This window comes from Hydra vulgaris, chromosome 13 (genome assembly GCF_038396675.1).
Source record: "Hydra vulgaris chromosome 13, alternate assembly HydraT2T_AEP".
NCBI classification, from domain to species: Eukaryota; Metazoa; Cnidaria; class Hydrozoa; order Anthoathecata; family Hydridae; genus Hydra; species Hydra vulgaris.
Window position 1 is genome coordinate 19,094,696 of NC_088932.1, and position 72,089 is coordinate 19,166,784.

At 27.3% G+C, this 72,089-nt stretch overlaps 4 protein-coding genes across 5 annotated transcripts in view; 2 read left to right on the forward strand and 2 right to left on the reverse strand.

The window, feature by feature from the left end:
• LOC124815548 (alpha-ketoglutarate dehydrogenase component 4) overlaps positions 1–3,015 on the forward strand; it is an 11,055-nt gene extending 8,040 nt beyond the window's left edge. Inside the window, exon 3 of the mRNA XM_065815250.1 lies at positions 2,886–3,015. Coding sequence (XP_065671322.1) covers positions 2,886–2,906 — 21 coding nt within the window. The 3' untranslated portion in view covers positions 2,907–3,015. The remainder of the gene's footprint in view (positions 1–2,885) is intronic.
• Positions 3,016–25,321: 22,306 nt separating this feature from the next.
• On the reverse strand, positions 25,322–28,931 carry LOC100209410 (large ribosomal subunit protein eL36). Of its 2 annotated transcripts, none has more exons than XM_065816315.1 (4): positions 28,805–28,931; positions 28,287–28,378; positions 25,520–25,654; positions 25,322–25,410 (listed from the first exon to the last, which is right to left on the reverse strand). In XM_065816315.1, the coding sequence occupies exons 2-4, from the start codon at positions 28,374–28,376 to the stop codon at positions 25,336–25,338; spliced, it is 300 nt and encodes a 99-aa protein (XP_065672387.1). In that variant the 5' UTR covers positions 28,377–28,378; positions 28,805–28,931; the 3' UTR covers positions 25,322–25,335. The 2 variants fall into 2 exon arrangements, with proteins under 2 accessions (XP_065672387.1, XP_065672388.1); XM_065816316.1 differs by lacking the exon at positions 28,805–28,931 and adding an exon at positions 28,720–28,799.
• Positions 28,932–30,224: 1,293 nt separating this feature from the next.
• Positions 30,225–53,560, forward strand: LOC100203346 (poly(A) RNA polymerase GLD2-A). The gene is made up of 15 exons (XM_065816314.1): positions 30,225–30,456; positions 30,580–30,741; positions 31,500–31,614; positions 31,695–31,789; positions 31,895–31,958; positions 34,618–34,684; positions 35,287–35,323; positions 35,468–35,507; positions 35,822–35,950; positions 36,853–36,899; positions 37,224–37,297; positions 44,132–44,200; positions 48,272–48,363; positions 52,870–52,949; positions 53,054–53,560. The coding sequence occupies exons 1-15, from the start codon at positions 30,262–30,264 to the stop codon at positions 53,099–53,101; spliced, it is 1,314 nt and encodes a 437-aa protein (XP_065672386.1). The 5' UTR covers positions 30,225–30,261; the 3' UTR covers positions 53,102–53,560.
• An 8,004-nt stretch (positions 53,561–61,564) lies between these two features.
• Positions 61,565–63,480, reverse strand: LOC136072646 (uncharacterized). The gene is made up of 4 exons (XM_065815243.1): positions 63,239–63,480; positions 62,436–63,157; positions 61,983–62,060; positions 61,565–61,885 (listed from the first exon to the last, which is right to left on the reverse strand). Exons 1-4 carry the CDS (start codon positions 63,369–63,371, stop codon positions 61,712–61,714), a joined length of 1,107 nt encoding a protein of 368 aa, XP_065671315.1. The 5' UTR covers positions 63,372–63,480; the 3' UTR covers positions 61,565–61,711.
• Between the last annotated feature and the right edge of the window lie 8,609 nt (positions 63,481–72,089).

Genomic DNA, 72,089 nt, shown 5'->3' on the forward strand with positions numbered 1-72,089 from the left:
TTTATATATATATATATATATATATTTATATATATATATATATATATTTATATATATATATATATATATATATATATATATATATATGTATATATATATATATATATATATATATATATATATATGATTTCTTAAAATGTATTTTTAGTCAATCAGAATGTATGAAATATGGAATATGTTACAATAGGATTAAAGTGTAAAACGCACGTTTTGATTGGATTAAAATATGAAACGCTTAGCATTTTATATTTTTAAACAAAAGCATTACCTTTTTTTAAATACTCCTTATATGATATTCTCCTCTGCTTACGTTTTCATAACTATAATTTACAATACAATTAAACTATATGAGCTTTAAACTTTTTCATTTCAAATAACAGTAAAATTGGATTAAAAATATTTTAAATAATAAAATAGTTTTTTAAAACATAATAACATTATAATAATCACGCCAAAAAACTTTATTTGAAAAGTAAGAGAACAACAAACAAAGTTATTAACTTTATGAATTAATTAAAGTTTTAAATGAATTGACCTTGTTATGCAATAAATACGCTATGTAATAAATCTTTTTAGTCTATATAAAAGAAACCTACAAATATTGTTTATTAAATGTTATAGTTATCTCTTGTTTATGAAATGTTATATTTAACGCTTCTCTCGCGAGATGGTAGAAGTAGTTAGGAAATAAATTTCATTTAATTCTTTATATTAGTAAGCGAATAAAGCATGTAAATGCAAAATTAGCGGCAAATCGATATTGGCCTTAAAGTTATTTTGGTTAATTATTCACATTTTTATTTAAAAAAATTTAAAATACTAGGGCAAGGTATATTATATATAGATCTTTTAAATTTGTGTTCTAAAAAAAAAAAAGGTCCTCCAAACGTAGACAAGATTTTTAGACTGGAATGCCCACACACACACACACACACACACACACACACACACACACACACACACACACACACACACACACACACACACACATATATATATATATTACATACATCATATATATGTATATATAATTCTTAATAATTGCATACTTAAAAAACCTCAATATACTCAAAAAAATTGCAGAGATTGATACTTAAAATTTAACTACTAATCATAGAATTGACAATGAGAATCTTTTATACCAAGTTTGACAGCATAATTAAAAATCAATGATCAAATATTATTTCTGAGTCATCTCTTAGCTAAAGTTTTTAAAACATAATTTTTAATTTAGTTGAATAGTCAAATTGAGCAGACATTTTAATGGTTTCTTTTAAAGAAGAACAAAGTACAAACAACACTGATCTTTTTGATGTCGCTCACGCCAATACTCTGACTATGATGCAAATGCTTGCTGCTATGAAAAAAAGGGTTTCAGAATAAGAGAAATAAATGTAGATCAAGTTAAAAATTGTTAGCTTCTACAGCTGAACTTATTTCATCTCGTTCTGAAAACAACTCAGCTGAAGATGGTGAAAAGATGGAAACTGGGGACAATTCGAGTGAGGGGGCTGTTGGAGGCATCACATTCTAGACACCAAAAGTGAGAGGGATAAAACTCTTGTTACTCCAGACCTGGCTGAAATAAGTAAGCTTTCAGTAATACTGGAGCTTTATAGAAAAAAACCAAGTATGAACCATAGATTACAGTTAATGACTTGGCAAGCCTAGTGGAAGGCATAAAGCAAAACACCATCGTTTATGCCTATTCTGAGTCAGTCAATAAACAAATATAAAGAATTTTCGGATCTTGTGATTATCTTTCTTGGCACTGCTGCTGCCAGAGGAGTATGATTCTTGTCAACTGGAGCAATGCACCATGCCCAATGGATCTCCAAAGTCATATACAGTCTCATGATCTGGATGTTCAAGACTCAGTTCAAAATGACACCCGCAGAAGAGAGAGGATTATTTGATGTGTGTGTTTACAGTGAAGGTCTACCTGAAAGCTTGGATCTCTGTACCTCAAGCAGCAGGTGCTCCTTACAGTGACCTTCTGCTGCTGAAGTCGCTACTTGAATACTCATCAATCCATTCAACCATTTCGAAGTCAACATTGTGCAAGTTTTCCAATCATTTGTGGTACTTGTCACAAGAACTTGTTAGCTTATCTTTCTTCGAAAGTCAAGTCAGCTTGTCAACTAAAAGACCAATAGTGAGTACCATGCAGAACAAAGAAGGATCATTCCAAGCAAAGCTCTTTATTCATTCAAGAGTAAGAACTTGAAAATTTTGTTACAGCAAAGTCAATGACGCTGTTCCGAATGATGGAACTTCCAGATGGATTTCTCATGGTTGATCCGCACTTGTAGGTGGACAAAATATAGTCAAAAATAGCAAAAATAGTAAAGTCTCTAAATGTTGTTAATGACCACGCAGAACCTGGAGTGTTACTGATTCAGAAATACAGCGGATTAATAACCAGAGATGAAATGCAGCTGCAATTCCTGTTGCAAGTTGTCAAGGATTATTGCAGAATGTACCCTGATAGCAGGAAACAGGCTATGTCCGGGCTGATGTCAACACAATAAATATTGATATTGCTGGGCTTTTTTAGACTGATACTATGAACACTGTCTGATATTGAACAAGTTGTGTAAATAATTTGCTCAATTTAATTGTCCAAAAATAAATACAATGTTAAAAATAAATTAAAATATATTCATATTTTGTTGATTTTTCATAATTTTTCCAACCTTTGAGGCACTTGCGAATATCATAAGAATTTATTTTATATGCATTTTATTAAAAAAAAATTTTTAAGGCTCCACCTTAGTTATTAAGTTAATAAGTAAATATAAGTTATTTATTGTGTTGATATTTAATTTGCTGAAATGATTCTTTTTAGTAAAATAGTATAAATTGTTTAATTTTTTTTTTTTTAGAGAGGTGGACCTGATTGTTGAGAGCTTTTGTTAGTGAAATCTCGAAGATGTTTTTTTTAATTTTGTTTTTAAATAATAAATATCTCGAGTCCATTGTATTATTATAGCTAAAAAGATTTGAAGCCATTTATTCCAGCTAGTCATTTAAATAGCAGTTAAACAACAGTTTAACTGCTAACAGTTTTTAGCTAGTCATTCAGACAGCAGTTAAACAACAGTCATTAGTTTACTAAAAAAGGATCTATTTGACCTCAAAGATAGCAAGTTTTGAAGGCGGATTCCCATGGAGTGAATTATTTCGCGCGAAGCGAATTTTTTCGCCGCCATTATTTCTTAGCATGCACACAAACATTTTTTTTTATCGCTTGGCAAACTTTTTGATTCGCAAAATTGTCGGACTGACTTCATCTTTTTTTGTGGCGTATTTATTCGCTTGAAGAAAGAGCAAATCAAAACCTTTGAAATATGCAAATTCAGCAATATGAAAATTTAGCGCGTTGAATAACAACGCATCGTATTTGTTATGGCTGAATACCGTGGCACCTTCATGCAGTGTTTTCAAGATAGAAATGTATACAATGTAGATTTTATAGCAGCTTTATTAAATGCTTCTCAATATCGAGTTTCAATCACGGATAAAAAATTTGTTAACGAACAAGTTGAAAATGAATGAATTGAAAAAGATACTTTGTAGCCGACTATAATTCGAAAAAGCTTCTTTTCTCGAAGATCTTCGCGATTTACCAAGCTTGTGAAATGTGAATCACCCCATTTACACAGACGTGAAAATAAATGCATGGAAAAAACTTGCCTTGACATTTATTATTAAAAAAAAGAGTTTCTACAGAAAAAAATTTAAAAATCTAAAAGATATATTAAAGAAATGTTAAGATGAGCGTAATTGTATGACGAGATCTGGAGCAGCCTCAAACTTACCAAAATGTAAATTTTTTGATCAAACAGCATTTTTGCGTAAAAGAAGTGCAAACAAGCTAACGGTATCTAAAGTAAAAATGCAACATCTTTAAAATAATTTTCTTTGAATCAACAACAACCTTTTTTTAATCAACATGTTTTCCAAAAAGCGCGCCAACAGTTTCGCTGGTGGAAATTAAAATTTTGACTCGAGGAAAAAATTCGCTCCCTGGAAATCCGCCTTAAAGAAAATCTAGGAAACTCTAGTATAACCTATAATAAAAATTAAGTGTGTTAAAGAACTGTATTTCACTAAGATTTCCACATCAATGTTGAATTTGACGTGATTTTTTTCTTTTGCGTTTTAACTGCATATTAGCACTAATTTTAGACCAATATTCAACAATTACAACTTTTACACAAAACATATTATTTTGATAGGCACACTCTGAACAATATATCCAAAAAATATTTATTTAAACCATCATTTAATTTTTTTGTTTAATAGGTGTTTGTTGCAAATAGGTACAATATTGGTTTTTTTTTTTAATTTTTACCTATGTTAAATAAGTTTTTCCAATGGACATGCAATAATTGACTTTTCCAACCAAGTTTTGAACCGTTTTGAAAACAATAGATATACGCTGGAAATTTTAGATTTATCAAAAGCATTTGATACTGCTTACCGCAAAACTCTTCTCTGCAAACAAACACTTATTTAAAACTAAAGTGGTGTTATTTATTATTGTTATTTAGAAAGTCGTAAACAAAGAGTTATGATTAAGAATGTATGCGATTAGAACCAATAAAATTTTGGCATTCCCAAGCAATGCCACAATTTTGGCTTTTAACCCAGTGGGCACAAGTCTTTATTAAGACGTTTAAAATACGTATTAATAGGTTTTTAAGACTTCCTCAACACGTCTTGTGCCCACTGGGTAACAAATTAAAAGCTGATTGGGGTTGTGTGGAGGAGCTTCTAGTCTACCCTACACACCCCAATCAGGGGGGGGGAGTGAGCGAATTTAAGGGGTATATCTACAAATTTAGGTGTCCTTTTTCAAATTTTGGGCCGCTAATGACAGGTTGTGGAAGACGAGGGGAGGGGGAGATCTCCAACCTAATAGCACTGTTCCGTTTTTCTGTACTATATAGGCTAAACCATAATTTGGAAAAGCCTTATTAAATCATCTATTTGGCATTGTCGACCCATCAAACTAGTTTTTGAGAAGAAATCTACAGATTTAATTACTGAAGAAGTCAATTATTTAAATTGAATTGCTTGTGTCTCAATTTAAATAATAAAAAAAAATTAACACTCTGCTTTTTAGCATTGTTTTATTTATTTTTGATTTTTCTATCAAACTGACTCTTGCTTTATTTAAACAGAAACTTAAAAAAATGATATCTTTAAATGAAAATATCTTCTTCATTTTCTTTTTTAATTCTATCGTTTAAAAAATTTATCTTTGTTTTTTGTTTTTTTTTGTTGTTTTTTTTTTGCATAAAAATGTATTACAATGTCACTTATATTTTGTATTTCTTATCAAAATTTTTAACATTGTATTTCTTACCAAAAATTGACGATTTATTGAAAGGGCTTCATGATAAGATTCTCATGATAATCTAGAAGTTGTGCCGTTGCTGATGTAAAAAATTGTAAAGTATGTCCTGGATATTGTAAATATTTTTTAACGGCAAAATGTATTAAAATAAAAAATTTCTACTAAAATTTTCATGTCAATAATTTTTACTTTTTTTTGAAATAAGTAAAGCCTTGAGTTACTAATTCTATTTTTATTGTTTTGCATTTTATGATTACTATGTTTTTAGCTGTACTATAATTTTTTTTTAAATTAAATTTACATATTTATAAAAATTATAGCAAAATTATAATTTATTTTTGAATTTGGAACATTTTCCAAATACATTAAAAATTAGGAAATAAATCTACAAAATCTTCATTGGTGAAATAACAAGATTTTTCCTCACTGAAAGATACTTTACTACTCGGTGGCGTATGATATATGCTAACCATGAGATCCTTTATAATAAATGCTAACCATGAGATCTTTTTATAAAAACTAGAACACTATGGAATAAAAAACAAAAATTTCCTTTGGTTTGAAGGTTATCGGTCAAACATCCATAATTTATAAAAAATTTTGAAACAGTAAAAATCACATTAATGTGTGATGTGCCCACAAGGATCTTTCTTAGGACCATCACATTAATGTGTGATGTGCCCACAAGGATCTTTCTTAGGACCATCACATTAATGTGTGATGTGCCCACAAGGATCTTTCTTAGGACCATCACATTAATGTGTGATGTGCCCACAAGGATCTTTCTTAGGACCATCACATTAATGTGTGATGTGCCCACAAGGATCTTTCTTAGGACCATCACATTAATGTGTGATGTGCCCACAAGGATCTTTCTTAGGACCATCACATTAATGTGTGATGTGCCCACAAGGATCTTTCTTAGGACCACAACTACTTGTTTTTGTACATAAATGGTTTAAACTCAGCATAAAATATTTTAAATATTATCTTTTTTATTCTAACAAAAAAATTAAACTCTTTTTAAATAGATTTAATGAAGAATTATTTAAAATAAACGAGGAGTTTACTAGATACAGACACTCATTGAATTTAGTAAAAACTAAATTTATTTTACATTATAAGCCTAGTAAAGGCGATGATGTTTCCCTAAAAATACACAACCTCCCAATCAGTAAAATAATTAATAAAAGGGAATCCACCGTCAACTTTTTAGGAATTATTTTGGGTAAAAGTTTAAATCTCATACAAAATATGTTGAAAGTAAAATCTCGAGAAATATTTCGATTAAATATAAAACTAAACCTTTTCTTGATACTCTTTGTAAAAAATATACATTTCGTTTATTCATAGTTTTATTTCTTACTGTAATATTGTACGAGGTAATATAGTACTAAAATATAGTACTGTAATATAGTACTGAATTGAATTCATGAATAATAGCAAGTTTTAAGTTTATAGCAAGTAAAAACATGACTGCAGAATTATATTTGGCGCACACAGAACTGTTCACTGCGAACCTTTTTTCAGGTAAGTTTGAAATGACTATAAAGTTAATATATAAGTTAATGATATAAGTTTTACTATTCATGTTTAAAACAAAGCATCGAATTTCTCCTAATATAAATCAGTCTTCTTTAATGAAATCGCCGACACACTACTTAATTTTTTATTAATAAGTTTGTTATTAAAACTAATTTAAAACTAATTTTTAACGAGATCCAATACCGTGTACCGTTTTTATGAAAACATTTTTCAAAATTTATAACTAAAAAGAATACTATTTTAAAAGAAATATTTTACATTAAAAAGGCTTTATGTAAAATATCACTTTTAAAATAAATGCATAAATTATATAATTTTCTAAAAAGTAACTATTGACTCTTCTTTACTATTTACTTACTTACTATTGACTTATTTATTCAGATATTTATTGACATTTCTTTTTGTTGCAATGTTATTTTAATTTAAACCTGTAAACCAGCTCTAGTAAAATTGAATTTTGTTTTAGTACAAGAGAGTCTTACTGTATTTTTACCAGTTGCATCAAAACACAACTCTTTTCACAGAATTGCATATTCTCCAGTATTTTAAATAACACATTTTATTGACCTTGCGCAGTACCACGATCAACAGCCAAAATGCCAAGCAGTTTCATTTCCTTATCAATCCTAACTTCAAATCTATATCTTTTTGACTTTTTACCCTCTATTTTCTATAATTTTCGGATCAAAATGTTCTGTTTTGGAAAAATAGCCTTATTGGCGGCAGTTTTTCAACATTTTGCTTACATTGTTCCGATTTCTTTTGAGCTCGCCAAATAGTTGATTGAGGCAATGAAAAAATAGCCACCTTTTTAGAGACCCATCTTAACAAACTATTAAATTCGAATATAAATGCAGTGTATAAATGCAGAATATGCAGAATATAAAACACTTGATGAAACATTTTTGAGATTTCCTGGCGATATCTTTAGCAAAATCCTTCATTAACACTTGTTTTTGATACCTTGGGCTTGGATGCGATAAATCAAATGAATTATCTAATTTCATACTTGCGTGAATAATGTCTGAGAAAACTTATGCTCCACACCTATCCAAAAACGGTCCCAACCTCAATTTTGAGGACCAAAACAACGACCAATGGGGCATTAATTTGCAAGGTCTTAGGTATCACCTGATGTAAAAATTAAAATCTAATCTCTATAGCCAAAGGAGAAAAACGCATTTAAAGTTTTATAGCACTTTGCGCTACTGATCGCACTTGGAGCCCCGTTGTAAATCTATTTTGTTTTTTTTTCACTTTTGGGGTATGGAGTTTTTAAAAAATATCAAAAACTCTTTACATATATGTGTTGGCTATAACCTGACAAAAAATCAGCTCTTTAACACTTGTGGTTTGTGTTCAGGGACCTAAATTATAGGGTATGGCACTAAAAGCCTCTTTAAAAAGAGACAACGGATGCTTTACGTTTTTATTCTAACCTTACTATCGACTATGGAAGTTTCAAAATTTAATAGAATGAAGCCTTGACATGTATCTTTCAGGCAAAAAAAAAATAGAAGCAAGATATCTTTTATCTGTGCAAATATATAGCTCTTAAAGTAGGAATCTCGCCTTTGAAAAAACGGCCAAAATATAGCAGCTTTTTGTGGTTTTTATGCTTTTTAAAGATTCAAAGTTTCATCAAATAACTAATTTAATAACAATATCACGTGACTAGTTGATATGGGATTCTATGGTTATTAGACTTCACATTTGTGTGTACTTTGTCTGCAAAAAGAGCGCTTTTTTTGTCCAAGTTTGTATAAAATATGGAGCAGAAAACACATAGTTAGAGGCATTTTTTCTAATTGTTCTGAACTTAAAACACATAAAAACCTCTTTATATTTTAGTTGTTAAACCCACAGGTTTGCTTTGTTGTTTTTATTTAAAATAATAGACCAAATATTGGAAATACACACAATAGTAACAACTTATGTTAATTTAAATAAGAAATATATCTTTACTGAAATGGGTTTTATCAAGATATCAAACAAAAGAAAATCCCATTTAACCTTAATCTCCCATTGAAAAAACGAATTTAAAGATGCTTGCAGTTATAGTCAGTAACACATTTCAGTAACTGGCCTCCATAACCAGAATGATCAGGGTTTCTTTTGTACCTAGCCTATTGAGCACTGAAGATTGAATGCAAGGCTTCTGTTGATTGCCCACTAAAAATGCCCAATGCTGTACCATTTAGAGCAATAAATTCAGGAACATCGTAGAATGAGTGTCTGGGAGTTGAAGATATGAGTTCTTAAAGTCTTTGATATGTTGAACATATGCAGTATTTAATGTCCTTCCAAAACAGGAGCCAACAACACTCTTAAAATGTTGAAATGTTTTCACAAAACCAAGCATATAGTCTGCCTTTTCTTTTTCAACAGTTCTTTGCAAAACATCCATATTCTTCAAAAGCTTATGACAATCATTCCCAACAAACTCTCCACCATGATAAGGTTGTAATTTCATTTTGAGAAGTAATGGCCAATTTTTGCCATTAAGTCATATCTTTAGCATTGATTTGTAAAGATTATTTACAATTCCAAGGAGAAAATAAAGTTCCGTAGGGGGAATAAACTCAATATCTTGTTTGACATCTTCTTGGTCAAACAATATGTTATGAACAACATTATGAAAATCCTTTGCGCACATTTTTCCATTCTCTTTCTCAATGAATGCTTTGTATTGCATCCTAATGGATCTGAAGTTTCTTGGAGTTCCCTGTACTTTGAGATGACCAGATTTAACATCATACCAACAGCAAGGGTGTTTGTTTGAGTGAGACTGAATGCACATATGATATTGGCTAACTTCATGTCACATGCAATAAAGAAATGCACATCAATTTTCCTAAATAAACTTAAATTTTTTTTGACCTTTTCATAAGTTTCTGAAACATTTTCAGCAGCAGCAACAAGTAATTGACGTTTGCCACTTGTTTCTTTCCCATGTTCTACAGTCAGTAAGCTTTTGTCATTTGAGGCTGAACTTGTTTTAACATTTTGACATCCACTATTGGAGATAACACTCAAGCTGAACTTGAGGAAAGATCCTCCACCATTAATACCTAGTTTGATGAGAGACGGTGAAGTGATTGCTCTAACTCTGAGAATTGAGTTATAAAAATCCCCTAAACTCTTGCAGTGAACAACCTTCGCCAAATAATCAGTTTTTGTTGATGGCCTTGTAAGTGAGATTTTGGAAACTTTGAATAAACTTTCAACCTTTCGACCAGCCATTGCAAAATTTTCTCTAAATTTTGTTCCAACAGTTTTTGAATTTGTAGTCTTGTTTAATGTTACAGCCAGTTTTGCATCTTTTTATTGAAAGACCAGTATTGATTTGAACTTGAACTATGTCCAAGCTTTACCACTTTCACTGCTCAACCTAATTGTGCTCTGTGGAGCGGATACCTTTTGAGTTATTACAGAGGACGCAATTTTTTCAGCAACTCTGGATTTAGTTGCTATCATCTTATTTAAATTTTCAAACTTGGTGGCTTGTGAACAATGTGTTATTCCTTTTTTGACTACACTGAGACAGTTTAAGCATAGTTTATCAAAGCTACTTGATAGTTTTATCAAACTTTAATCGGTTGAAAAAGTGAGCTTTGTAGAATCTCCTATTAGTCGGCCAACCTGGCAAACTAAACAATTACAAGAATCAAATCCTCTGGTCTGTGGTCTAATAATCACTTTGTTAAAGTTATGTAGCTTAGGAAGAGGAAAGTTTCTATCTCCTTTGCCATGTTTTTGTACCATTGCTCTGCAGGAATTGCATATGCCCAATGGAACTTTATCATCCTTAAAATCTATGGAACTTCCAGAAAAAAATACCTAGTATTCTTTCCTTGATGAAATCAGATGAAAACAAATCTTGGTCAAAGCAATAAAGGATTTGTTGAAGAAAGGAGATCAAAAAAAAAAGCTCAACAAGGTTATATACATTTGATTTATATAAAATAAACTTAGTTCTAACATTAATTTTGAAATTATTTTATAAATTACCAATTCATTTTGAATTTACAATTCTTTAGTAATTTTTACAGTAAGAAAAAAAGTTTTTATTACAACAAAGCAAACCTGTGGGTTTAACAACTAAAATATAAAGAGGTTTTTATGTGTTTTAAGTTCAGAACAATTAGAAAAAATGCCTCTAACTATGTGTTTTCTGCTCCATATTTTATACAAACTTGGACAAAAAAAGCGCTCTTTTTGCAGACAAAGTACACACAAATGTGAAGTCTAATAACCATAGAATCCCATATCAACTAGTCACGTGATATTGTTATTAAATTAGTTATTTGATGAAACTTTGAATCTTTAAAAAGCATAAAAACCACAAAAAGCTGCTATATTTTGGCCGTTTTTTCAAAGGCGAGATTCCTACTTTAAGAGCTATATATTTGCACAGATAAAAGATATCTTGCTTCTATTTTTTTTTTGCCTGAAAGATACATGTCAAGGCTTCATTCTATTAAATTTTGAAACTTCCATAGTCGATAGTAAGGTTAGAATAAAAACGTAAAGCATCCGTTGTCTCTTTTTAAAGAGGCTTTTAGTGCCATACCCTATAATTTAGGTCCCTGTACACAAACCACAAGTGTTAAAGAGCTGATTTTTTGTCAGGTTATAGCCAACACATATATGTAAAGAGTTTTTGATATTTTTTAAAAACTCCATACCCCAAAAGTGAAAAAAAAACAAAATAGATTTACAACGGGGCTCCAAGTGCGATCAGTAGCGCAAAGTGCTATAAAACTTTAAATGCGTTTTTCTCCTTTGGCTATAGAGATTAGATTTTAATTTTTACATCAGGTGATACCTAAGACCTTGCAAATTAATGCTCCATTGGTCGTTGTTTTGGTCCTCAAAATTGAGGTTGGGACCGTTTTTGGATAGGTGTGGCTCTTTAGTTAATTCGCCTTCTTAAATTAACTGTTTAACTTACAAATCGTTTCTTTCCTTTATTTTTCTACTTCCTTTGAGTCCTTAGTCATACTTTTTTGAAAATTTAATGTATAATACGTTTATAGATATTTTTTTATTTCTTTATGATAAACACTTCCCCAAAGTAGTAAAAACAATTAAATTTAAAGACATAAATTCACCTTGGTTGAGTAAAGATCTTAAAAAATCATCTGAGCGGAAACAACGAATATATATAAAGTACCTTAAAAAATAAAGCGATAAAACAAAATCGGAATACAAGAGTTATGCAAGTCTCTTTGAGAAAATTAAAAAAGCCGCTAAAGCTAATTATTATAATAAGCTACTTGAAAAGTGTCAAACAGATTCTAGGAAAACATGGCAATTATTAAATGAAGTTATTGGTAAACCAAAAATTAACAAACCGTGCTTTCCTAAAACTATAAAAATCAACCACAAAACAATTGATGATGAAAACGTCATTGCAAATGAGTTTAACAACTTCTTTGTTAATATAGGATCTAAACTTGCATCCCAAGTTCCTAGTGTAAATAAATCTTTTGATAAATATTTAGATCGTAATAAAAATGAATTGAATAACGAAAAACTAACCATGTTAGAATTTAACAATGCTTTTAAAAGCCTAAAAAGAAACAAAGCAACCGGAATCGACGATATCAATAGCAACATTATAATTAACTGCCAAAACGAGCTTAAAGTTCCTTTATTTAAAATATTTACACACTCCTTAGAGGAAGGTATCTTTCCTGAAAACTGCGAAAGTAAAACCTATTTTTAAATCAGGAGATACAAGTGAAATAGGTAATTACAGACCAATATCAATAATTTCTACATTCTCTAAGATACTTGAGAGAATTATGCACAATAGAGTATATACTTTTTTTAAAGAAATGAATTTTATTTACTCCAAGCAATTCGGCTTTCAAAAAAATACATCAACTAAACACGCAATCCTTCACCTAGTTGATGAAATAAAAAACTCTTTTACAAACGGAGAAGTTACATTAGGTGTACTCATAGATCTCTCTAAGGCTTTTGATACAGTCGACCACAAAATATTATTATCAAAGCTTAACATGTATGGCATAAGGGGTAGAAAGAACAAATGGATAGAAAGCTACTTAGACAAACGTGTGCAATCTATATACTATGGAGATAATAAACTCTCTAATCCTTCTATATTAAAGTGTGTTGTTCCTTGGGCTTTTTTTTTTTTTTAATCTATGTTAACGATCTCTATCGGGCATCAAAAAGAATTTCAACTATAATGTTTGCATATGGTAGCAACTTTTTTATCTCCGGAAAATTTATAAACGAACTGTGCGAAGAAATGAATCAAGAATTAGAAAAAATTTCTGGATGGTTTAGGACAAATAAACTTTCTATTAACTCAAGTAAAACGAAGTTTTCTTTATTTCATCCTTCTTATAAAAAAAAAGAAGTCGAATCTTCTCTTCCAAAATTGTTTATTGAAAATAGAGAAATAAGTAGGAATAATGTTACTAAATTTTTAGGTGTTTTTATTGACGAAAATCTAAATTGGAATAAACATATCGCCTATTTAGGTAGTAAAATATCTAAAAGTATCGGAATAATATACCGATCACGCCATTTATTGAAAAAGCCGCTACTCAAGCAAATCTACTATAGCTTTGTTCAAAGTTATTTAAATTATGGTAATACAGCATGGGTTAGTACCTATAAAAGCAAACTAGAACCTCTCTATCGTAAACAGAAGCATGCTATACGAGTAATTAATTTTAAAAATAAAAAAGAACACACAAAGCCTCTTTTTGAACAGATGTCTTTACTAACATCGTTTGAACTAAATATATATAATGTTCTAAGTCTTATGTATAATAGTAAAAAGCAAAAAAATCCTTCAATTTTCTATAGTCTTTATAAACAAAAGCCAGAGTATAAATACCTGTTGCGCACAAATAGTTCCCTTTTAGAGCCTTCATGCAAAACTAAGCTTGAGCAATTTAAAATTACTTATCGTGCACCTCATATCTGGAATAAGTTTTTATTACTTAATCAAAATATTATTAACTTTGAAAACTTAAATGGCTTTAAAAAAACTATTAAAAAGAGTATTTTAAAGTATAAAAATTTACTTACTGATTTTTTCTAAATTTGTTCACTACTAGCTTCTTATATAAACTCTTATTTTTTAATATACTTTAACATATATTTTAAACATTGCGTTAGCAGTAAATGTGGTAATATTAAAAAAAAGTAACGATACATGTTTGTATAATTGTTATCTTACACTTTAATACAATTATCATGTAACAATTTAACGTAAAAATTTTGTAAATATTTTTAATTTTCTATACGCATATATATATATATATATATATATATATATATATATATATATATATATATATATATATATATATATATATATATATATATATATATATATATATATACAGATATATATATTTATATATATATATATTATATATATATATATATATATATATATATATACAGATATATATATATATATATATATATATATATATATATATACATATATATATATATATATATATATATATATATACATATATATATATATATATATATATATATATATATATATATACATATATATATATATATATATATATATATATATATACATATATATATATATATATATATATATATATATATATATATATATATATATATATATATATATATATATATATATATATATATATATATATATATATATATATATATATATATATATATATATATATATGTATGACAATGTAAAGCGGTTCTTGATGATAGGGGAGACCGGGGCTAGATGGCCGCAGGGATAAGTTGACGAACTGCGTTTATCTTTAGATCCTTTCATCAGATAGTGACAAAAATTTCTCAAAAACTTCCTTATTGACCATTTCATCATTCACTGTATTATTGTGAGGATTCGCGCATGCGCATGGGAGATTTTGAGATTAATGCGTTTTTTGGACAAAAACGTAACTTTTAGAACATCGCTTCCTTTTTACTTTACAAAGAAAATATTTAGTCGTATGAAAAAAAAATTATTGTAAAAGTTTCAGTCACAATTGGTTTACTATATCCAGTCAGACTTTTTTTTCAAAGCTGCCGTTTTTCAGGATCTATAGACTGTTTATTAAAAAAAAAGCTTTCGGGGTAAGTTGATAAATTTTTCACGGGATAAGTTGGCTCATAGCATTTACTATGGAAAAAAATATTTTTTTTTATAAAATTATTATTATTTTTTTTTTTAATTTTTAACAATATTGAAAGAATTTATTCGTACAAAAAAATTGAAAAAAATTTTTTTTTTAGTTTTTTTTTCCACAGATAAAAGGTGGGCTACTGTTTTGTTTTTATACGGACTAATATTTAATACCAGCTAAAAGTAATATTAAATTTTGGGATAAAATTGTTGCAAAAATTAATTTTGAAAAAATTTCTATTAGTTTTGCACTTAATAGTGCATTAATAATCATTTTTATAGTTTGCGCCAACTTACCCCGTGGTGGGGTAAGTTGGCGCAAATTTTTTTTTTTTTTTGAGGGTCTGGAAAGGCCCCAAGAATTTTTTTTTGTAAATGAATGCAAATTATATAAGATACCCTAATCCATACTCTTTAAGACTACACTTTAATATTTTTAAAAAATGTACTGTTAGGGCTACAGAGCTCATAGAGTAAAAACCGAGCCAACTAGTCCCGGTCTCCCCTAAGACCTTTTGGTCTGCAAGTTTCCCGCGTTCTTCTTACAGTTCGTATTACAGAAGTTTGTTTATTATTTATGTTTGTGATTTTTTTTTATTTATATGTATATTCAATCTTAACGAATCTTTATTATGTAATCACGAAAATGTATAATATGGAACAAAAATAAAAAAGTTAAAAAAAAAAAAAATCTTTCAACTATTGATTAAGTGAGTAAAAATATTTTAAAAAAATTAGAAGATAAAAATTAAAAAATAATAACGACACATTTACAACATTACACTATAAAACACATGCTAACACCACAGTAACTCAGGTAAAGTGGCTTAATTTTTTATTTTCGGTGAGGAGAAATTTTATTTAACGAACTTAATTATACAACCATTTTTATATTTAAGTATATGTAATTAGTATATGGAATAAACTTGTTTGATTTAAAATGATACTATAGTTAACTTTACTGCAAAAAACATTGTTGACATTCCTTTTTTTGACATTGCTGAGATTCCTGAGTACTCTACTTTACGTCTTGGATTACCATTCACTATTGGCCTTCTTGGATTACCATTCACTATAGACCTCTTACCAGACCTCTCACAAAAACTATGTACAATCAATTGCAAAGTTAGCATCTGCTAAAGTTCTCTTTATCGTGCTCACCATTTTTTACTCCTGATTTCATTCTCTTTTTCCAAAAATCACTTTTTCGTCCCTAAATGGCTTGTTTATCTAATTATGCTCTTTCTTTTTTAGACAAGGTCCAAACACGTATTGTAAATAAAGTTTAACCCTCTCTATGTGCCAAGCTTGAGCCACTCTCCTACCGTTGTAAGGTTGCATTTTTCACGAGGTTATCTTTGTAATAGTTTGCAATAGTTTGCTTTTACCTTAGGGCATAAGTGTTTTTATGATAAATAATTGATTACTCGGTTTTTTAGGGATTACAATTTTACACGTAGACTTGTTCGTCAATTTGCTTTCAAAATTAGACACTATATAATCGGTATCGAGTCTCGGTTTATCGTCTGGTATCGGTGCGATACCTTACAGCAGTGGTCGGTACCATATTTCCAAAGGGGCCCACTTGCAAAATTCTTGTTTTAGTTGCGGCCCACAGCAATAAATTATATATAAAATAGGTTATATTACCTATATAACAGAATATAGTATAGAATTAGATTATAGAACTAATAATTGTATCAATACAAAATACATACTTAAGAAAAAAAACACATAAAACACAATTAAAAATTTGGTGAGTATTTTGTTGTTGCAGCTAGCACAAGTCATTCAAATGAGTGTCAGTCAGTCTTGTTCTATAAACATTTTTATTATTTTCATGGCTTAGAATGTTTGTTCGCATTGGTAACTAGTGCCACACATACAGATGTTTTTTAAGAACTGGAAAACGTTCCTTCATGACAGTATGCCAGAAAATAATTAAATTTTCACTAAAAGTGCCATCTTCATCTTTTTTTGGTGCCTTTCTTCTCAACTCGTCGTCACATTGAAAGTTAATTAGTTCATCCTCTGCTTTTAAAATATCAGCTTCTTCAAAGCCTTTTAGAATACTAATATCATTCATATCAAAGTCAAATGGGTAACACAAAAAAACCATATGCTTTTTTAAGTCTTCAAATTCATTAAATCTGTTTTCAAATTGATCATACAGAGCAGTCACAATTAATGAAAATGACGATAACATTTCTCTTGATGGTTGACATTCATTTAAAGTAGGAAAATAAGTACAACTACCAGATGCAAATTGAGTTTTGTACAAATTAAGTTTTGTCTTCATCACAGTGATGTGGTTGATCAAATCACAAACCAGCACACGGCGGCCTTGTAATCTCTTATTCAGAACATTGAATTGTGCTGTGATGTCGCAAAGGAAAGCCAGTTTACACTTAAACTCTTCAATAGACATTGTAATGAATGAAAATTTTTGAGTTACCATGAACTGCAGTACACTTGGCAAACACTCCCAAAATCTGTTAAGAATATTTCCTCTTGATAGCCACCTAACCTGCAAAAAATAGACAAACATTTATTTTTGATTGTAATGGTAAATTATTTATTTTTTGTCTATATACCTCTGAATGAAGAAGAAGATCACCATGTTCATCTTCATTTTCATACTGTAAGGCTTACAGTATCAATATTGAGATCACGCGATACTGATATCGAAAGTATTGGCTTTGTTGGTGTCATTTGGCACCAATACCAGTAGTATCATTTGGTATCGCAGCTCGGGTCTTCACGAGAATTGTATTTTATTTTTATAAAAACTTAGTAATTTGAAATACTTAATTTATATGAAATGTAGAAGAGAGTGAGGGCATGTGGGACAGTAAAAAATGTTTCTAGAATAATTTTAACATCTTTTTTTATATAACTTTTATACTGCACCAAACAAGTTTTAATAAATAAAGCATCGTTTCGGGCACTGATTCCATCCTCTTAGATCGACAGCAAGTTACAATAAAATATAAACTTTACAATACGTTATTTTTATTTTTAGAGAAACTGTGCTATTGGGGTAAAGTGGGACAGCCATGAGGTGAAATGGAACAAGTGAGTAATTAACAACATATTAACATAAAATACTAAATAAAATCTATTGAATTTGTAAACCACGTAATCCTTATCAAAATGTTTACACAAAAGTGATAGAAATAGGAGAATAATTTTCTTTATCCCACTTTACCTCTCAAAAAATCTTATCAAAAGGGTAGTTTTTACTCACGCTGGAGGGCAGAGCGATGTTTGCCTAATAAATGGGGAAAAATCTCATTGTTTACATGAGATAACATTGATCGGTGACCTCTCCTAATTGGAATTTTAGAGATGTCCCATTTCTCCCCACTCTTATATCCTCTATATAATTGACTCATATAGTATAATAGAAATTCTCAAGGATTGTGTGGTATCGTATCACATCATATTTATCATTTAATGTTTAAAATAGTATCGCAACATTAATTTAATTGTGTGGTATCGCTTCCGTAATTTTATTTCTTATCTGGTATTGTTATTTTAATCGGTTGTGTGGTATTGCTTCCGTATTTTAATTTCTCATCTGGTATTGTAACTTTTAGGGATACAAACCCCTAAAAAATTTTCAACATATCAAAAATATTTTTTAACTGTTTTATATATTTTAGTTTTTAATCATGGTAGAAGTAGATAGAGTTAAAGTCAAAACACAACGAGCAGTAAAAAGAAAAAAGACTTTTGATGAAAAGGTATCTTGTGGCAGTGAAGTTGTAAATATTGTAAATGATGCTGTAAAGTGTTTTGTACCAACTTGTTTACAAATGACTTGAACATTAATTGAAAACAAAAGCAAAAAGCGAGGACTTGCTTTTGAACTTTCAATTATTTGTTCAAAATGTAAGTATCAAAAAGATTTTTACACTTCTAAATTAATCAATAAAAAAAGAAGCTGTGGTTAAACACACGAATTATTTATATAATGCAAATAGGATGTTCTATATACTCTTATATAGATTTTTTTTTAAAAACCTGTTACGTTTAAAACACACATACACCTATTATAAATGCCAATGTTTTACTTGACTTTTTTTAATTGCTTTTTGCTAAAAATTAAAAAAATATTTTTTTTTTGCCGGCGCAAACCTTTTTTTTGTTGTTGCTTATTTTGGGGTTAATGCAACAAACGTTGACCAAAACAAATTTTTTTTGTTTTAGTTTATGCTTATATTATATTGTTTCTTACTTTATGTCATAAATTTTTTCCTATTGTGTATATTTAAAAATGGGGGGTGATATCTCTTAATTAAATCTCGCGTGGTATCGTAGTTCTCCTCGGTGTAGTCCTTCATTATGTGTTCAAATTTAACAACTAAAGTAAACTAATTATCATTCATTATGCCTCATCATTAACTAAACCTCTAAAAAGCTATTTTACTTGTATTTTTTTAATAGTAAATTCAACAGGTCACATTTTAATTTTTCTTTTGCTAATTGTGATAATCCGACCATTCGATACCATACATTTTATTATCGGTGTCGCGTTAAATAAGTAGATCGTTAAATTAGTAAACAAGTCAGTTCTGCGCAAGAACTATTAGTCAATTTTTTTATCTGTTATATTTTGTTATATGTTATATTTTGCGTTGCAATTAAGTATTACTAGAAATATTTATTGAAAACAATCTAAGATTAAATTAACTGTAAATTTATTATAGATTTAAACGTAATATTCAGAAAGTGACTCTAGGTACAGTTCAATAAAAGCTAACTGTACCTAGGGCCACCAATTTTTAAACCATTCTACTTGATAGAATTTTATTAGTATAAGTCAATATACTAATACAAAACAATTAGTATAGAGATGTAATTGTATCAGTTTCGCCATTTTTAGACAAGCCTTGAATTTAGGCATTAAATCTAGCCATAGGTACACAAACTTCCCCTAGACCTTATTGGACCTCTTGCATTAACAAAACTTGGAAAAAAAATTATTATTACAGTTACTGATAATTGAAGTAAATATATTGAAAAATTAACAATTTATTCAACTACTTTATTTTATAGATTTTTGGTACTCTTCAAAAAACTTTCGAATTTTAGATTATTTGATAAAGTCTGCTTATTTTCCTTAAACCAATCAACGAGAAAAAGGTTCAGAGTTTAAACTGGTAATGGTAAAGCTTTTAAAAAAGCTATTTACTAATGATAGTATTGTTGTAAAAAGGGGCAGTCGAAGTTCAAATTTTTCTAAAGTTTTCTTTAAAATTCGTCAATACAGTCTAAAATTGAGGCCTTAGATATTCAGAGAGATATCTTGATTGATACAGCACAAAGTTTGTTTTTATTTCAGTTTTTTAAAATATCTGGGTTTTCACAATTAAAATATCTGGGTTTTTTAGTTGTTTTAATTCAGGTGGTTTTTCAGAAAGTTACAGCTTTATGCAAATGATTAATGTTAGAAAATCATATTGGGTGTTTCTAAGTAATGTGTCCTGATGTTGTTTCACATTAGAAGTGTGTTCAGTTTTATGATTCACTTTTTAATAGTTAAAGTAAAGATGAAGCGCCATTTTTAACGCATAGAGTTGCACATGAAAATGATTGTGATCTTTTCTTAAAAGGAAATTCAACAGCTTTGTGTAGCAGTATCAACCTAAGTTTAATTATATAAAAAAATAATGATATGAGGTAACATTAACTGAAATGTATTGAGAATGATAAATTAGAGACTTTTCTTTTGTTACTGTGTTATACTGTCATAAAAAATGTGCCTTTAGTACTATCATTGTTGTGAATGTATCCTATTATTTCTGCTGTTTTTGTTTTTGTTTTTATGACTTATTTGAATATTCAAATTTAATCAATATACATAAATACGTTTTTTTGTTTTTTATTGTTAGCTTGTTTATGTACCTTAGGTTTTAGTTAATATGTAAAAGATTCATTACTTATTTTATTTTTGTAAGTATCTTGTAGATATCTAAAGTTATACAATTGGCTAATTTAGGTCAACTATTGTTTGTTCTTTATTATTTTATTGGGATGATGATTTGTTTTGCTCACATTGTAGTTATTTTTTTCTTTCTGTCATCAGTTATTCATTTTATCAACTAGGGTTATCAATATAAGATATAGTTAATAGGTACAATTATTAAATCCAGTTTTTTATTTACATACATTTGTTGCAGTTGCAGTTAACATAAGCTACTATTACAACTACACCAAAACTTTTAATTATAAAGAGATATTTGATCAATTTCTTATAGAATATTGTGAAAGTAGAATATTCTGGCATGTTGATACTATGGCTGTTTTAACATTTTTATGATTTAAAAATTCAAATCCTTCTGGCACACAATTAGAATTCATTTTGTAAATCAATTTATTGACATATATTGATCAATTAAGTACTCTTTTGGCACAAAAGCAGGTATTTTTATAACTATTTTTTTTATTTATTGCAATTTTAAGATACTATTTATATTATACTATATTTCTATACTATATGGGCTTGTAGTTAGAGTGTGACACGGTAACGGGAATTGCGGTAATACTGCGGGGATGGAAAAAAAATTATGGTAATACCGCGGTAACGGTAATAATGGGCTCGGTTATACCGCGGTAGCGGTAACAGATCTGAATTTATTTCCGCGGTAATGGTTATTAATTTGTCATTATACATAAAATGGATAAATTAAAGTTAAGCAAACTTATTTCAATGATAGTATAAGTTACGTCGAAAATCCGGGAACCAGCGATGTTTGGCCGTTTTTCTTAAAGGTGAATGTTGGCAATGTTTTTAGTGAGCTCGTTCTTTGTTCGAAAAGTAAAGCTCTACTAAAATGGAAATCTCGAGATGGTACAAGTGGTTTGAAAGCTCACATAAAATCGTGTGTGGGAAAAACAGAGTCGCCGAAAATAACCAGGTTTGCTGTGTCAACCTCTGACACTGTTAAAAAAATTTCGACTACAGAAAAAACTGAGCTGGTTAATGTAATTTCGAACATGTGTGCTACTGACATTCGGCCATTTTCAATTGTAGAAGGTGTTGGTTTTAGAAAATTTGTAGAGAAATTAATTTCAATTGGAGCTAAACATGGAAATGTTTCTGTTGATGATATTCTTCCTTCTGCTCGAACTGTTTCTCGTCATGTTTATACTGAAGCAGAAAAGAAACGAGCTGAGCTTAGAAAAGTGTTTGAGAAGCAGAAACGTTTTGCTGTAACAACTGATTTGTGGACACACGTACAGACAACAATGCCATACATCACAATTACAGTACTCTATATCAACGACCAATGGAAATTGTGCTTATACATTATTGCAACAAGATCAATGGAAGAAAAACACACAAGTGAGATTATTATAATTTTTATTGATTTAAATACTCGATGGTTTCCAAAATATTTATTTATTTAAACGAAGTGGTTTTAAAAATATTTCTTTAATAATATTAAACCACATGATTTGATTAGTATTTCTTTTTTAAAACCACATGGTTACAAATATGTTTTTTTTAAAACCAAATGGTTTCATAAATATTTCTTTACTTAAGTTAAACCACATGATTTCATAAATATTTATTTGGCTTGTCGATTCTCTTTTCTTGCCAATTTAAAAAGTAGTTTATTGTAATAACTTTTCACAAAGCTTTCATCAATTAAAATCTTATTTCAATGTTATTGGTAATGTCAATCTTGTATTTTTTATTTTAATTAACGTTTTATAAATATTTTATTATTATTACAGCTGAAAATATTAAATCCGTTACCAAAGAAATTCAAGAAGAAACAGGAGCATGGCAAAGTGACAATTATTATGTAACTGACAATGGCTCAAATGGTAAAGCTGCTTTTAAAGATCAAATTTGGATTCCATTCTGTGGACACAACCTAAGTTTGGTTTTGGTTCATGGTCTAGAAGTGAAAGATGCCCCTGCTTCGGTTTTGGAAATCATTAGTCTTATTGGCACATGCAAGGAAATAGTGACACATATAAAACGTTCAAAAACTCAACATGAACTACAAACATCGGTTAAGCAATCTGTTTCAACAAGGTGGAATTCTCAACTCACTATGTTGCAATCAGTGTTGACAAATATTGAAGATATAACAACTTTGTCAGCAAGAGAACAAGATAAAAAACTTCAAAGAAAACTATTCGATTTAAACGAGACTTTATTGAAAGATGTCATCACAGTGTTAACACCATTTGATACTGCTACTAAACATCTTTCAACAGACAAAGAATGTTCTTTGCACATGGTTGTTGCAACTAAATATCAAATAACAAAACATTTGCAAGTATCGGCTACAGATAGTAATATCATTAAAGACTTTAAGACACATGATGAAGCGCTATTTTCCAATAAATGAAATGCATAGAATTGCAACTCTTTTGGACCCAAAATTTAAAAGAATTGCAACTAAAATAATGACAGAAGAAGAAATTAAAGAAGCACTAAACAGTTTAAACAACATGGTAGATGAATTGCCTCTAGTCAGACCAGCCTCCTTTGACTCGAATCAAAATACTTCTCTTGAGCCACCTGAAAAAAAGAGGAAAATACATAATGACAATTCAAGTGAATTTTTTGTGGATTTATTTGAAAGTGAAGAAGCTGCCATCAATAAAGTTGACAGCTACTGAAACAACACAGATTTTGAGGATAATATTTCTTCGTATCGGAAAAGTAAAACAGGACTCTATCCAAATTTGTCACAGGTAGCACAGTTAGTGTTGTCAATTCCAGCAACAAGCACATCATCCGAACGTTCATTTTCAATTGCTGGAAGAACGCTTGACGATAGAAGAACACAACTTCATCCGGATTGTGTCGATGGACTGTTATTTCTGCATGATTTGAACAAAGAATAGGTATAGTAGGTATGCATAATAATATATCTGAATCAAGGACGGTTTTCAAGTATCAATAAAAGTATTAATAAAAACAGTTAAAATACAAGATTCTGACATTTGAATTATTATATTGGATGCGGTGACTGGATAGGGGAGAGAAGCGGTAATGATGGGGATGGGATGGAGACAAACTTGATGGGGATGGGAAAATGTGTATGCAGATGGGGTGGGGAGACTTTCTGTCCCCGTGTCACTCTCTACTTGTAGTTCCATGTGGAAAAGTTTAATTTCTTCCAAGAATGCCCAAGTTTTTCAAAAGAACTTAAAAACCATGTTAATTTATATTGCTATTTATATTGTGTAAAGATATTTTGATCTTATTTTCAAAATAAAGTTTTAATGTGGCATGAAGTGTGTTGCTTCTTTAATGTCGTTTTTATCTGAAACATTCACATAGTAAGAAATAGTAAACTAAGTTTAGATCACATTTTATTATTATTGTGCTATACATGCATTCAAACCGCTAAAATTGTCGAATAATACCCGTCTAGATTGTTATTCGACGGTAGTAGTAGAGTGCTCACCTTAAAATCGAAAGGTTCCTAGTTCGATTACTTCCACGTCCCTGGTAGTACCACGCTCAACTTGTTTCCCACAAATAAAGGCTAGACACGAATTAATAAATTCTTTAAGCTTTTTTCTGCAACCACATCAGAATACTTTCCTCACTATTTATCTGCGTAGAATCAAGTAACAATTACCAAGTTTACAATTGTTAGGTTTAAGATAAATAGTTTAACGTGAAACATATCGCTAAAATGCGGTTAAATTATCTAGGAATACAAATAATTAACTATATATATAATAACTACGTTGTAAAAATGACTATTTTATTTGATATCATCAATACCTAATGACCTAAAAAAAAATGTTTGTCATACTATATGAAGATATGATACGACAAGAAAATTCATCGCGAATTAAATATTATGTAGGAAATTATCACGTTAAAAATGCTGTAAAATAATAACAATCCGCGTGATATAAAGGTAAATCCTTTTAGTTCGGTTAAGCCGTTTTTTTAAATATTTGTTCGTCTGGGTTAACAAAAAATGCTTTGATCGTTTAATTTGTCTACTTATTTAACGCGACTCGGTACAATAAAAAGCTTATTGTACATAGGGCCCCACTAGTTTTTAATACTTCTACATGACGGACTTTTATATTTTAAATCTTGTACCAACATTAATACCAAGTAATAAGTATAGACATCAATCCAGTCTAACCATGTTTAGTCAAGTCCGGCCTTAAAAAATCCCAGGTACACAACAAACTTTCCCCCTCCAACAAAGAAAATAAAAAACATAAAATTATTCGAGTGATTTTATTTCTTTCTCATTTGTTTGTTAATGCGAGCAAGTTCATCTCTCTTTCTCTTTCCGCGACTGTGTGTACCAAGCTGAAAAAAAAAGTTTTTAATTAGATAAATGAAAACCTTTACATAATACCTTAGTATTATGTATATATATACTGAGACAATTTAGAAGTAAGTTTATAAGATGCATTACCCTCTTTTTAATAAATTTCAGACAACGTTTATCTTTATTAATTTTCAACAACTCAATTGCACGTTTTTCGTATGGTGCAAGTCCGCAAACTTCTTGCATTATGTCTCTAACAAACTTGACATTTTTGCTCAGTTTCTATAAAGAAACATCATTTGTAAATAGTTATTAGAGCAAAATAAAAACAAGTCAATAATAAGATAAGAACCTATTAAAAAGACAAATGTATATTGACTAAATAGTTAGACACAATAGATTAAAATATTTCCAAGACAGCAATACCTGGAATCATTCCCAAGGACTACAATACAGAAGATAGTTAACTATCTATCATGGAAAACAATATTAATAGGCAGTGTTAATGACTACAAGAAGTCTCCTTTGGACAAGTCAAAACAAAATTTTATTCAAAGTTGAACAGTGACAATTAAACATTTTGTCCTGTTTAATTTTGAAAATAGGTATGTCAAACTTAAAAAAATCATTGATATAGTAAATGTAAAATTGATATAGTAAATGTAAAATTTTTCAATCATTTTTGTTTTTATAACTGAGCACTGAAAAGTGATAGCAATCAGAATCACTAAAAAATCTTCATTAAACATCAGAAGAACGAAAGTAAATGAATTCATCATATTGCAATCAACTGAGGATTCTGCCACAACTTAAATTCAGTTATATAAATATAAAAGTTATGGTGCAATCTTCTTTAAGTTCTTCTCTTTTAAATTTTTTCATTTACTTATTACAGCTTCAAAACAATCATTTATTTATTAGCTAAAACATTTGTACATTTCTTAATTACAAAAAGATTTTTTCATTTCAAAAGATTAGAAAATTGATTTAAAATTTCTATTTAATTTCACATTGCAAAAACAAGATATATATTTTCAGTATGTCTATCAAAAACCACTTTCCAGTTTTTCCAAGAGTGGATACCCTGATATAAATGGCGTGTATATATTAGACCTTGTTATGAGATTTTGTTGCATAACAGAAAAGAGTAACAAAAGTAAATGTAATTTTACCCAACAAATTGTAATTTTAACGCGTTTAAAATCATTTAAAGTCTAAATATTTATAAATTTAAACAATATTGTCATAAAAAAATATCAATGAAATTTAAACAATGTTAAAAAATAAAAATAAATCCTTATTTTAATTAACTTATACTTTCTATTCCTAACTTAAAACATTCACAAAAAACTATCCTCTCATTAATTTGTCATTAAGTTGAAAAAACTTCCTTAAAACATATTTGCCAACAGGCTTGATTATGGCTTACTTGTCAATGCATATATAAACATTTTTTGTATATATAAATAAGCATTATGAAATTTTGTTGATTATTACAGGATGAAAAAAATCGATCGATTTGAAACTATAAAAACAAAATAATCAAATGTAAAACAAACATAATAAAGTAACTCAGTTATATTTGATAATGAATTTTCTTTGCTTTAACAAGGTTTGGAAATTTAAAATTTTGCAGCATTTTCAACTTTTTAAAATAAATTTATTAAAAAATTCAATTTAAATATAACAAAATAAATTTTCAAAAAACAGCAAGAAGTAAAAATTATATTTCCTTTTTTATTATTTAAAAAATAAAAGGTTTAAAAATTTTTAAACTTAGCACACAAATATTTTAAGACAATGCACACTTTGTATGCTAAAGCATAATATATTGTATATATAAATACTTAAAGACTATTAGTGGAAACCGTCAGAATTAGGGTCAACATTCAGCAATAAACCGTCAGAATTATTAATCTCAAACTGTTGGAGGTCAGCATTAGATCGACAAAAAAAAATTAACACATAGGGGTTACAATAAAACATAGGAACTAAGTCTGCAATTTTTTGCCCAAATATAATACTTTAAAATTGGCATTGCCTAATGCTGATTCTACTTTCAAGGGCTGGGCAATGCTGACCTAACTGCCAGCCTTAAAGTGTTGAAGGTCGGCAAAATATTGCTGACCTTGTTTCTATGTTCTAAGAAAAATAAGGTTGGCAATTTATTGCTGACCTAATTTTTCATAATTTCAAGGATTGTAGTGGTAATTATAAAACAGCTATTAATAAATCATGTACAAGCATAACCAAGATTTTACAAAATAGCAATCAGAATTAACAGTCTTCATGAAACATCAGAAGAACGAAAGTATTTGAATTCATCATATTGCTAACAACTTATTCAGTTTTTTTTTAATGAAGAATACGGGTGTACCTCACAGAAAACTAGTAAAAATGATATTTCAATATAATGCTTTAAAGTAATAAGGATTCTTAACAATTTTTGTTAAACGTACCTATAACAAATTGAAAAGAAAAAAATTAAAAAAAAAATCAAATTTGTAAATTTATATTTTACTTTAAAACTCAGATACTGAACCTTTGAAAAATTTATACATTTATGAAACATGTTTTTCTGAAATATTAATATGCTTTTTGTAGTAATAAATTATTGTAGGCAAATTAATTTGCCTACAATGATTTATTACTACAAATAACTTATTGACTACTTTCAAAGACATTTAATGATAGTTTCGAAAACAACTATATATAAATTTTTTATATATGAAATACTATTAGAATTTAACGTTTATGATTATTTTATAGTGGTTTGTCAATAGTCAAGGGAGCCAAGTTGAGGAACTCTTTCCTTATCTATTTATAATATTATGTATTTATATACTATATTATATTTAATAATAATAGCTTAAGTAATATTACAATCTTTAAATAATATGATTAAAAATCTTACTCCTTTTCTCCTTGCTTGAGATGGCTTTAACTTGTTTTTGGTTGTCTTATGACCTTTTTTCAAACCAACAGCTATCTCTAAAGGAGCCATTTCTGGAAAAAAAAATTTAAATCAATTGAATTTTCTTTTAGTAACTCAACAGTATTTAAAAATTATTACAACTATTGTAAACAAAGCAACAAGAAACATTTTGACAATGGTTTAGATAAAAATAGTTGTGGTTAATTATTTCTTTGCCTACAATGATTTAATACTACAAATAACTTATTGACTATTTTCAGAGACATTTAATGATAGATTAGAAAACAACCATTCTATTTTTAAAGCCATGCAAAAATATTACGTTCGGAATTCTTTATCAATGTAACAAAAAGTATTAGGACACAAATATAAACTAAAAATAACTATATACACTATAATCAGTAAAGATTACATAAAAATAAAAAAAGTTCTTAAGATTGCTAAGATAAATTAGGATAATATACAAGAGAATACATAGCTACACATTGTTAACTAACCGCTTTCGCTCCGTCAAAAAGGACTTTATATTTCGGGTCTGCAAATTAATTTTGAAAAAATTGACAATAATAAAGAACACTTTATTCTCCAAAAAAAATGTGTTTAATAAATTTCACACACTTCCTTATTTAATTTTTTTTTTAATTTTATTTTTAATAATAATTATACTTTATTATATAGTTTTTATTTTAGTTCCAATGGTTTTTATATCTGTAATTTAAATGTAAACACTAATGTTTTATATAATATGTTAATGCTGCGTATTTTTGCCCTTAACCGTATTGCGATTGGGTTCTGAGAGATTTTCCATCACAACAATTTTCGTGCCTAAACTGTATTCATTGAATTTAAATTCCTTTTAAAACATTAAGTTTTGGAAAATCTTAAAGAAAAAAAAGAAAAAGAAATAATACCGTTCACATAACTTGCATAATTGCATAATCGAGCTAGTATGAACAAAAATTGTTCTTATACCAATAAAAAAACCTCACAAGTCGTGTAAAGTCGTGTTGAATCCGTTGGAAATTTACGCGATTTGTGAGATAATTAATCGCTATTTTACACAATAATAGTAATTTGAAATATTATGTAATTTTTCACATATTGGATGTTTCATTAATGAATAAATTCCAAATACGTGAAATGTGATTGAAAGTGAAATTTGTTGAAATCAAAATAAGTAAATAATTTCATGTTTATTTACTACTTTATTAAAATTATGTTATAAACGTAAGTTAAAAGAAAGGTTAACATTGTTAACCTTACTTTTTAATGACGAGTAAAAAGATACATATATATATATATATATATATATATATATATATATATATATATATATATATATATCTTTATATATATATATATATATATATATATATATATATATATATATATAAATATAAATATAAATATATATATATATATATTTATATATATATATATATATATATAAATATATATATATATATATATATATATATATATATATGATAAGATGATAATATATATATATATATATATATATATATATATATATATATATATATATATATAATATATATATATATATATATAATATATATATAATATATATATATATATATATATATATATATATATATATATGATAAGATGATAATATATATAATATATATATATATATATATATATATATATATATATATATATATATATATATATATATATATATATATTAAAATTTAAAACTTTCAAAGAATTAAAAATGAGTTGCTAAATTGTTATTGTTTATGTTGTTATTGTATAGTAGTAAAAACATAATTGTGAAGGGGATTGTAATTATAAAATAATTTAGCTCTAAGAAGTGATACTTTTTAAAAGTGTATTAATGAATATTGTAAATATAGATTATGTTCTTACGTAATTGTTTTTATCGTAACCTGAATTTAGATAGATTATCCCAAAAGCATTGCATGCAATGACTTATGAGGGCCGAAGGTTTTTTGGAACTGAGTCATTTGAAGAAAAAACTCGTAAATATACTCGTCCTCATCCAGTTGTAACAAAACATTTACAAAATCTCCAAAATGGATTTCAAGTAACTAATACTTGGAGAAATATTTCAAGTGTGAATGTACCTTCATTAACATTAACACCAACACCTAAAGGAGATGTCAGTTGTTTTATAAACTTATCAAAAAATCCTTATTAAATTTTTTATTATTTGTATATGTTCACATTTGTTATTGCTTTATCCTTATATTTTTGAATTATTTTTATTCTTTTTGATTTTTAGACACAGTTAAACATAAGCTTTGAAAAAAGAAAACGCGATTTTTCAAAAGTGACACAAAAAACCAATGTTAATCTATCTGGAAAGCGTCAACACCTAGACAATGCTAAAATTCAATCAGAAAGTAGTAAAACTGTTGAGTGGAAAAATTCTGAGTATCAAAAGGTATGTTTTCCCCAAAGCCAAATGAAAATAATTTTTTTTCTTCTAATAAAGTTGGTAGCAAAAAATAAATTAAAAAAAAGATATTTTAACTGCTTTAATTTAGATTAATATGATATTGCTTTTAAGCGCAAACTTTTTAAACAGTTTTTATGTTTATATACAAACTTTATTTCTGAAATAAAAATGGTGCATATAGTGACAACAACAGATGCTTTCTTTATTTAAATTATTGCTTTTTCTCATTATTTCAGATAAATGGCATATTTACTAAAATTATGTATGAAATAGTTTATTGTATTGATATTAGATTTAATAATTTGATACAATCAATTTATGAACAATTGGATTTTTTTGGCAATTAATAATAATAATATTTAATGCAATATATTTTTTTATAATCTTTATTGTTATTTGATGAGGTAAATATTATTTGAAATATCCAAATAAAAATTTTTCAATTATCATACCAAATATTTGTTTAAACCTCATGCTTTATATTATAATGCTTTTTTAAATTAGAATCTAGTAATAATTTCAAAATAATAATTTCAAAAAATAATCTAAAAAAAAATAATCTTGGAAAATAAACAATTATATCAACAATACATAATTTTAGTAAATAATTTTATAATACAGAGTATTACTAAAATTTTATTTTAAGGTTTTAAATTATTTTTAAATTATATTGTATAATTTGTAAATTTTTAGATAAAATTTAACTGTAATTTTTATTTATATTTGTGATTTTTGTTTAATAGTTGTCAAGTGAAATACTGGACTACTTTGCTTCTCATCAACAATCTGCAGAATTACTTTCAAAAAAAATTTGTCTTCGCTCAGCACTTTTGTCAGTGTTTAGAAAACAGTTTCCCAGTAATACTTTAATTTTTCATTAACCTTGATGACAATGATATAACTTATATATTAATAATGTTACATGTATTTATTTTTAGCATGTAGTTTACATCTAGTTGGCTCATCATGTAATGGTTTTGCAACAAATAATTCAGATGCTGACTTTTGTTTAATGCTCACTCATACACGACAAGTAAGTTTTCAAATATATAGTTGCACTGGTAACTAACTGTTTTGAGCTTTAATTTTTATGTAGGTTCTGGTATACAGCTGTTTTGACTTTTTTTGTTTGTTTTAGGTAGACCAGCGAAGTGAAGCTTGTTGGTACTTAAAGGAAATTCAAAAGTTATTAAGATATATGTGTAATTTTTTAATTTATTTATACTATTTTTTTTATTTAAATGATTAAATATATAAATATATATTAACAAGAAATATTTTGGTGTCTTAATAAAATAAGTTTTAAATTTTGTAATGCATTTTAATTTATACATATATATATATATGTGTGTGTGTGTGTGTGTGCGTGTGCGTGTGTGTGTGTGTGTGCGTGTGTGTGTGTGTGTGTGTGTGTGTTTTGGAGATCTTAAAGAAATTAAGAAAATTTAACTTCGTGAGGAAAGACATTGCTTCTTATTGAAGTTTTGAATTAATAAAAAAATGAAATTTAAAACTGTAGAAAAAATCAGTAGTCAGTGACATGCTGGCTCCAAAAAGTGGATTTTTCAAAGTTTGGTGTGCTGCCTCCAAAAAGCCTTTGCTGGATTTTTCTAAAAAAGCCTATTTATGCGCGACTTTATCATAAATGCTTGTTTTGAAGGCCTGTAACTATAAATGCTACCTTTTTTAACAGCGTCTAACTTAGAGTAAACTATTTAGGGTTACATCGTGTTATAAAAAGAGCTTGTTTTTGTCAACATTGGTTTTATTGCTTAAAAAGGTAATAATAATAGGTTTTAGACAGATGTTGAATGTTTAGGAAAACATAGAAAAACTAATGGAACAATAGATAATCCAGGTATTATAAATACTTAATTGATATTATAATTATTATATACCAAGTTTTATTTGAAATAAAAGTTTGCCTTATAACTTGTAAGACTAAAAAATTTTTAAGTGTTAAACTTTTACTCTGAAAAATGTTACTGTTTTAATTTAAACAAGAAAGGTTATACTAAATTAAAATATTTGCATTCATACAAAACATTTAAAAGCACGAACCAGATTCTTTATTTTTTTAATATAATTTTCATGCTTTAAAATCACCTTTTTAAAAAAATGTTTATTTGATAACTTAGAATTTTGATTAAAAAAACAAAATTTTAATTAGTCTTATAGCAATTTTTTTTGTTAAGGAACTGTATCTTTTATCTATTTAAATAGCTCAATTTTTTTTATAGTTAATGATAGATAAATTTTTTTTTCTTATTTAAAATAAATTTAATACTAAAACTTTTTAGAAAAGCATATTTTTTAAAATTTTGAAAAAATTTGACTACATAAAAAGTTCAGATGACAAACCTGAGATTTCTACTTTAGGTGTCATTTCAATTACATAGCAATTAAATAATAGCATTAGTTGGCAAAAAAAGCAATAGCTAAATTTATAAGAAAATAGTTTTGATGCTAAAAGTTTTAAAAAAACTATTTTACTTTGCGAGATATATTTATTTAACACTTAAATATCATCTTTTTAATATTTAATAATTTCACGATTGTGAATTCCCACCTTTCTGTTGCGATTGCCTAATTCAACCTTTGACACAGTTTCTTCAATTTATTACAGTTTTTAAAAGCAATTTTGTGATGTAAAAGTAAACATTTTTTGTAATTATTTTTGAGGCCAATTTTAATGTTTGCAGTTTATTATGCAAAATACTAATATACAAGCAAGTCAACTCTCCAGATCAGATAATTAAAGAATTTAATTTGTGAATTTAAGAAATATTTTAGTCCCCCTTCACAAAATTTGGACACCTGGTACTGTTGGGCAACCACAACATACAACACCGATATATATATATATATATATATATATATATATATATATATATATATATATATACATATATGTATATATATATATATATATATATATATATATATATATATATATATATATATATATATATATATATATATATATGTATATGTATGTATGTATGTATGTATATATATATATAAATATATATATATATATATACATATATATATATATATATACATATATATATATATATATATACATATATATATATATATATATATATATATATATATATATATATATATATATATATATATATATATATATATATATATAAATATATGTAAATTATGTTTGTGTATTTTACAAATAGAGTGCTCAATGTTCTTAAGGAACAGAGCAATAATTAATTAGTAAAAAACACTTATCTAACTTTTATCTTCGACTTGAAGTTTCACCATTGCTGGATCATCAGGAAGAGTTCTTCCTGATGATCCAGAACTCTTCCTGATGATCCAGCAATGGTGAAACTTCAAGTCGAAGATAAAAGTTAGATAAGTGTTTTTTACTAATTAATTATATATATATATATATATATATATATATATATATATATATATATATATATATATATATATATATATATATATATATATATATATATTTTACAACTATTTTTTGCTAAGAATATTTTCATTGTAATAATATAACATTCTAATATTTTTATACTTTTCTTTAACATTTTCAGCTTGCAATCGTATTTATGTATATGTATGTATGTATGTATGTATGTATGTATGTATGTATGTATGTATGTATGTATGTATGTATGTATGTATGTATGTATGTATGTATGTATGTATGTATGTATGTATGTATGTATGTATGTATGTGTGTGTGTGTATGTATATGTATGTATATATATATAAATATATATAAATATATATATATTTTCAACTATTCTTTGCTAAGAATATTTTTATTGTAATAATATAACATTCTATTATTTTTATACTTTTCTTTAACATTTTTAGCTTGCATTCGTAATATACAATTCATCCGTGCTAAAGTTCCTATATTGAAATTTAAAGATACTGTTAGGTAAATATTGTTTTATATATATATATATATATATATATATATATATATATATATATATATATATATATATATATATATATATGTATATATATATATATATATATATATATATATATATATATATAAATATATGTATATATATATATATATATAGTTTTCTAATATATCAAAATCTTTATCAATAAGTTAAATTAGTTAAGATTTTTTGTGAATATTTATTAATCTTTCTAGAAATAATAAAAATAATAATCATGCCAGCAAATTAACATAAACATTAGGACATATGAAAGTAGTACATAAAAAAAAGGGCAAAATTATACTCAAAGTTTTTTAAATCACTTTATATAACCTTTGATTATCATTTAACTAAATATGTTCAACATTTAGTTGCCAGGTAAGTTAGTTAGTTCTCAAGTAAGTTAGATACCAAGTAATTTAGTTACCAAGTAAGTTATTTATTAAGTAAATTATCAGTAAGATGTTTGAGTTTTAAAGATTGTATTAAAATTTTTTAATGAATATAAAGAATAATAAAAAATCATACAATTGTTTAAAATTATATATTTAATGTTGTTTAATTTTATATATTATACTTTTTTTAGTGGATGCGATTGTGATATAAACACAAACAACTCAATTGTAAGTTTATTAAATAGTTTATTCTATTTTTCTCTATTTTATAAATAATTTGAAAAATTTACGTGGTTGTGTTTATTACATTCTAATTTTAAAAATTGTTTTCAAGTAAGGAAAAATAAAACTCAAGATTTTTTATGCTTGTAGGGAATTCGTAATACACACCTTCTCCGTACATATTCTAAAAGTAATTCAATTGATTGATATTCAATTCAGTTATACAGTTAGTTGACAAAAACAAAAATTCAATTTATTTTATTAAATTTTTATATAATTTTGTTGTGTATGTAAGTATATTTATGAACTCATGTTAAACTTGATTAAGTTTGTGTTAAATTTACGTTAAATTTATTTTAATTAATGTTAACTTCATCATATTTGTTTAATTATGTTGTTAATTTTGTTATTGTGCTTTCATGAAGGTGGTGTATTTTTCAAAGTTATATTTGTATCTGAAAATGGTTTTACATTTGCTGATTGTAAATTTTTTTTTTTTTTTAGTTGATGATCGTGTTCGTCCTTTAATAATGGCAGTGAAGCATTGGGCAAAGTCTCGTTCAATAAATGATGCTAGCCAAGGAACTTTGTCCAGTTATTCTCTAGTTATGATGGTTATTCATTACTTGCAAAGTTAGTTATTTTTTTTTTACTTTAATGATATTTTGTTATAGAAGCTCTTGGAAAAATTTCTCTTCTCTTAAAAGCTTTTTTTTTTTTTTTATGATTTTATTATTTTTCTTCAAAAATATTATACATAACATTGTTTTTTTTAGTGATTTAAAGAACCATTTTTAATAAAGATTAAAACTAATTTTTAGATTTAAAAAAATAAAAATTAAAAAACAGTTTTTAGATTTTGTCAGTTACCATTAAGATATTCATAAGCATAATTTATGTTCATAATAAATTTTTGTTTTTATTTATAAATTTTTGTTTTTATTTATAAATAATTTTTTGTTGTTATTTTTAAATGAATTTTTATTTATGCTTCTAAATACATTTTTAGTTTTGTTCATAAAAAACATTTTATGTTCACAAATAAATTTTTTTCATACAAACTTTATGTGATATTGAATAAAAATTTGATGAAATTCTATAAAATGATAACTTACCAAAAAATTTACAACTGCACTATGGACATTTTACAGTTAGTGGTAGTGTTGACAGAAATAGTGGAGCAGATAGTGGTAGTGTTGATGGAGGTGGTGGTGTAGCTAGTAGTAGTGTTGATAGTAATAGTGGAGCAAATAGTGGCAGTGTTGTGGTGCAGGCTAAAGCTATAAACCTCTGATTTTTTTTTTTTAATTATTATTTTTTTTTTGATTTTTTATACTTCATGTTTTATTTCCATTAATTTTTTTCCAGCAATTACACTTTAATATACTTTATTATTATATTAAAAAGTATATTTTAATATAATTTAAAATATACTTTTTTAATATAATAATTTTTTAGAGTAATATAGTTATTATTTTATGAATGTTTTAACAATTGTATTTGTTTTTGTATTTATTTTATTATTTTTGTTATAGGTTATTGCTGTCCTCCAGTATTGACGCCCATACAACAGGAATACCCAGTAAAAATCTTTTTAATGGAGTTTGTTGTAGTTTTAAAATAAGTGGTAGCCCCACATCAAATGTTCACATCAAATTAACCAATTTTGAAATAAAAACTAACTCTTGGGGTTTGGTTTTTGTTTTAAAATTAGTTTTTTTTACCTTTCTATGAGTTCTGAAAAGCATTACATTTTATTTTATCACTATATTGATGTACATTTATTGACCAAAAAAATTGAAACTTTCAAATTTTTTAAAAGTGTTTTTAAAACTAAGTTCTAGAAATATTATAGGACAGTAATCAGATGTTTAAAATTTTTTTACAAAATTTTATATTACTTTAGCAATATTTTTCTCTTGATCGAAATGTTGACGACCTTCCTATGTTTGAACCAGCTCTATTGATACCATGTAACTGGTATGTTTTATTAATTGCTATAACTATACACGATGTTTTTAATAGTTATTATTTTGCTATATAATATCATCATAAAATAAAAATGTTCAATTTAGTATACAACTATACAACCATAACTAAAATACAATAAAAATTGCAATTTGTGACAAAATAAAATACAATACAGCAACAAAAATACAAGTATAAAACATAAATAAATATAAAATGTAAATAAGTATAATATATGTAAATATGAATATACAGAATAAAATACAACAATAGCATTAAAGGTTTTAGCAAATAATTATGCAACATAAAATGAAATTATAATTATGCTATTATATAAAAAAGAGAAGTCTTGTAATGATTTATCTATATGTTGGTACAATAGAATCTCTCTTAGCTGAATTTTATTAGGTAAAATATAAATTAGAATTAAAGAGGTTTTCTGCTTATATAAAGTTGACTTTCTACTGTGACATTTTATGCTGACTTTGCATTTAATTGAAGTTTCACCAATATAACAAGAAATACATCCTGCTAATACAATTTTGTGAACAACAAATGAGAAATCATTTTTTGTTTATCATATTTAATCATTCAGTTGGTATCTATAGGAGTTGAAACTTTTGGGAAAATTTAATTAGAGATTTTGAAAGAGGTGTATACTAAAATAACAGATATGGGTTTACAATGTCTTTCAATGATAGCGTTTAATCTTATTTTGTTTAAAGCCAATATATTAATAACAAAGAGAATTTAAAAATAATTTTTTATAACTACTATAAAGGTTTTTATGGCAACTTGGTTTTTATAGCTACTTGGTTTTTGCGGCTACTTGGTTTTTATGGCTACTTAGTTCTTATGGCTACTTGGTTTTTATGGCTACTTGGTTTTTGTGACAACTTGGTTTTTGGATTCAGATTGATTAATATAGTTTTTTTATTTTTTAAATTAGAATGTGATTTTACTTATAAGATAAAAAAAGATGTTTCATTTGAGAATGTTAAAAAGGTTAATAATGATATTTGTCATCTTTGTTAAAAGCCAAAACAAATAACAATTACTAAATGCTTCCAGACTTGTATATATTTTTTAATTGCTTTACATTGAGATTTAGCAGCAAAATATATCATAATTACAAAGTTTTAAACCTAAGCTTCAAGAAAACATGGAGAGTTCCTTGAGAAAACCTGGTGATTTCTTTAAGAAGACCTGGCAAGTTCTTTAAGAAAACCTGGTGAATTCTTTAAGAAGACCTGGGGAGTTCTTTAAGAAAACCTGGTGAATTTTTTGAGAAGAAATGGAAAAATCCTTTAAGAGACCTGGAAAAATCCTTTGAGAAGATCTAGTGAATTTTTTAAGAAGACCTGGTGAATTCTTAGAGAAGACCTAGCGTATTTTTTGAGAAAACCTGTTAAATTCTTTAAGAAAACCTGGTGATTTTATTCTTGCAAAATTCTATTGAAAAGTTCTTAATTTAAACCCCTTTAAACTTTAGACTTTAAACTTATTTTAAATATTACGCCTAGTTTTATTCCTTATTTTTTTTAATTATAAAATGCATTGCTTAGTAAAAAAATTTGTTGTAAAGTGATTGTTGCACTCAATGCAGTAGAATTTAAGTATTTTTCAATGCTTTTGAAATGAAATAAAAATTAACATCAAATTTTTTTTTTTTTCGTTTCTTAAAATATATAATAATTTGTTTATCTATAAATACATAATAATTTGTTTATCTATAAATACATAATAATTTGTTTATCTATAAATACATAATAATTTGTTTATCTATAAATACATAATAATTTGTTTATCTATAAATACATAATGATTTGTTTATCTATAAATACATAATGATTTGTTTATCTATAAATAAATAATAATTTGTTTATCTATAAATACATAATAATTTGTTTATCTATAAATACATAATGATTTGTTTATCTATAAATACATAATAATTTGTTTATCTATAAATACATAATGATTTGTTTATCTATAAATACATAATGATTTGTTTATCTATAAATACATAATGATTTGTTTATCTATAAATACATAATAATTTGTTTATCTATAAATACATAATGATTTGTTTATCTATAAATACATAATGATTTGTTTATCTATAAATACATAATGATTTGTTTATCTATAAATACATAATAATTTGTTTTTCTATAAATACATAGTAATTTGTTTATCTATAAATACATAATAATTTGTTTATCTATAAATACATAATAATTTGTTTATCTATAAATACATAATGATTTGTTTATTATAATTATAATTTATCTTTATCTTTTACTTTGTTGGTAACTTCCCTTTTTTTTTTTTTTTTTTTTTACAAAAGAATTTTCAATGGCAATTTTATTTTTGTTTCACATTGATTCAGTCTTTACTGTATTCTAAAAAATTTGCGGTATAAGAGGGGTATTAAAAACTATATAAAATTTATATTAAAAACTATTTACAAAAAAAAAAAAAAAAAAATTGTACCCTTCTTGAATATACTTACCTTAATCTATACCTTTGGGAGGTTAATATCTGAAATTTTTTTATTTTATTTTGATAAGCTTGGAATAAATAATTTTTTTTGATGATTTTAGATATTTAGAGTTAATGATTTTTAAAAGTAGAAAAAATTAAACAACATTTTAAAGCTCTTTATAATGTGTTAATTTTGACACCCAAGAATAATAATATTTTTAAGTAACTAATTTAGTTAATCCAATTTAATAAACCGCCTAAGGGCAATTTCACATCAAATCACCCAGTCCATTGAACCATGTGTCTTCCTTTTGTGTTATATTTTGACACATTATTCCTAATTATAAAAAAGTATTGCATGCAAAATTTCAGCTAAAAAAGTTTAGCGGTTGACAAGATATTGCAATTTTAATACTGACCTGGTTTCCCAAAATGACCCGGTTTTCATAACACTCTGAAAAAACATTTTCCTTAAAATAATAAGAAATAAAAATGGCAAAAACATGAAAATGAACATATATAATATTTTTTTGATGCTGAATTCAATAAATGTACTTAAAATGCTCAAATATAAAAAGAACTAAAAATTAATAAAACAACTAGTCTCTAAATAAAGTTAATCGTAATTTAAAAAGTTACTTAAATATACAAGATTTGTAAAGGTATCAAAGATGAAAGTTATTTTGACTGTGTTTGTAATAGTTTACAATATTGCTCCCATTTTACTTGTACTTCCTCTATTTCAGCATTTTCAAACACATAGTTTCTACCAGAACTAGAGCAAGCTTGTGGAACAGATAGTTTTTTCAATATGTTGGTGTTTCGAATAAAACAGTAGTCGTCTCTTTCAGGCCAGTTAAAACAGATTGATGGACCATTTGGATGAAGAAACTTAACTTTAGCATCAACTTCTTCTAAGTTGGTTTTAGTTACAATGCCGATCCACCACCTATCATCACAGACTACAGCGACATAACAACCTAAAGTGACAGTTTCAAGTTGAGATATGTCTTGTTTCTTTTTAAGATTGTGGATTATTGTATAATTAGTGTCTGTACTAAACCTCTTTGCACCAACCTTGTTATCTCCAAGATGTATAAATTGATGAAAGCTACGAGTACCAGGTAGAGTTGTTACACCAGTGTACCTTTCTTTTTGTTCTTCACGTTGCAATTGTAAGTCCAATCCCTTTTTGTAAATGAAGTTAACAACTTTGATTTTATCAATACAAAATTCATACATAGCTTCTGATGTGAGAATTTGGTTTCTGTACGGTCGTTTTAAACTTTCTTGTGCTGTTAATCTTTTTACAGTACCACCAATCCCATCGCATGGTGACTTTCCGTGGGACGTGGTAAAAAAGTTCCATTCAATTTTAAGGCAAAATTCGCTCTCTAGTTGACATAGATTGTAAAAGCTTTTACAATTTTTGTACTGTCCTGCGCAACCATCAGTGAATAAATGTAATTTGGATAGATTGGAAAATTTTATTTTTACTATTGGTATGATTATTTGGAATATTTTGTACACATAAGTTACATCATGTATAATGTCATCTGATATAAAACAGTAAGAAATATGTTTCAGTTCACCTTTATCATCTTTATAGTATATGACTAATGGATGTAAAGAACATTGTTGGGTGTTCCAATGATAGCTCTGTATTTCATCTTGGACAACAAAAGCATAATTTTCAGCAAAGTTGCCAATAATGATAATGTTTGATTGATCCATATATTGTTTCAGTTGGTTAAGGTACTGTGATTGAGAGTGAACAATAAAAGAATGAGCTTGTAGCTTTTCAAAACAAGATGCTAATAGTTCAACAAACGTTGGAACATCAGCTGTTAAACTTAATAGTGTTGCACGGTCAGTAGTTTGCCATTGCTTGTAGTGTATCTCAAAATCATCTTCGTATTCTCCAAAAATCTCATACAAATATTTGGTGAGGGGTTCTTTACCAGGACAATCATCACACTGTACAAGCATGCATTCTTTGTTTTCTACTGAGCAAACGGTTTTTGAAAGTAAGTCCTTATACCTTAGTCCAATATTTAAAGCATCTACTAGCAATATGGCATTTTGGTGATAAGAACAAACACAAACAGAATGTGTACCACTTGCACCTGGCAAAATGCACCACTTTGGTCTAAGTGAAGCAAATTTTGAGTAACTTATTTGTATTTCTGGATTGTTTTCTTTGTATAATAAATATAGTTCCTTTAAATTACACAAAAGCAGTTTTTTTTGTTTATGGACATTCTTTTGAATGCTAACATAATCTTTTTTTCCAGGCATAGTTCTACATAAATCACTTGAATCATAAAAAAGTTTAACAGAATCTTCTATTTCTTTTTGTAAGACTTTCCCTTTATTCAAAGGTGAGATTTTTTATTAAAAAGTTGTCTAGCCTTTTTTGCTTGGTATTCTGTAACTGCAAAGTTATTTTGTACTTCTAATATTGACCAACTTGGGGGTGCCAATGTTAGAAGTTGAACAATTGTTTCTTTGTCAGAACATAGAATTTTTTCTTTTATCAAGCTCATAATTTCATCAAAGTTTTCAGCCTTCTTTTTAATGTCATTTGGTTCATAACACAGTTTTGAGGGAACATTGTATTGACTTTCAGTTTTTCTAGTAAGGTTACTTACCATTTCGTTGATGCGCGCAACTTTTCGCTTTCCTTCTGAGAGTATATGTTTTAATGACTTTGAATGAGATTTTAGAGGAGATATATTAAAATTTTCAAGTTCTTCATTGATCTCCTGTCTTTTTGATTTGAATGATAATATTAGAAAATCTTCATCTTGTTCACCCTGACTTTGCTTCTCTTCTTTAAGATCTGCTTTTTTGGCAATCTTTTGCTTACAGGGTTTGCAAAGTTTCTTCCCAGGAGCAATATTTAAGCTACTTCTCATCATGTCTTGTGACTCAATTATCGTAACTACTCTAAGATTTTCTAAAAGTAATTGAATTGTATATATAATTGCATATAGCTTTATGTATTTTGTATATAATATAATTGTATGTATAGTTGTATATAGCTTATCTGCACAATTGTTTAAAACATGGTTTATGTTTTGGAAAACACAAATTAAAAAAATATATATATTAAAATACTTAAATTCCACTTTTACTTACTTGTAATTTTCTTTGTATGTTTTTTGAATAGATGCATGCTTTCTGCCATATAGGATACATTTTCAAATAATTTGTAGCATGTTTTTCACATAATGTTGTTAAGTTTGATAGTTCAATGTTACAGCGTAATGATATAGCTATTTTTTCTTCGTTGCTTAAAGTTCCAATTACATCTTCTTTTTTTTTTAAGGAGTCTTAACTAAATATAATATTTTACAGAAATCTATTTGAAAGTTTTTTAAAATAGCTTATTGAAAATTTGATACATCTTTGAAATTAAAGTTCCGTATGTTTCAGTCGTTTTTCCAGTTAGATTTTTTGTGCCTAGTAAGATTATAAACAGCTGAAAATATTAACAGCAAAAAAAATTTTTTTTTGATGGGGATGTTTTGAGATATTGGGCCCCAAAGTTGTTTTATGGAAACTAGTTGTTTTATTAATTTTTAAGCATGTTCCTTTTATATTTTAGCATTTTAAGTACATTTATTGAATTCAGCATCAAAAAAACATTATATATGTTTATTTTCATGTTTTTGCCATTTTTATTTCTTATTATTTTAAGAAAAATGTTTTTTCAGAGTGTTATGAAAACCGGGTCATTTTAGGAAACCAGGTCAGTATTAAAATTGCAGTATCTTGTCAACCTCTCAACATTTTTAGCTAAAATTTTATATGTTAACTTTTCTTTTTAAGATGCAACAGCCAAAGAGGTTTTTAAAAAATTTGAAGACCCATGGTTCAAAATTTTATAAATTTTGGGTGATTTGATGCGGAATTACCCCTCATCATTATTTCTGACCAGCACTGACATTTGTTATTTTTTTGTCAGAGCTTTGCTTAGGTTAATAAAAAAAGTAAAACTTAAAAAGAGTTTTTACTTAAATGCATAGCATGAAAGAAAAATTTTTGTTGTTGAAAAAATCATGAAAAAATCTTGAACTTTTTGCTAAAAAAATTTGTGAAAAAATCTTTTTTTTTGAGTTGTCAAACTGATTTTCATGTGTAATTAAATCTAAAAATCCATTTCTCACATTTGTTAACAAATAAAAAATAACAATTCCAATATTTCCAAAAAATATCAGCTTAAAACTATTTTCATTGGTTAAAAATAAATGTTTATTTTGATTGGTTAAAAAAAATAATTTTAAATCTCAACTCAGTAATAAAGTGATGAACACTAATGGTAAAGAAAATTTAAAATGGTTTTTTATGTTTTAGCTCTAAAAATAAACAGTCTCACGGGGAGTTACTCTTTGGATTCTTCAAATATTATTCTCTTGAGTTCAAGTTAGTAATTTTTATTTTATGCATGTTTTACTGTTTGTTTTCCTTTCTTCACAGTTTATTAAGTGTATCAGTACATTTATGTTTATTAAAAAATAATGACTCTGAGTGAACATGATTAGTTTAATGTATTTACTGATATCACAAATTTCACTTATCTGATTTATTTGAATGATCTCACAGATCTAGTTTACTTGGATGTTTTGACAGATTTTTTGCCGACTATGATCTAAAAAGTAAAAAAAAAAGGTCCTCATTGGCTGACATTTACCAAATGCTGACTATACATTTCCAATTTACCGACTAAATTGCCTCTTCTCACTTCCCTTTCTGATATCACTGATTTTATTGATGTCACTTAAATTTTTTTTTTTTTAAATAAATACTATAAAAAAATAAAAATATAAAAACTATTAAAGATAAAAAAATTAAAATTTAGAAAGTCTTTTAAAAATAGTTAAATAAAAGTGTGATTTTAAACATATTAAAAGGTTTTAAATACTGTCATTTTTTTACAGCCAAATTTTTATAAGTTCGTAGAAAGTAAAATATTTTTATTACTAAACTTACATTCATCCAGCAGTATTGAAAAATTTTGCATCGACTATTTCAGCACCCATCTATATGTTGTTTATCAAATCGTTTAGTTCCTTACAAATTGCTATTGGCAAATGTTGTTTCATTATTTAAAAAGGGAAACAAAATTGAACCTGGAGACTGTGTCTTTAACATCGATTTTGTGCAAGTTAATGGAATGTTTGATTAAAGATAGCCTAGTATTTTACTTAAATAGCAACCTAGTTAATATGAATCAGCATGTATTTGTTCCTTTAAAATATTTATTAATAATAATAATAATACAAGGTTATAGCTACTTGTTGGAAACTTACTATTCTTTTATCTAAATTTAAGGATACTGGTAGATAATATTTACTTTGATTTTGTCAAAGCAATTGATAAGTTTTTCCATAAAAAAGTTATAAAACAATGATTCACATTAGGAGATTCTACATCAAATTGGATACAGGTAACTAGTGTGGAGTACCTCAAGGCTCTGTGCTGGGACCCATACTACAAGTCTTCTCGGGAAGCGTATGTAGTTGCATGCCTAATACGTTCATGTCTAAAGTATTTTTTTAGACAACTTGACCACGTTTTTATATGGTATGCGTTTTAAAAGTTCACGGTAAAATAAAGCTATAAGAAACTAGAGAATAAATCAGCAATATTCGAAGAAAAAAACCGTATACAAAAGAGAAAATCTAAATAAAATAAGCTAAAAAAATTTATTAATAAGAAAAAGGAAATTGCTGTCAAAAAAATAAAATACATAAATATTTACTGTTTTTGTTTTCTTATTTTTAGAGCGTTTGTTATTTTCCACTACCAAAATTGATACAAGTCGAGTAAAAAAGTAGATAAGAATATAACAAAGATAAAAATATTTTTTGATATACAATTTTTTCGCAACTTTTTTCAGTCAGTATATAAAAAAAAAACTTTGTAAATTGCGCCAGAAACACGGATAATTTTTAAATTTGTTTTTCAAATGTCTTTGCTAAACTTTACTGTTTTTATCAAATGCACAAGAAAGCGAGGAAACTAATTGCTATTTATTTGTGAGAAATTTTATTTTTTTTAACAAGTTTTTCATGTAAAAAAATGAAATGATGCTGCAAAATTTTGTGGGCTAGTGCATTATTAATTTACTGAACTTTCTTAACAAAATTTTTAGGAACCTATTTAAAACTTTTTTTTTAAGTTTTAAATACATTTTTTTAAACAGAGCAATTGTTATGTTTCTTTATCTCTAGTAACTCATATTAACAATAGAAATTGGGCAATATTAAAGAAACAATTTCATACGTGCACCAAATGCGGTAAATACATTTATTAAAGTAAAATACATTTATTAAAATACATTTATTCCGTCATTAACAAACTTTATTATTCAAATAATAATTTGTACAAATAAATAACCATTTATTTTCTTATTTTTCTATTATATAAGTATTGAGAAAAAACGTCAAGTATAGCAAAAACTTTTTTAAAAATGAGAAGATGTAAAAACCAATAAATGTAATAAACAAATAAACGTAATAAACAAATAAACGTAATAAACAAATAAACGTAATAAACAAATAAACGTAATAAACAAATAAACGTAATAAACAACTAAATGTAAGAAAAAAAATTAACAAAATTTCTTATAGTTCTAGCGTACATAGCAAATTAGTTTTTTAATTAAATGGACTGATAAAAATCGTGAATAAATTGAATATCAAAACTTTAAATTGCTGTTGAATTGTTATAAAAGATGTTTTTTTCAGCAACAACTCTAAAAAAAAAAAGAATAAAAAAGCTGTATAAAAATTTTATAAAATTTTTTTTTTTTAATTTTCTTTTTTTAATTAATAAATTTTCTAGTTTATTTAATTAAACTTGATAATTCGTCACAATTTTGTTTCCCTATTTAAGAATTGTTTTTTTTTTCTTAGTAAATAAGTTTAGCTTTTTGCTGCAAAATATTGAAATGCTTTATAAGTTAAAAGATGCGTACTGCTGTCGTCAGTTAGTCTAAAAAAATTACTTTAAATGTGGACGAACAACCGCATGCGCTTTCCGGGAAGGCTTGCATACTATTTCTTCTATTCATTAATGATATGTTGAACAATATTATATGTCACTGCAAACTATTTGCAGACGACACAAAGATATTACCTGCTGTTTCTAATAAAACAGATCATTTAAATTTACAACATGGTGTTAAAAAAAATGGGAATGGGCTAAAACATGTTTTGTGACTTTCAATGAGGAAAAATGTAATATAATACATTTTTAGTCAAAATAATCAGAATTATAGCTACAGACTAAATAAACATAAAATGGAAACAACTGAAAAGAAAAAAGACTTGGGTGTATTGTTTACAAAAGACCTTAAATGGAAGGAACATATTGCAACTGTAACTTATTAAGTTAACCATTTTTTAGGATTGTTAAGAAAAACGTTTAAAAGTAATAATAAAATCATAAGAAGACAGTTGTATCTATCTTTAGTAAGACCTCGCTTGGAATATGCAGTGCCTGTCTTGACACTTTTTTTACCAACAGAATTGTAAACAATCGGTATAAACTAAGTTCACAAACAGTAAATTAAGAAACAAAAAATAAGTTTAAAATCAAGATAGACTATGATTATTTTAGAAACAATTCATTTGAAGGCTATTATAATGCAACTTAATACTGCATTCCTTTTTTTATTATATAAAACCATAGCTATAACCTTGATATATTATTATTATTATTATTATTATTAAACATTTCCTCAGATCTTTGTTTGCTTTAAGTTTCCATAAACACTTTATTGACAAACTTTTAAAAAAATCGCAATAAAGTAACAAAATAACAAGGCAGCTGTAGTTTGTTTTATTTCTTACATTATATATATATTTGACTGTAGTTTGTTTTATTTCTTACATTATATATATATTTGACTGTAGTTTGTTTTATTTCTTACATTATATATATATTTGACTGTAGTTTGTTTTATTTCTTACATTATATATATATTTGATTTTTGATGAAAAGTTATAGAAAACATTTTTTTCTAAAATTATGAGTATTGAAATTTCTTTTATTTATACTGCCTGGTTTTGTTTTTGTCACGTTGATAAAATACATGTCGTCAGCCAAGAACCTAAAGGCCCCATGTCCATATTTTGTGTTTTTTCTGTTTATTATCAATAAATATTCAACAATCAATGGGGTATGTGTCCAATAAATCTAGTCTCAAGAATGATAAAAATTAGTCAGACATTCTGGCAGAAAGTGTTTACAAATTAAATTTTAAAATTTGATTTTCAGCTGACAATGTGACAAAAAAAGTTTATAAAAATGATCATTAAAAATTTTGTGCGATAAGTTTGAGTCAGTTTCAAGGTTTTTTTTGTGGATATTATACGAAATTATAATTTTATATTTGTAATTATAAAATATAACCCAAGTATTTTTCAACAACCATAAAAATTGACTTTAAAAAGATTATATGTAATTAAATTTTTAATAAAATTCTAGATGGGATGAAATGGTGATAAGTGTTCGTCTTGGTCAAGCTACACCACGATCTTCAAACGCAATATGGAATGATGCATATATATGCATTGAAGGTTAGAAAAAAATATTTTTTTGTAAGAATCTAATAATATGAGATTCTGCAAGAATGTTGTTAATTGTTAATTACATAATAATGTTTTTGAATAAGAAAATCATAAGGGATACGACTAAAAATATTTTATTATTAATTTATATTTAAGGATACGACTAAAAATATTTTATTGTTAGTTTATATTTTCCTTGTTACAATTAGAGGATAAAATACATGCTTAAACAGAAAATACCGTAAAAATGTGTTAACTCCTGAAAAAGGTCACGCACCAAGACACCCGATGATATGGTGGGTGCCATTTGCTATCAAAAAAAATTTTCTCCCAAGTTGGGATAATATTAAAAGTGAAAATTTATAGAGATTATAAAAATAACAATATTTTTTAAGTAAAATGCAAAGCGCACTTCAGTTTAGAAAATTGTTACTGTAACCGACATACTCACAAACACAAATGTTGAAATTGATGGTGTACTGAGACATGCGAGTGTGAATAGCTCCTGCCTTAAATTCTATAATTGTTTCAAATAAAATTTTTATTAGTGAAGAGGTTGACAGTGATGAAAGTGAATTAGGAGATTTAAGTATTTTTGCTGCACGAGAGGTAGGAATCAAAGAAATAGTTGTTAATGCTGAGAAGGAAACTGACAACAGAGAAATTGTTGATAATTTATTACCAGTGATCAGACAGATAACCAGAGAAAGGAGAAAGCGGATATATTTAAATGACTATATTACTTAAGTACTTTAGTTCTCGGGGAGATGTGATAATTTTTTTGTCATAATATTATTAAGTTAATTGATGTGCTTTATTACTGCTAGTCATAAGCTATTTTTGTATATAATTACACCCTCTAGAATTTTTGTTTATCTATAAAAGTTGTAAATAAAATTTGAAAAAACAGAGTTAAAAATAAAAGTAAACAAAGTTTTTGTATTAACAAAATCATTGAAGTTCTATAAAATAAAGTACATCTAAGTGAGAAGTATTTATTTAGTTTACCATCAAGAATTGTCTTGCATTATTCTCATGTAAAATGTGGTGCTTACGACTTGTCCTAATTTCCAACAGTTATGCTGATGTATGTTTTTTTTGTCTTACACATTTTATGACTTCTATGAAATACTTTTTTGATCTTGTCTTTAAACTATTCACATGCATAGCAAAGTTCATCTGCTGGATGCAAACAACCTCTTGATGCTAATCTAATTAATTACTTTTCAGTTACAGTTCCTTATTTATTTATTCACCATTAACACAAACTGAAATGATTTACATCATCTCTTATACTTGTTCAAAAATGTTCTAAAAAGTTCTAAAAGTTTATTGAAAATTCTATAATGTTCAAGAATGTTCTAGAATGATTGAAAAAATTTTAGAATGTTCGAGAAAATTCTAGAATGTTCAAGAAAATTTTTGTATGATCTAGACAGTTCTAGAAGTTTAAGAATTAAAATAATTAGCATTTGAATTCTGAGCATGCTAAAAAAGTGCTCAGTATTTAAAACCAAACTAGAATCAAAGGATTTTGGTATTGGTGACAAAATGAAGTGTCTTGTAATAAACACATTACTTATCAGAATAAAAGGTACAAAGACAATTTTTCCGAAAATACTAGATGAATATGTAGATCAATCAATCCATTAAAACCAGAACTCATAAAAAAAAGTAAAAGTTTTGTCTAAATTAAATGAGAAATGCTTCCATTGCAATGCTACCATTGTAGTGATTCTGTTGTAAACCATTAGCATAGTTAATTGATAAAATGGCAATATACATTGTAAACTTTACTTGATTTTTTATTGGTTTTATATATATATATATATATAAAACATGAGGCTACTAAAAATGTGCACAAAATTTAAACGTTCGAAACTTGCGAACAAATTCGAATATTTCTGCAGTTTGAAGTTAAATATATTCACTAGACAATCTTATTTCATAACCTGATACTGATTTTGGCAAGTAAAGTTATATAAATAAAATGGATGGAATTAAAGAAAATGAAAAACGAAAGCTTATTGGAAACTTTTATTTAGATAACATAGACAAAGGGAAAACATTTACAGTGCATCATTTTATGCAAATGAAATTTGCAAGGCGAACAATTTATAATATTATAATATTTATAATATTATTAAAAGAGACGACAATATTGACCTTAAAAGAAAGTCGGGAAGCAGCAGAAAACCATACAAAATGGACATAAGAAAAATTACTTCACTCATTAACAAGGCTGAAAATAAAGTTGGAATCTCCCAGAGAAAACTTGCATTAAAATATGGAATTCATAAAAGTTATGTTTATAAAATTTTTAACATGCATGGAATTAAATATTTCAAAAGAAAGAAAGCACCAGAAAGCTCTGAAGTTCAAATAATTAAACAAAAACAACGCCTGTTAAAACTTTCGAAAACCTTTTTCCGACCGTCAAATGAGTTTGAAATTATCATGGATGATGAGTCCTATTTTACATTGAGCAGCCAAAACACACCAGGAAATGATGGCTTTTATAGTCAAGATAAAGACAAAACTGAAAACAATATTAAATATAAGTTTAAATCAAAGTTTCAAGCGAAAGTTTTAGTATGGATTGCAATCAGTAGATTCGATAAATCAAAGCCTTTCTTTGCGATTAAGAATAATGGTATTGATGCAAAAATATATTCCAAAGAATGCATTGAAAAGAATCTTGTTCCTTTCATCAATTCACATCACAAAAATATAAAATATATTTTGGCCTGATGGTGCAAGCTTTCATTATGCAAAGTTAACAATTGAAACTTATAAGAAGTGTAAAAAAACCCATGTTTCTAAGGACCAATCCACCAAATAATAAAATAATAATCCACCAAATGTACCACAATTAAGGCCCATTGAGACATTTTGGGCTCACCTAAAACAGAGAGTCTATTACAATGATTTCAAAGCAAAAAATCTTAACCACCTGAAAAAGAGAATTCAACTTAAATTACGAGATTTCAGTCCAGAATACTTTGAAAACTTTCTTTGCTCGCTTAAGACTAAAATTCGCTACACTGTTGATCATGGGACTCTTTCAGTTATAAGATGATCTATTATTGCTATCCTTACTTATTTGATCAGTTGTGAAACAATATAATTTGAATGACAATTAAAAGCAATTCTTTTTTGTGCAAATTTTTAGTAGCCTCGTGTTATATACATACATATATATATATATATATATATATATATATATATATATATATATATATATATATATATATATATATATATATATATATATATAATATACATACATATATATATATATATACATATATATAAATATATATATTTCTATATGTTTCTCGGCAACAATGATTTAATTGATTTACTGTCCAAAATGTAAGCGACTTATCAACGTTGGTATGAAGCGCTGATCAAGTGTTTCATTTCAATGTTAAATCAACGTTATATCAACAATATAATTTTTTTTTTAATTAAACAAGTGTTTTGCATTTTACAATACTAAAAAAATGTACTAGTTGAAAAAGGTTAGTTTTTTTTTTTAATATGTTGCAACCTATTACAACCATATTTTCTATCAAAACTTCTTCTAATAAATCAAAACATTTGTTTTGAATAAAATAGACTCTCTCTTGCAAATTTGTTTTCATACTTCTATTTGCTACTCTGATAGGAATATCTTTACCATTCCTTTCTTTAAGAAAAATATCCAACTTTTTTCTCTCAACTAGAAACTTCACTATTTGTGCAACAGTCTGATGCAATTATTGCACCATACTTATGGTGCAATAATCGCATATATGGTGTATATATTAAATATAAATTCAAATTTCCCTTTTAATAATATTGCATTTCTCAAGATAATACTTGATTCGATTTTCATTATCTCTTTTTTCTTTCATAAATTTTCTCATGTATAGTATTCTGTCACGTTTTGACGTTGTTGTTTTTATTTTTATCATGAATGAGAAAATTAAAAAAAAAATTAAATCATATGCAGCAAAAACTGAATTAAAAATGCATTTTGTTGTATATGAGTTAAATTTGCAGTCACAATTTAGCAGACAAAAACTTGCAGTCATTTGCATATTAGAAAAATGGTTTATTTATGTAAAAAAGATATAATTTCCTAATTTAAAACTTTCTTTTTTAATAAAGTTTACATTTCATTTTACCATATTTTATATTCATATTTTACATACCATATTTTTCATTTTACATATCAAATTTATAAATATTATTGCCATCAACAATTCAGTCAAAAAATATCCAGCCTAAGTAAATGCCATGCTAACACGCAACAATTTGTTTTAAATATTAACAGTAATTCAACAAATTTACATTGTTTAGAAGTTAACGTTGATTAGTTGTTGATTGCCGTTGAAATCATTTACAGATGATCACTATTGATTGCAAATATTAATACAAATTGAACGTTGATCAACGTCATATCAACTCTTTATTTTTTAGATGGCATATATCTGTGTGCGTGTTTAATTTAAACACGGTTATTTTTAGAACCATTTGACCGAACCAACACCGCACGCGCTGTTCACGAATATTCAAAGTTTAAATTTATTCAAAGTGAATTTAAAAGGGTAAGTTTTATTTTTATTTTTATAATAATACTAGATCCAATATGGTATATTAAGTAATTTAACAAGGTTTTTTTTGTCATGGTGCGATTTTTATTTATTTTCAGGCCTACGATAAACTTCTTGTAAATTTGACGCTGAAAAATCTTTTATAAGTCCTGTTGTCAATACGAAGCCTTGTTTTGAAAAAAAGGTTTGGTTCGATTTGGTCCAATTTCTAAAGCACTGCAGGGTCACTCCAGATTTTAATATCACGTCAATGGCACTCGGATCATCTAGCTTAAATATAAATAACTTATTTTCCAAAAGGTTTTCTGTGAGTGTGCGTATTTTTAGACTTTGCTTTTAGTTGAGTTTATTAAAACATATGATAATTATCAAACTTGATTGGTCTTTTTGATATTATCAAACTTGATTGGTCTTTTTGTTATATAAACCGACATCAAATTGCAAATTTCATTTAAAGATGTATTATGTTGTTTGAAAACTTTTAAAGATGTATTATGTCGAATTTCATAGTCTGGGTTATTTTACTGTTTTATAATGTATTATTTATTACGGGTTTTCAAACATTTGATTATAGAAAATATACCTTTTTTAAGTTTTATTGCAAATGTTATCAATTATTAATCTCCGTAATGAAATGATTTCGATATTAGTAAAGTTGCTCCACTTTTCCTTATCTCCATAATAGTAAAATCGATATATGTTAAAACGTCTATTGCATTGAGATCGATTCGATTACTTAAAATCTGTAATTAGCTATTTTTGTTGATTGGTTGATAATATCGAGATGGTACTTATTTAATAATCTGTATCAAGAAATTGTATAAAAATATATAGTAAAATTATATATATATATATATATATATATATATATATATATATATATATATATATATATATATATATATATATATATTTATATATAACAAAATATCTCTAAAATGACGTTACCTCGTTAAACGCTATCTCCAGAAATTTCTCCATAATTCTTTTAATTTTTGTATCAAAAATATAACAATGTGAGGTGATCTTTTTGAAACTTGAAAATTTTTTTTGACATTTTTTTTGACTTTATTGTTATTCACCTTCCTAAGGCAAAGTGGGTTACTACAATCAAGGTGGCTACATTAAATTTTTTTTTTATTGTGGTTTCTACCTATTTTGAGTTCTTTAACTCCATAATCTCTCTTTTACAAAGCTCTAGCATTACGCCACTACCATATTATTCGTTAGTTAAACATTATACCACTACCATTTTGTTTGTTAGTATTAAAAAATAAAAAAAAGAGTTCATTTATTTAATCCTCAAAATTCAATAATTTATTATGATTTTTTTAAAATCAAAGTAATCATTATTTTTAATGTAACTATACTCTGCCCACTGGGACAAAGCTAGGTTAAACTAATTTTGATCTTTTACTACAACTAGGTTGAATTTTTCTTAACAAAAACAAAAAGTTAAAGTAGGACTATAGGAGCGATGGTTTTTTATTTTGTTAAGTCTTTAGAAAAACGTTTTATATTATATAGTGTTACGTTTTTCAATTTTTGTTGTTTAATATTTACGGTATAGACTAAGGGACTTGGCAAAACGACCAATTATGTCTTCTTCTTGTCCCTGCTTTTTGTATTTATATTATGGTTTACAAATTTAATAAATTTATAAAAAGAAAAAAAAAAAAACTAGCTCAACACTTTTTTTTCATTTCCCAATAGTTTGCTGGACCGTAGTTATAGTTTGCTGGACCGTAGTTATAGTTTGCTGGACCGTAGTTATAGTTTGCTGGACCGCAGTTATAGTTTGCTGGACCACAGTTATAGTTTGCTGGACCGCAGTTATAGTTTGCTGGACCGTAGTTATAGTTTGCTGGACCGCAGTTATAGTTTGCTGGACCGTAGTTATAGTTTGCTGGACCGTAGTTTAAAATTTATTCTTTATTTCCTGATTGTTATGCATTATTAGGTCTATATATAGATATAGACGTTTTATTATTTATTTATTTTTGTTTTTGGGGCACAATATTCATACACCCATATTCAAACCCCATATTCAAAAAAAAAAAATACGAAAACATTTTTTTTTTCACTCAACTTTTTTTTTACTAACAAACCTTTAAATGTATTAAACTATTAAAAATCACCAGTTATTTTAATAATAGGCAAAAATGTGTCATAATCGACGATTATATTATTATTATTATTACCAATAAATTTAACACTAGAGCAACTGGTAACTTTATCGTACCCAAAAAAAACAACAACAACTCAATTTTCTATCTTTTATCGCGGCCTATATTTATATAACAAATTAAATCCGAAATACACTTTAATTACTCTTCCTGACAATATATTTTCTTTAAAATCAAAACGTAAAAATTTTGTTCTTAATATAGATAATTACATAATATAGATAATTACATAATTGTTCTAGTTCACATGATAAATCAAAATTTGAACTAAAACAATTTACAACGTGAGAAAAGTCGAATTTATATGTATATCTAAAAATATTAAAAAAAAAAAAAAAATACACACACAAATCATAATAAAACTAAAAAAAACAAAACAAAATTTTATCACAATAATATTTTAAATATTCGTGCATAAGAATCACAATGTTTATGTGTATCTTGCGTAATACCCCAAGGTTCTCAATGATAAGACTTTTCAGTCATCTACGAGTTCTCTATAACAATATTTTCGCGTCACGTTAAGGAAGGAGGCGTGAACTTCCTGGTTAAATGCACTTCCGCGGTGCTCTGTGACAAGACCGTTACGACTTCTTGGGGCATCTAAAATAAAATAAAAAAATAATAATAAAAAAAAATTAATAATAATCTTAACACGTCTTTCATATATTCAACTAATGCTTCCTAAATTTAAAATTATTTTATTCTTATTTTTTTTCAATTTTTTCTTGTTTTTTAACTTGGTGTTATTTTTTCTCTTTATTTTTTACTTATTACATGTATTTTAGCAGTATTTGGTTAAATATAATCTTTTGTAACGGAAGTATAGTTTGCTTATATTATAATGTGAAAAAAATTGTAACTAATATATAGTTGTGAAAATGTAAATAAAAAAAAACAACAACAACAAAAACAAGTTCTAGCTATCTGAGTTCTAGCTATCTGTAGATTAGTTTTGCATAAACTTTAATGCATGCAGAATATATACAAAACTAGTATGTGAACCAGTAAAGACTTTTAATTATTTTTAGATCCATAATGGCAGGTATACATATTTGGGGAATTTAAAAAAGGGGTAAAACCTGACAAAAACCGTCCCATAATTCCTAAACTACTTTAAGAATTAATTTGATTATGGTTCACATACTAACTTATATGGAGATGAACAAAACTTTCATTTAAAAATGAGTAATAGAAGCTGAGATATGTTTTAAGTATGAAAAATTACAGAGGAAACTTATAAAATAGAATAAATATTTTCAAAATGATTTTTTAGAATAACTATCAACTTCTTCATGATATTTTTCTTTATCAACAAATCGTAAGTTATAAATAAATCCTTAAAGTATCTGCTTCCTTAAGGAAAAATTTATTTTTAATTTTGATTAAAATTTTTGGGCCAAAACAACTAAAGAGCATTGTTGCTAAGGGAGTTGCTAAGGGGAAAACTTAAAACGTGTCTTTGAAAGAAATAAATTTTAGAAAAATTTAATTTAAAAAAATGTGTAAAAGTATATATTTTCTAAAAGAGCAAAAATTTCTCTTTTCAACTACACTAGTAACAAAATTTTCATTTTTTTTCAAAAAATCAGAATTTTTTTACTTGACGACCACCTTAACTTATAAAAAAAAAAAGACACAGAGATTTGGAAAACCTTATCTTGTCAAAGCTGAGATTGACCAAAGATAATATTTAAAATCAAACAGTTAAGAAATTCACTGAGATGCTTCAATAGTTTTATTATTAGTTTGCTTAGAGAATGAAGAAGAAAATGAAAGAAGACTTTACTTGAGTTTCTTGTGATTGATGAAACTCACTGAACGACAAGGTCTTCTGGACAAAAACTGAAATTTCTCCATTACTAAACAAATTATTAAATTCTAATTTTAGACATACAATGGTTTTTATAGTTTTTTTTAAACTAGTCATAAGGTTGTTTTTAGCATTTTAACTAATACGATCCTTAAATATGGTAAAAATTAAGAAACAAATAAGAACACAGCCATAGTCGATTAATTTTTGCCAGTTTTCAGTAAGCACAGAAAAAATATAGTTATTTAAACATATTTAAAAAAAAAGACAAAAATTACGCTGCTTTTGCTTCGAATTGGTAAAACACTGCTGTTATGTTATAAATTAGCAAATCAATTCAAAACATTTTCAATCAGATTTTAAGCCATGTTTTGATGTGAAAATTTTGATGTTAATATTTATCATGATTTAACAAAATTTTTTTGAAAATACTTGCAGAGTTTATTTTTAAACAAATCAGATTTCTACTTTTAATTGTGAGGAACCAATTAACTTTTCCAATTTTATCATTTCCTGCAAAGTATGATTTACATTGTTTATGTATTTATTCATTTCATCACCTAAATTACTGGTAAAAAACAACAAAATTTATAAAACTAATAGTTTATACAATTAGTCTAAAGTTTAATTTATACTATTTTGAGAATATCTTGTTTCAATAAATTTTCAAATATGGTTCTTTGTTCTTTGATATTCCGGAATTCGAAGAACTTGTTCAGAGTCGCCGCTTTACTTCTTATAAGTACCACTTTACTTAGTCTTCTAAGTCAGCATTTGGAAGTTTTACAATGATTTTTTTACCGTTTATCAAACACAGGGCAAAGTTTAGCTTCAATCGGTTGCAAAATTGCATTACTTTGTTGATAAAGTGGTTATCCTAATTAATCTTTGATATTTGAGTCAAAATCAGAGTAAAAACAAGTGCTCAGCAATCTGATGAACATATTTAATTAGTTTCGAATGAAAATGGTAGACATGTTATCAAAATGGTAGACATGTTATCAATTTTTAAGAAGAAATGCAGATAATTTTTGCTGTACTTTAATATGTTTTGAATGTTTTTTTTTAAACATTTTTTCTTTAGCAACTGTAGCAACAGCATATGTGATAATTTTTACAGAACTGCCGTAGTTTTTTAATTCATAAGACTTGAAAACAATGTGGAAAACCTTTTAAGTCTCGAATACCCTTACCTAATTGATCCCATAACCAATACGAAGAATGATTATCATACGCGCAATTACATACGCGCAATTACAAACTTTTAATGTGTAAAACTCTTTTTTATATCTACAAATTTCGCAACAACATGTCCTGAAATGCGTATCAAAATAAATAACAAATTTAACGCGACATATAACTTGTTCATATTAAAAAGTTCTTTTTCACAAATAGGCATTTAAAAACTATTTTCTTTTAGTTCATCTTTTTATTCCCTTTTTTCAACTTTTGGTTTACCTTGCCATTTTTACTTAGAAGGTTTTTTTTCCAATCATAATTTATTAATATTTCCAATTTCGTTTTAATTACGAAAACACTTTTTACAAATCCAGTTATACTAAAAAACAGGTCATGATACAGGCCATTTTTTTAAAGGCGCCAAATAGGCATATAAACTGCATACAATAATTCAAAATGGAGAGAATGACATAATTCTAAAATGCGACAAAATAATAATTAGAAAACCAAATTAAGTAAAACATAATAAAATATTGCAGTAAAAATTGGTCTTATATGATTAAAGATGGCAGCTCCATACTTCTTGGATGTAGTTTAATAAATAACGATTTCTGTTTTGTCTAATGTTTCGACCTTATCTTTATGCACATGTATTAGTGTAAGTGCTCCTAACCGCTCGTCTCTCATGGATGCTCTGATTTAATTTGATAATATGCAAAGCGTAGGTGCACTTCTCTCGCATTCACAAGACGTTACTGGAAGTGTACAGCCAATGCATAAGAGTGTATGTACATTTGGAAGAGGTTGCTTATCGCATTTTAACAATGAAGCTTGTATACTTTTTCGTTTTGGGTCTTCCATTTTATCACAAAAGTTCTTCCAGCGAGTAATTTCTAACTTTAAAATTGCAAACCTCATTTGGTGTATCAGCTGGAGTGTTCTGACGATAAGTTTACCGTTGAACTGCCCTAGATGTTACCACATAAACACCTAAGTGATCTGTTGTTCTTACAGCATGTGTGAAGATGGAATTAGATAGTTGTTCAAGCTGAGCATCAGGTCTGTGTTTTAATTCTAATACAACTTCCTGTATTCTTTTGTATACGCCAACTACATCTTGTATTCGGCCTTGTAAAGAAATAGCTGTGGCCCTCAGATATGATTTCAATCGTATAATTGTTAGCAGTGTATAAATGAATTTAAAGTTTTGCAGAGATTTTTTTTAAGACAGAGCATTTTGTCAATCTTCAGGTGTCCAGCTTGGCCAATTTTCATCTTTACAGGTGTATACATTCAGATGCAATTTATCGGCAATAACTTCACACGATGTAGCATAGCGCATCGTGTGAAGTTATTAAAAAAACGATGTAGCATAGCGCATCATAAAAATAATGATAGCCATCAATATTCTCTATCTATCTCGGAATACAGATATTCAGGAGACTTTTTCTGTGAGCAACTCCAGTTTCTTTTTTTATTATTTCAATTAGCAGTTGTTTTCTCTTTGGTGAATTGTTAATCCAAAATGTTATAGCCTTTAATTTGTCTAAAACGTTACATATTTGCCGAATAGCACAGCTATGGGATATAAGAAGATTTAAGCAGTGACTTTGATAATTTCCATTGAATGCTAAGCTATTGTCTGTCAAAATAGCCTTTGCCAATTCATATCGCATGTTGCTGGCTTCATCATAACTTTGGCCACGAAAATTTTCAAGTTATAATTTATGGTCGAAGAGCCATTTTTTTGCGATATAATATAAAGCACAATCTGTAGTTTTGTTAGCCGGAATAACATCAAGAACTTCTTCTCGAATAACATTTTCAAAGTCAACAATCCGAATTGAAATCATCACCTTTTCTTTGTTTTGTAAAGATACTTCATCTATCAGAAGAATATAAAGTTTGGTCTTTTGTATTTCTAAGAGAAAATCAACTTGAATAATAACCAACAAGTTCAATAAGAAAGCGGTGTTGACACAGGTTGGTGATGTTTATCATACAAATTGAGTTTTTCAGCAATGGGTAATAATGGCAGTGTTTCAAGGTCTAACATTGCAATATCATAACAAAGATGAGTACAAGTATCACCATGCTGTGCTGCATTACCATCAATGTCAGATTGTTGAGCTGTATCACCATCAATGTCAGATTGTTGAGCTGTATCATCATCAATGTCAGATTGTTGAGCTGTATCACCATCAATGTCAGATTGTTGAGTGTATCATCATCAATGTCAGATTGTTGAGCTGTATCACCATCAATGTCAGATTGTTGAGCTGTATCACCATCAATGTCAGATTGTTGAGCTGTATCACCATCAATGTCAGATTGTTGAGCTGTATCACCATCAATGTCAGATTGTTGAGCTGTATCACCATCAATGTCAGATTGTTGAGCTATATCACCATCAATGTCAGATTGTTGAGTGTATCATCATCAATGTCAGATTGTTAAGCTGTATCACCATCAATGTCAGATTGTTGAGCTGTATCACCATCAATGTCAGATTGTTGAGCTGTATCATCATCAATGTCAGATTGTTGAGCTGTATCATCATCAATGTCAGATTGTTGAGCTGTATCATCATCAATGTCAGATTGTTGAGCTGTATCACCATCAATGTCAGATTGTTGAGCTGTATCACTATCACTGCCAGACTTTTGTGCTACATTATCATCACTGTCAGCTGGTTGTGTTATGTCAAAAGTGTTTGGAGTAGATCTCAGTATTCCAAAGAAATTTGTGATTTTAGTAAGTGATTTGGCTGTTTCCTTTATAGCCTTTTGCTTTTTTTTTTTAGGTATTTTGTATAAATTGGCCTTTTGCTCAGTAATGTTTTGCTGAATTTACAGTTGTGAACAAAAAAACTTTTATATCGAAAGAACACAATTACAAACAACTTTTGCAATTTTTTTTTATCGTTACCCGTTTTTTACAGCTGGCGTGTTATCATATAGTTATATAATTATATAATTTTAAAATATTTGGTAAAAAAAAAAAAATCCTTTAAACTGCAGTGTTGCAACTAGCCCCGCGCTCCCCTAACAATAATAGAATTTATAAAATACATTTCATTTAACAAAATGTTATTCATTAATATATTTTAAAAAGTACTTTTTTCCATCGTCCTAATGAAAAAGGGCTCATCCCGTTAAAACGTCCAATTTTTTTCATCAATGATCATTTACAAAAAAAATAGGAAGTTTTAAAGAGTCGACTCTTGTATCATAAAAAAGCGTTTATTATTGTTTTAGATTGTTGATTGTGATTACTTTTTTTTTTTATTGTATTTTTATTATTAATATTGTATCTTAAAAGGGCTCGGCGATAAGCTTTCTTGTACTTATATATTTTTTATTATTTTTATTTTAATAACTTTACTTATCGACGAACTACACAATGATGATAGATATTAAAAACACAAGTCGCAAATAAAATGTATACAATTTAAAACAAACAATTATACATAGTGAATTAACAAAAATAGAATAATAATTTCGATTATCGATAAGCTATTCGATAATTGAATAAAGTGAGAGATATGTAGTAATTCAAAAAAGTTTATTGCTTCTCGACTATAGTTTATGTATTACTTTTAAATTCAACTCATCAATTTCTGTTTTGCACTTATATTTTGTTATTATTAAAATATCATTTAGTTTGGATGTATCTGTGTTACACGTTGTGTTTATTGGAGAATTAGCAGTAAAGGTTGCACATTTCGCACCACATTGCGACGCCTCTGCATCCTATGAACGATAAAAAATATATATATAATAAAAGATTAAATGATATTCTAACGAATTTAAATTATGAAAAAAATATTTTGAAAACTTAAAAGGTCACCTTTACATCAAAAGCAATTGGATGAATACGCCTTGAGGATCGAAATAAGTGAACTCTTTTTTGAACTTTTTTCAGATTCTATTATGCGAAGTTTTTTTTTTTAATTATGGTTTCAAAAAGAATAAATAAATCAAAACACAAAATGTTATTTTATAAACTTTTATTAAATTTATTAATAATTTTTTTTTCATTTTTTCGGTGTTACTGAAAAGAAAAAAAATTAATTGAAAAAAAGAAATCTAATCTATTATAACTTATTAAAATTTATTTTTATTTATCAAAACTTTAATTTAATATTTGATTATATCAAATTATTAAAAAATTGATTTCAAAATTTAGTTTATTAATTTTTTCAATTCAAGTTTATTGTTTTTAAATTCTTTTGTTTTAAAGATATGCTTTGGAAACTGCAAAATTGCTTATACAAGATTAAAAAAAAAAAACAGTACTTACTGCTATGAGTTTACTGAAAACAAATAAAAGGTTGAAGCTTGTTTCATTAGAGTTATCTGCATTTTGCAAATTTGAAAATAGTGAACCGTTATCGCTTAGTTGTGATATTAATTCTTTATCAACGTTATTTAAGGTAATCGAACTTTGGTCGTCAATACTAATGTAATTGTTGTTGTCTGGAACAAGGTTGTTCAGTTCTGTGTTTTGGGTTTCTATTTTGTTTTCTATATTCTGTAAAGTAGAATGAATTGATTCACCTTCATCTAACTCAGACATCGAATAATTAACTATTTCATCAAAAGAGCTGGACAAACATAAACTGTCATCACTTAAAGAAACTTTCTTGCTTTCAATAAAACCGTTGGGTTCTTTGTTTCCGTAAAATCTAAACTGAGTTTCTGTGTTTTTTATTTTTTTATTTGTTCCATAACAACTAAAAAATAAGTTCCAATAACTTTGTTTGGCTTTTGTTGATTTTTCTTTTGTTGCTTGAAATTTTTTTTTTACATTAGTAAACATGTTTATTCCACTGTCAAAAGACATTTTTGCATCTTGTAACGCACTTTGAATGTCCTCTCTTTTATCTTTTTCATTTAGTTCTGCGTTATCTGATATTTTGATTTTATTACGAAACAAAGATTTAAACAGGTTTTTATTTTTAGAGATTTTTTCATTTTTTGAAGACAATTTTTTATTTTTAGGAGATTTTCGAAAGCTTATTCCTAAGCAAAAATAAAACTTAAATTTTATAGCAGCAGAAAAATTTATTATAATTAAATAAAATATAGAATTTTTCTTTTTACCTTTCAGAAATCCATTCTTTTCTAATTTCAGAAATCCATTCTTTTCTAATTTCAGAAATCCATTATTTTCTAATTTCTCGTTTTTGTTTATATCTTCCTTGCCGCTTGTGCAACTCTCAATCTCATTAGACATTTTATTAAAATTTCTTTAAATAACGATTTAAACTTTTTAAAGAAAAATTTATTTTTAAGTTTGAACAAATATTGCTAGTCGCCAAAAATATAAATTCCAAATTGAACTTATTTTCATATCGTCAATTTTTTTTAAATAAGTGACGTCAAATTATCTTGAAATATTTCGCGGGATAGCTTTTAAAAGTAGATATCATTTAAAAGTAATACCTTTATATTTTATTTGTTATTATTTTTAATTTTTTATATGATTAAATTAATTCAATAGTTTATTGTTTTGAGCTTTTAGTTTTCTTCAAACTTATTTTTATCAACTCCAGGGTAAAGTAAGGTTTGTTTGAAAAACGGTCCTTTTGAAACTCTAACGGATTAAAGATTATTCAGAACGTCAGCACTTCAGCACTTTTTTACGAACCGTGTTGTAAACCATTGGAATAAATTAGCGCATGATGTACACTAGTGGCCATTGAATTCAAGCCACTTGATGATTTTGCTGTATAATGAAATATGTATAAAAAAATAAGAACAACGTCATGCCGTTCGGTTTTTTTATATATGACGTCATTATTATTTATGTTATGCATATTATACACGTGTTTGGCTTAGTATTTAATTAAATTTCATGATTTCTTGCTGAAAAACTATAATGTTGTTATTGCTTATTTTAGTGTGATAATGGGGAAAAAGCCAGATATTAATGATTTTGTCAAGGGGCAAATTGTAACATTGAATGCTGAGCGTTATTCTCAGCGTGATATTGCAAAGAAACTGAAGATTTCTAGAGGTGCCGTTGAGAATGTTTTAAGATCTGGAGGTGTTTCACGACGTTCCAACTGCAAAGGAGTACGAAAAACAAATCATCGTGATGATCGTTATTTGAAGAGCATTGTTGTGTCTAGTCCGCATACTTCTTCTGCACGCGTTGCAAGCTTAGCTAGTGACAGGGGTATTCAAGTGAGTGCTAGGACTGTTAGGAGACGTCTGTCAAATGACTTTGGTCTTGAAGCTCGCAGACCAGCGAAGAAACCTCTAATCACGAAACAACAACTCTTCCAGCGATTGAAGTTTTGCCGTGCGATGAAAGACAAGTCAAGGGAGTGGTGGGAGAGAGTCATGTTCACAGATGAAAGTACCTTTCAGCAACTACGAGGCCCTGGTTAAAATTATGTCAGACGTCCTGCCTCTCAAAATGTCCATCAAAACTGTCAAACATCCACCAAGCGTCATGATCTGGCGTGGCATCACAGCAAGTGGTCGGTGTGGACTGCACATCTTCAATAAAGGGGAAAAAGTCAATGCCAAAAAGTACTTGGAGGTTCTTGAAAGTAAGCTTCAAATCCACATGAACATCTCAGGAGCAACAATTATGCAACAAGACTCAGTCCCTTGTCACACTGCAAAGATTGTCCAAAAGTGGTTTTCAGACAACAACATTGAACTTCTTTCCAATTGGCCATCAAATTCACCTGATCTAAATGTGATTGAAAATTGTTGGCAAATTATGAAAAGGAAAGTTGCTGCACATCATCCTACATCAGAAAAAGACCTGAAAGAGGTTTTGAAGCGTGTGTGGACGACAGAAATAACACCGGAATACTGTAGAACACTTGTTCATAGCATGCCTGATCGCATTAATGCTGTGCTTAAAAATAAAGGATATCCTGTGAATTACTGACTTTTATTCATCGTTTGAGCTAGAACTTTATTCAGTGTATTGTTAGGTTAAAATTGCATTTGATAATATGCCTGCTAGACCTTGTTGCTAGAGTAAACTGTGTATTTTCCAAAAATTTGCTGCTGGCTTTATTTCAATGGCCACAAGTGTAGTTAATGCAATTTTGCTAGATGGAAGGTTTATAACTTTGCGGAAACCAGACGGTCAGCTCAGGTTTCCGCTAAACTAATTGCAAAAAGATCGCAGTAAATTACGGTTTATAGCTCCTTTTTCAATCTAAATGAAAAGTAAATTTATATGCATTCTAATTTTTAACGCAACACTAGTATCCGTCACAGAAGTTGAACTACTTAAGTAAACTTAAGTAAAAAATAGATTAAATAAAAGATTACAAGGCCGTTATTGAACAAGAGCACCTATCAGATCCTCATGTTTAAAATAAACTGGATACATTTCTACTGTAAATTGACATAATAATAATAATATTTTTTGCTTGTAAAAAAGAAAAAAAAGTATTTCTATAATAACTTTAAAGAATCTATCTATTAAATCTAATCAGTAAATGTTAAACGTGTTGCGTAGGGTGTCCTAAGTGTTATTTAATCAAGATGCGGTTCATGAAAATATAGATGTAAAATAGTTAGAAATAGAAACACGATAATTAACTTGTATAATTACACGTTTTAAATTTAAATTCCTTTTAGAAATATTCAAAGTTATAAGGGTGCCTATAAGTTTGAATATTTCTATACTGCTGCCATGCCCAGGGCGTCATAAAAGCTCTCGACGGTCTTGCTTCCTTCAGGGTCTAATTTATTAAAAAATGTATTGTTATAATAAAGCATATTTATATCTCAATATACAAATTCCTAAGCCGTATGATAGATTCGGTACAGCCGTATGAAAGATTTGGTACAGCCGCATGATAGATTCAATACAGCCGTACGATAGATTCGGTACAGCCGTATGAAAGATTCGGTACCGTATGAAAGATTCGGTACAACCGTATGATAGATTCGGTACAGCCGTATGATAGATTCGGTACAGCCGTATGAAAGATTCGGTACCGTATGAAAGATTCGGTACCGTTTGAAAGATTCGGTACCGTATGATAGATTCGGTACAGAGATTTGAACTAATGCACTATAGTTAGTGGTTAAATTAAATTGTGTTTTTTGTAATTGAACTTTTGACTGAGATAATAAAATCGATTTTTTCACTGAGATAATAAATTCGGTTTTTTCAGTGTTTAGTTTGATATAAAGGTTTTTGCATTGTGCTTGAACTTTATTTACTAATTCTTATAAACCAGAAAGAGTGGGGCTTTGTAGGATTATATCGTCTGCAAAAACAAGAATGCTTGTGTATATGCCATTTACTGTTGTTCCTACTTTGCGATCTAAAACAATTTGACTTAATATACTTTCAGTGTAGATATTGTACAAATGAGGCTATAAAATGGACACTTGTTTACACCATGAGACAAACGGAAATGATTTGATTTATGCCAAAGGTATGATAGACTAATAGTACCTGAGCAGTATAATGATTGTAGTACACGAACTGCTGATAGCGGTAAACTTTTGTTGTAATAAAGTTTTTCAAACAACAAGTCACAGCTATCATTGTTTTTTTTATTTTGTTTTTAATTGTAAGTTTATTTTTTGTTCCTTAATATTAAAAATTCGTAATTACATAATTAAGTTTTGTTAACAGTAAATATATAAATAAAAACAAATTATTTCAAAGTGGTTTCACAAAAATTATACATTCACTCTAACACTGTAAAAAGAACGCGGATAACTTGCAGAAGACCAAATGGCCTTATCATCAAGAACCGCTTCACATTGCTTTAAATATGAAAACAAATAAATTTTTTACATAAAAACATTACATTGTATGGTATTAAAATGTCTGATAACAAGTATACAAATATATATATTTTAAAAACATTTACACATTTATTACGAATGCAATTTTGAAAATATATTTATATATAATTAGAAACTATTTAAGAAACTTGCAGAAAATAAATTAAGAAAAAATCATTAACTAAATTTTTATACTTTTAAATACTCTTTTTAATAGTTTTTTTAAAGCAGTTTAAGTTTTTTAAATCAATATTATTTATATTAATTAGTAAAAACTTATTCCATATATGAGATGCACGATAAGTCATTTTGAATTATTCAAGCTTATTTTTGCATGAAGGCTCTACTAGAGTACTATTTGAACGCAATAAATATTTGTACTCTGGTTTTTGCTTATAAAGACTAGAAAATTGAAGGACTTTTTTGCATTTTATTATTATACATAAGACTTAAAACATTATATACATTCAGTTCAAACAATGTTAATAAAGACATTTGTTCAAAAAGAGGTTTTGGGTGTTCTGTTTTATTTTTAACATTAATCTCACGTAAAGCATGCATCTGTTTACAATATAGTGGTTCTTTTTTCATTTTACTATCCCATGCTATATTACCATAGTTTAGGTTATTTTGAACAAAACTATAGTAGATTTGTTTGAGTAGTAGTTTTTATTTAATAAATAACGTGACTAGTATATTATTCCTAAGCTTTCGGATTCTTTACTGCATAAATAAGCGATATGTTTATTCCAATTTAGATTTTCATCAATAAAAAAACCCAAAAGTTTTGTAACAGTATCCTCACTTATTTCTCTATTTTCAATAAACAATTTCGGAAAAGAAGATTGAGCTTCTTTTTTTTTTAAAGAAGAATGAAATAAAGAAAATTTTGTTTTACTTCATTTAATAGAAAATTTGTTTGCCAATCATTCTGAAATTTTTTCTAATTCATTGTTCATTTCTACGCACAGCTCGCTAACATGTTTTCCAGAGATAAAAAAGTTGCTATCGTCTGCAAGCATTATAGTTAAAAATTTTTTCGGTGCCATACAGAGATCGTTTACATAAATTAAGAAAAGCAAAGGTCCAAGAATTGATCTTTTAGGTACACCACACTCTAAGAAAGACGGATTAGAGAATTTATTGTCTATCCCCATGTTGAATATCTCCCTTATACCATACATATTAAGCTTTGATAATAATATTTTGTGGTCGACTGTATCAAAAACATTCGTGAGATCTACAAAAACGTAATGTAACTTTTCTGTTTGTGAGGGAGTTTTTTATTTCTTCAATCAAGCAAAAGATTGCGTGTTTAGCTGATGCATTTTTTTGAAAACCGAACTGCTTGGAATAAATAAGATTGTTTTCCTTAAAAAAAGTATATAACCTATTGTGCATAATTCTCTCAAGTATCTTAAAGAATGTTAAAACAATTGATATTGGTCTAAATTTTTTTTACTATTTTACTAGTATCTCCTGATTTAAATATAGGTTTTACTTTAGCAGTTTTTAGTTTTTCAGGAAATTTTAGAGAAAACTTTCCTTAAGAGACAACCTTCGTTAAGAGAGTGTTTAAAATTTTTTATAAAGGAACTTTAGGCTCATTGTAGCAGTTAACTACTATGTTGCTATTGACATCATCAATTCCAGTTGCCTTGGTTTTTTTTAGGCTTTAAAAAGCCTTTTCAATTTCTAACATAGTAAGTTTTTTGTTATTTGTTTATTTCTATTACGACTAAAATATTTATCAAAAGATTTATTTACACGAGAAATTTGAAATGCAAGTTTAGCCTATATTAACAATGAAATTGTTAAACTCATTTGCAATGTCGTTTTCATTATTAATTGTTTTGAGATTGATTTTTATTGTCTTAGGAAAGCATGGTTTGCTAGATTTCATTTAATAACTGGCATGTTTTTCTGGAATCTGTTTGACACTTTTTAAGTAGTTTGTTATAATAACTGGCTTTAGCGGTTTTTTTAAGTTTCTCAAGTAAATTTGCGTAATTTTTGTATTCTGTTTTTGTTTCATCACTTTTTTTTAAGGTAATTTATACATAACTTTTGTTTCCGTTTAGATGACTTTTAAGACCTTTACTTAACCAAGGTGAATTTATGTCTTTAAGTTTAATTGTTTTTGTTACTTTAAGAAAACGTTTTTCATAAACAAATAAAAAAATATTGATAATGTTATACAATAAATTGGCATTATTTGAGGATTCTAAATCTGACCAGCCAATGTTCGCTAACTCTCTTTTAAAGTAGACCTGGCTGTCCAAAGAAAAATGCCGCCTCGTGATTGTCGTTTTTTGACTTATTTTTATTTTGTTAAAGGTCTTTATTGAAATAAATATCGGAAAGTGATTTCATATTGGTGTTTTAATTACTCCTTTTTTTTTAACGATATTTCAAATAAAGAATTTGTTAGTATATTATCGATTAATGTTGATGAATTTCTTGTAACTCTAGTTGGCCTATTTATGAGAGGAATTACACCAAATCGGAAAATATCACTGTAAAAATTTTATGCTTCTTTATTATTGTCATAGTTTAGAGCGTTAAGATTAAAAACTCCTAGTACAAATAAACTTTTTTTTTCTTGGAAGCTTTTCAAAATATTATTTTCAAGATGGTTTGAGAATATTTGTGTTGATGACTGTGACGGTTTATAACAGCATGATATCATAATATATTTAGAGTCATTATTAATGATTTCAATAGAAACAAATTCCCTGTCGTTATCAGTTACGCATAGATCATTTCGTAACTAATACCACAAACTATTTTTAAAGTAAGTTACAACACCCCCGGCTCTTTTTTTCGATTTTCTTTGCAAATGCACTCTTTCATAGTTATTTAATTGAAAACGCACGCTTTCGTTAAATTCGTTATCAGTAAACCATGTTTCGCTTAAGCAACTGATATTAAAAATGAAATTCCTTTCTTCTAAGAATATTTTAAAGTTTTCAAAATTTGCTTTAGCACTTCTTATATTAGGATGAATAAGAGACAAACCCTCATAAGGCTCAACTTTTTTTAAATATTTTTTTATTTCATGTGGAAACATATAAAGTGTTTCCATATTCATTAATGAAAAGTTATCAATAAAGCTATTGTCTGGGTCAGATATATCAAAAAGTGTTTTGATCATTTATTTTAAATACCATATCTGAAATGTTTTTGAAAAGATTTTTGTATTCAAACGTTTTTGGATTCATATTAAAGCTCTTCCGTTAAAAAAAAAAAATATATATATAATTTTAAAATAAAAATTTATAATATAATGTAAATAAAAAAAGTTAAAGAAAGAAGATAAAATTACTTTTTTTGTATTTCACTTGTGTACAATAGGCTTGTCGTTAGAAATATACGCAAACTTTCCTGATTGTTTTTCAATTTTCATTTTTTCTCGCAAACCCTTTCTAATTCGGATAGCCTCCGTGTAAAAACGTGTAAAAAGCCTCCGTGTAAAAATCAAAGCGTTTTAGACAAACCCTATCTAATGGAAATCAAAATAAGCATGAACCGCTCGTCATAGAACTTGAAACCACCGAAAACTAATTTTCCATACTTGCAGTCGCAAAGAAACTAGCAAACTCCGATTATACACACATTGTAATCCGTCCAGACCGCACTCCAGCACACAATCTAAATACCGAGAATTGCTTATAAAAAGACAAGCAGCCAATAAAGCACTCAAAACTGCAAGGAATAAAGAGAAATATAGATCAAACGTACTAAGGTGTGTTGACTTAACAAAAAAAATATTAGTTAACAACACCAAAAGACACACATATGTCAATAGCAATACTGTAAAACAAGCCCTTCATCAATTATGAAATATCAATGCGGAAGCTACCAAGTTGCTACCTAAGTCCAGTCAATCTTCTCAAACAAAACTCTGTTAAAAACCACTTAACCCAAATGCAGCCAAATTTTACCCAGCAAAAACCAAACCCCTACCATCTATACTCGTAACAAACGCTTTATCGGTTTGTAACAAAACGCAATTAACCAACCAACTCATGGAAGACACTGAAGGTGATTTAGTGTGCATAACAGAAACCTGGTTGAACGAGCAAAATAAAACCATGGTACTTAAAGAAATTAATGACAAACATTACAAAATTAGCACCAACGAAATAGGTACAAGGGACTTTAGTTTTGATTAAAAAAAGCTACTTGCCAAAATTTACCGCACTTACACCAATTAACATGGAGTTACCAATTTGGGTCAAAGACCACAAAAAAATTGGCAAGCTAGAGTTCACTTAAGTAAAAATGTACCCGCAACAATTACCACAAGGTTACTCATCCTACTTTGTAGCATGCACATACATACCGGAGTGGGTAGCCAACAAGAGAAAATCATCAATCTACCACCTCCTACACCAAATCGAAAGTATTATCTCTAGCAATACACGCGATAACAAACCTTTGATATATGTAGGTGCTGACTTAAACGGTGCCAACACCAAAAATATAACCAACGCACTTGGTTTTCACCAATTGAATAACCAACCAACTAAAAAAAACCGTACTTTAGATAAAATACTTACGAACGTTCCAAAAACAGTATACATTTGCATAAATCTTCCAGCGCTTGGGATGTCAGATCTCAAAATAGTCCACGCTCTCGCACAAAATTCATTCTATGGTAAGACTAAACCAGCACCTCTATTAGCAACATACAAATTCGGGAACATTGCAGACACTGCATAAGCTCTGAGACAAACAAATTGGTAACAAATTATCCCAAGTCATTTATTAAACTTTTTTCAAGACAATGGACAGATAGCATTTGACTTATTCTACCAACACTTGTCCTACCAACACATCATTCAGATAGAAAATTGTTACTAACCACTAAAAACAACAAAAATTGTCAATGATAAATCATGGATGACAGCTAACATCAGGAAATTGATCCAAATCCAATTAAAACAGTACCACGGTTGCGATCTTGAGAAATGGAAAACAACATGCGAAATTATCAACTCAAAAATATGGCACCGCAAAAAACAATTCTATAGTGGCCTCACTGACAAAGTCAGCACCTGGTGAAACGAAAGAAATAGAATCAAAAAAGCCTTGAAAATCCAATCCATTGATAGAGATTTAGCAAAGCAATTAAACGAAGGTTTTTAGAGTGCTTGGAAAGGTTCAAAGC

Excerpts from the sequence above, each read along its gene's own strand:
- LOC100209410 (XM_065816315.1), bottom strand. The coding sequence starts at position 28,376 with ATGGCTCCTTTAGAGATAGCTGTTGGTTTGAAAAAAGGTCATAAGACA. Across the intron at positions 25,655-28,286 it reads CTCAAGCAAGGAGAAAAGGA|AAACTGAGCAAAAATGTCAA; the intron begins GTAAGATTTTTA and ends GTTTCTTTATAG. Across the intron at positions 25,411-25,519 it reads TGAAATTTATTAAAAAGAGG|CTTGGTACACACAGTCGCGG; the intron begins GTAATGCATCTT and ends TTTTTTTTTCAG.
- LOC100203346 (XM_065816314.1), top strand. The coding sequence starts at position 30,262 with ATGACTTATGAGGGCCGAAGGTTTTTTGGAACTGAGTCATTTGAAGAA. Across the intron at positions 35,951-36,852 it reads GGTTATTCATTACTTGCAAA|GTTATTGCTGTCCTCCAGTA; the intron begins GTTAGTTATTTT and ends TTTTTGTTATAG. Across the intron at positions 44,201-48,271 it reads TATTATTCTCTTGAGTTCAA|ATGGGATGAAATGGTGATAA; the intron begins GTTAGTAATTTT and ends ATAAAATTCTAG.
- LOC136072646 (XM_065815243.1), bottom strand. The coding sequence starts at position 63,371 with ATGTCTAATGAGATTGAGAGTTGCACAAGCGGCAAGGAAGATATAAAC. Across the intron at positions 63,158-63,238 it reads AAAGAATGGATTTCTGAAAG|GAATAAGCTTTCGAAAATCT; the intron begins GTAAAAAGAAAA and ends ATTTTTGCTTAG. Across the intron at positions 61,886-61,982 it reads CAATTGCTTTTGATGTAAAG|GATGCAGAGGCGTCGCAATG; the intron begins GTGACCTTTTAA and ends TATCGTTCATAG.